Source organism: Ascidiella aspersa, chromosome 3 (genome assembly GCF_963924565.1).
Source record: "Ascidiella aspersa chromosome 3, kaAscAspe10.2, whole genome shotgun sequence".
NCBI classification, from domain to species: domain Eukaryota; kingdom Metazoa; phylum Chordata; class Ascidiacea; order Phlebobranchia; family Ascidiidae; genus Ascidiella; species Ascidiella aspersa.
The window spans coordinates 37,360,104-37,432,192 of record NC_139449.1 but is presented as its reverse complement, the minus strand read 5'-3'; the positions used below and the strand labels follow the sequence as shown (position 1 = coordinate 37,432,192).

General features: G+C 34.9%; 4 protein-coding genes, 1 long non-coding RNA gene and 1 pseudogene across 7 annotated transcripts in view; 4 read left to right on the top strand and 2 right to left on the bottom strand.

Annotated features, from left to right (window-relative positions):
- The window catches only part of LOC146162832 (aquaporin-8-like), a 6,797-nt gene extending 4,012 nt beyond the window's left edge, over positions 1-2,785 (bottom strand). Inside the window, exons 1-4 of the mRNA XM_083384417.1 lie at positions 2,502-2,785; positions 1,923-2,049; positions 1,124-1,311; positions 434-568 (exon numbers count right to left, since the gene is read on the bottom strand). Coding sequence (XP_083240543.1) covers positions 434-568; positions 1,124-1,311; positions 1,923-2,049; positions 2,502-2,710 — 659 coding nt within the window. The 5' untranslated portion in view covers positions 2,711-2,785. The remainder of the gene's footprint in view (positions 1-433; positions 569-1,123; positions 1,312-1,922; positions 2,050-2,501) is intronic.
- Positions 2,786-5,672: 2,887 nt separating this feature from the next.
- On the top strand, positions 5,673-7,526 carry LOC146162831 (uncharacterized). Its single transcript, XR_014494715.1, has 4 exons — positions 5,673-5,712; positions 5,828-5,903; positions 6,166-6,265; positions 6,901-7,526. It is a non-coding gene; the product is annotated as an uncharacterized LOC146162831 (long non-coding RNA).
- Positions 7,527-26,330: 18,804 nt separating this feature from the next.
- Positions 26,331-29,613, top strand: LOC146162830 (acylamino-acid-releasing enzyme-like). Its single transcript, XM_083384629.1, has one exon. It carries the CDS (start codon positions 26,337-26,339, stop codon positions 28,446-28,448), a length of 2,112 nt encoding a protein of 703 aa, XP_083240755.1. The 5' UTR covers positions 26,331-26,336; the 3' UTR covers positions 28,449-29,613.
- Positions 29,602-32,644, bottom strand: LOC146162829 (acylamino-acid-releasing enzyme pseudogene; annotated as a pseudogene).
- Positions 32,645-33,701: 1,057 nt separating this feature from the next.
- LOC146162828 (5'-AMP-activated protein kinase catalytic subunit alpha-2-like) lies at positions 33,702-45,952 on the top strand. Of its 3 annotated transcripts, none has more exons than XM_083383476.1 (10): positions 33,702-35,056; positions 35,699-35,881; positions 36,623-36,813; positions 37,223-37,357; positions 37,761-37,868; positions 38,710-38,854; positions 41,034-41,149; positions 41,710-41,823; positions 42,538-42,688; positions 43,986-45,952. In XM_083383476.1, the coding sequence occupies exons 1-10, from the start codon at positions 34,654-34,656 to the stop codon at positions 44,117-44,119; spliced, it is 1,680 nt and encodes a 559-aa protein (XP_083239602.1). In that variant the 5' UTR covers positions 33,702-34,653; the 3' UTR covers positions 44,120-45,952. The 3 variants fall into 3 exon arrangements, with proteins under 3 accessions (XP_083239602.1, XP_083239604.1, XP_083239603.1); XM_083383478.1 differs by having other exon boundaries at positions 43,977-45,952; XM_083383477.1 differs by lacking the exon at positions 43,986-45,952 and adding an exon at positions 43,799-43,961.
- Positions 45,953-48,195: 2,243 nt separating this feature from the next.
- Positions 48,196-69,923, top strand: LOC146162827 (uncharacterized). Its single transcript, XM_083383872.1, has 8 exons — positions 48,196-48,590; positions 49,478-49,600; positions 49,970-50,077; positions 50,955-51,153; positions 54,691-54,779; positions 58,029-58,085; positions 64,318-64,664; positions 67,007-69,923. The coding sequence occupies exons 1-8, from the start codon at positions 48,380-48,382 to the stop codon at positions 67,766-67,768; spliced, it is 1,896 nt and encodes a 631-aa protein (XP_083239998.1). The 5' UTR covers positions 48,196-48,379; the 3' UTR covers positions 67,769-69,923.
- The last annotated feature ends 2,166 nt before the right edge of the window (positions 69,924-72,089 follow it).

Below are 72,089 nucleotides of genomic sequence, written 5' to 3'. Positions count from 1 at the left end.
CCCATTTCGTCTCGCTAAACTCGCCTGCGATCTAAGTTACCCAAGTCGTCCCCCTTGCCCTGAAATCGCTCCGGCGTCCCTTGGCACCTGCTTAAAGATTAGAGGCCCAATCAATCGTTATCGCGCGGTGTTTTCGTTGCGTTGTAACGTGCTTGCGTTCCATTCTTGTTTTCTTTTTTTCCTTTGTTTATCGTGCACTGTACTAGTCGCATTCAGTGTTATTTACCCTGATGAAGACGACCTGTATAGGACGTCAAAACGTCGGAATAAAACAAAAATTACATTTTCCAGAAGAGCTCATTCCATTTATGTAATAAAACGCTAACTTTTTTGACAGGCCTTCATGTACCCCCTGAAACTAGTGTTATCGCAATTAAGCAACACCTCTTCTATAGTTCTTGGCCATTTCTTGCATGTTTTCTACTCAACCCACCTGAAGAGGGTTCCGGATATAGCTGCCCCAATGAGGGGCCCGACCCAGTAGATCCAGTAATCCTGCCACTGTCCAGATACAACTGCTGGTCCGAAGCTCAGAGTAGGGTTCATGCATCCTCCAGTGATGTTAAACCTACGGAAGCAAATATATGTTTCAGGATTTCCCTCACCTTAAAACGGCGCCATTAATTGTTAGGCTGTATTTTGTTTGCAAAAAAATAATTTCTATAATCCTGACGTAAAAACTTTGGAGCATAATGGTTGTAGGGTGTAGTAAGACATGGTAAGAATAAGAAGCATTTTAAAGTTGAAAATGAATAAACATTTATTCGAAACGTTTAAAATGAAACGTATTTCTGTATGGGCTTTCATATTCTTACAATGTCTGACGTCAAAAAATATTAATAGCAAAGTAAATCCAAATCCAATGATTATATAAATTCCTTTTGGAAAATGAACAAAATGTTGCTAAAATTTGTATGAATTCCTATAGCTTTATTGTAGGTTTTCCCTATATTTTTTCAAACTCTTTGCTTGGATGAGCTTATTAAAAGTAACTGCTCAAAATTGTCATGTTAAACACCAGATTTTGTTAAAGCAGATTATATTCAAACCAAAACATCTTGCTCATTGTATTTGTCAACTCCCTCTATGACGTAACACTGAGACAGCAAGCAGGTTAACTTACCCAGCCATGATGTCGATGAGAATAGAGAAGCCGATAGCAAAGGCTGCCAGGGGGGCACTGAGTTCCACAGCGGCCAGGAGAACCGCCAGAGTAAGAAGTGACGTCAGCATGACCTCCATGAGCACCCCCCGGCCGATTGTCACCCCCGGACCAAGGGCAAATGCCCCCGAAGCCTGGCCATTTGCAACCTGGCGTGAAAATATTGATTATGACATCATTTGTCGACCGAATTTAAACAATATACTTTGGTGAACTATACACGGCCCAAGTATGTTGGTATCCATAATCGTATAGCATTAAAGCTTCAATTACAAAAGCTGGAAAATCTACAATTCGAACAATTTTTCATAAAGCTATTTTAAACAAGTTATGCACTAAAGAAATAAAAATACTCTATTTTTTGCAAATTTCCATTTCGGTATTATATGTTCTACGGCCAGCAAACAAAAAGTGAACATTGGTTGGTTAATTTCTCCAAGGAATATGTCACGTTACCGGTGAAGTACTCGATTATCAATTATGACGTAATTTCTGACTTACTTCTAACTAAATCATTCGTGTGTGGTTTCAATGATTTAATTTTTTTTGGTCACTGCTCTCGAAAAGTATTTGTAGCTGCTAAGACTTTTTTTGTTTGGGGAGCATTACTTTTTTTTCAACCAGCATTACTTTTTAAGCGAAAAATACAGTTTGGCCGCGTGGCCCTGGATCTACCCCTGGTATAGCTACAAAAACTATAGGTATCTTTCAATGATTTTTGACATATTTAACCTAATTCGCTTTTACGCCATCTACTTACAAAAGCGAGCCCGGCTCCGGTCATGGATCCGAGCATCTGCACAAGGAAGTAGAGGATCGCCATGTACCACTTAATCCCTCCTCCGATGAAGACAGCTGTTGTGACTGAGAAGTTAACATGGGCGCCACTGGAGACAAAATGTGCAAAATTAAAGTGGAACGAGCGTAACAAATTCAAGTTCAAACACGGTTAATTATACAAAGATAACCGTAAGCAATAAATATGCTGTTGATACCAGGCTTAGTATTTACTAAAATAACTTTTCTCGACGTTTTGTGGCTAGCGGCACCCCTCAGAAATAAAAAATAGATTGCGGCACCCCTACAAGATTTTTTCGTAGGTAATCCACTAGAATTTGACATTAAACGAAACTGGAAGAACACACGTCAACTCGACACAACGTAGGAAGCTATATTTTGTAGTTATTCCACTCTAATTTTACACAAAAAGTTGTAAAAGTTAAGCAAAAACCAGATTCTTAAAGATTATCAAATACCTATTGGCACCCTTAAGGATTAGAAATGACACCCAAGAGTGCCACCCCGGTTAAGAACCACTGGGTTAAACCAACGAACAAACCTTATGTTTCCGATGGTGATGACCAGAATAAGCACAATGAAGCCATCACTTATTGCCGGTAGCAGGGGGTTAATGTACCCGCTCTCAGGGGGCAGGATACCGACTGTGTTTGCAGTCGAACAATGCCAGAAAGCGAAGGCCAGTTGACCTATGAACTCTGCGGTCAAAGGTCGCACGAAGTTCTTGAAGAGTTCCTGTCCAGAAACCATTTTGCAGATTTTTGAAAAAATTGGTTTTTTTTAAGAGGTTCAATAAATTGTTTTTTCCACAGGCCTAATTGCGTCGATTCTGTAACAAAATAACATTGGAGCATAATGGTGATTGTAGTAAGATGTAGAAAGAATATTAAAGCCCGTACAGAAGTAACATTTTGAACGTTTAGGATTCTCTTTAATCATTTTCAACATGAATAGCATTGATATCAACAAATTTTTTAAAACGTAGTTTGTAATTTCTGCAAAACATAAATTTTCTAAAAAAAATTTTTTTTTTGGTATATCATAGCTTATCTTATATGCTTTAACGTATTTTTAATTTAGTTTGTTTTGGTGAAGGGCTATGTATTTTGCCACTGGCCTAATTGTGTCAAGTCAGTAATAAAAATACAAATGCTATTAACTATAAGGATGAACGATAATATCGAATACGGGGCGATACCAGATGCCAAGTGTGTGTATCGGTACTCGACCGATAATATCGTATCGGTTCTTGTACGATAATACCGGATAGTATTATCGATACTCATCCGATACTTGGGTGATATCGGTGCCGATCCGATACCAATTAGTTAATGCATTACAGCCATGTTTTTAGATTTAACGTAGAGTTTTCAACTTAGAAGGTAAATTTCTGAGAAAAACCGTCACATGAAAAAATTAGAAAAAGTACGCTTTTTAACGCCGAAAGCAAGTTTTGGGATGGCTACTGGAAAATCATTAACATTGCGCTTGTCAAATTTATCAATTTTGCAGATATCGTATAGGATCGCTTTGTGTTTGACCAAATATCGTCTATCGGCTTTGAAATGAAATACCTCAAAACAATAACACTAAAATGAAAATATCAAGTATTAGACCGCCCTACGATTAAAACATAGGTTCTTTCAAAACGAAGTTTATAATTCTTGCAAAACTAAAATGCATTCAAAATATTGAAAAAATGATAATTAGACATCCCATATAGTTTCTATGTTTTTAAACGAATTTTTTGAAGCTTTAAGCGTATTTTTGTCGTAATTGGAAATAAAACTTATTCATTTGCCGCTTCTAACCTATCACCTGTCCAGCTTCGGCATCTGCGTCCGTTCAGATTTAATCGTTTTGCTGGAACCTGACGCTCTAGTTCCGCCAAAATTCGTAAAAAGCCCGGGGCTTTTCTAAGTCCTGCAAGTTTCCGCGAAATTATTAGTTAATTGCGCGTAAATTTGCACCAAGCCGACTGCATGTTGACGATCAGGTTTTGTGGCGGAAGGGAGTGGCCAGTAATCCAAACACTGTCTGCTAGAATCGTGCAATCTAAGCAGCAATCAGTCTTTATTCCTAAATACACCAATATCGTGGTTGAAAAAGCTCTAAACATCGTGGATCTAAAGGTTATTTTAACCAGTTTTGTGGAAAGTTGAGACGAACGTGCTAAGACACCAGCCACGTTAATCGGTTTGTGGCTACAACTTGATCGACTTAAGTCTCAGTAATAAACACATTCCATAAACAGAGCTTAATTGCAGCTCTAAAAGATTCTAGAACAGAGGTGTGCAACGAACTGCCAGAGGGCCAGAGTCACCTATATTGCACACACCAACTACACTGTCAGAACGGTGTTTAAATTTGAACACTAAAACGGTCTATACACGTTTAAAATCTAAACACTTAAACACCTAATTTAAACACCTTTGTGTTTAATTTTAGTTTTGGTGTTTAAATTATAAACACCTGAACGCTTTTATGTTAAACACCTGATATTTTGACGTGTTTAACAACAATTATTGGGTGATTTTAAGCACAATTGACGAATTTAAACATGTTTACGATTAAACACTTCATAATTTAACACGTCAATTATTAGACATGTCAATTCGATACATTCTTGTAAAGCAATAGCTCAAGTCATTTATGCTGACGTTATAAGATGTTGATTAGGGGTATTGGTATTTTAAAGCACTGAACAGTTGTTTTATGTACGATTTCAAATATTTAACTATACAAGTTTGCATGTATGATCGATTGATCGTAACAGATCACAATAAACGGAATGACTTAATTCATGGTTTCACTTAACATCTGTACGGCTTATTAGGCGTCATTTCATTTTTTAAATATAACGACAATCATGAAAATACTGGTTTGTGTTCTTGACGTGCCATTAAATCCAATATTTGATTTCATTATGTAGCTTGCGAATAACTTTGTACTACCCAAGTAAAAAGCGAAGCTGTTCGGTCTTGCGCCGCCATGACCTATTTAAATTGCGCCAGCAATAAAATACGCGTGATGAACACAATCTTTGGGAAGGACTTTTTCTAGGGCAATGCTGTATCGCTGTGAAGCTTATATATTTATCAAGTTTAAATTGTTTAACGTACGACGAATAGTAAGTATTATTTATTAAATGTTTGATTTACGATATATTTTAACTATTTATAGTAAATTTTGTTTTGTTATAAACAAGTTTTTGTCATATTGTACATTCTAAGTACATTCAATAAATCAACTCATGATTGAAATTATTTGAAATTGATTCGGTCCGATGAACATCAACAAAGCATATCCACTGGTCTGTGACTGTGACCAACGCGGGAATTCAAAATGCCGAAAAAAAGTTTGACTTTTAACCAGTACAAGTTATACATTACAGTTAAAGACGGTTTGGCGTATTTTTGGCTTTCGAGTTACTAAGATTGATGTAAAACAAATACTAATGTGTATGGTGGTGATTTATATATATATTATTTATTTTAATTTGCTTTTTCATAAATGTGTAGTGATAATGTTTTATTAGCTGTGCAAGACGCTTGAAGACGGGCAGGTCTAGAGTGTGAAATTTATGTTTAAAAAAAGTTTTCCAAGCGAAAACGAAATGTCTGAAATTGGATTATTGTTTCAGAATTGTAGGTATTTCATTCATAAATCCAAAAGCAATGAAAGTTGTAAAAGACTACTTTATAATAGTTTGGTGCCATACAAATGTAGACATGGAAAATTAAACGAAACAGGTTGGTAAGCTATTTCTTGTCTAAAGTAGCACTTTAATTATTCTGTTAACAGCCAAGTATGCTTTTATTAAATCATTATTATTAAAGGTATTTAGATTACACTGCTTTGTTTCAGGGCAATCAATGACAGCAAACCATTTGCTCTTTTCAACTTCAGAAAAACTTGGTTCACAGGAGATTAGGTTAAAAATGTAAGTAAATTTTACTTACATGTTTTACATTAATATAGTTTATTCCCATTTGGCTTTTATTTTGTTAGTAGCAGCCAGCAAATTATTTTTTTTATCTCTGTAAAATTTCTGAAGTACTTTAATATGTGTTTTAGTTTTAATTTATTTAAATCTTACATTAAAGCTTTAAATGTAAAATTTAATATGTAGTACTTTTGGTATGCTACTGACGCTTTAATAAAATGATATAGTTTACATAATTAGAGTTTTTATTTATTTGCAGGAATTTTAACTGCAGTGTAAGATGGTAAAATAAAAGTCTGTGACAAAGTTCAATTGGAAAACAACAAAAGAGTATAGATCTACTAAAATTGATACACAAGGTAAACAAACTAAAAGTTTCTTCTTCCCAAGTTCATTTATCGAACCTTAAAATTTGTGGTAAAAACATATAATTGAATAGATATTTAATTTATGTGTTGTGTTCCATAACTTGTGTATAATGTTTGGTCTGCATGTCCCAGTAATGGGCGACTTTTTTTGGTCAGATTGTTTATCACTAGTTTAAGCAATTATTTTGATAAAACATAATGGCCAATACAATATTTTGGTTCACATATTTACTTTTGATCTGAAATTATTTAATGATTTAATTGGGTTTTCATAGTAGGGTGAACCTTTTTTTTTAATTTTAGTGGGTCATGAAGATATTAATACAATAAAAATTAACTTGTTTTGTAATCATTGCGATGTCTTTAGGTTACAGTGTAACATAAATAATACATTTTCTAATGCTATGCTCAAAGAGTACATTGCCACCAAACCTAGTACATGTCATAATAATATGCTTTTGTAGTGATTGGTGACAAACTAAAACATATTTTTATGACATGACATGTAGTGGTTCTGGTGAATAACTTGAAAAATTTACTATGAGCAAAGGAATAAAGAGTTGTTCAGTGATAGTGTATAATTTAATCACTGCAGTGTAATATATTGATCTAAATTTATTTCTTAGGCAGCCATGCTCAACTCGTCTTCTAAAAAGAAAAGCTCTTCGAGGCCTTTATTGGGCAAACCTTTGGGGTGGACGGCACAGCAGCTTTTCTGCATTGGTATATTAGTGGATGGAATGGACATTACATTTGTGGAAGAACAACACTTGTTGAACGAATTGTTAAATTATATTTCATTGATATTCGAGCCTGTTAATATACACGGGATTTAAGTTATCCATCCTACTGCTCTGTGTTTTTATATGTTTTTAAACAATGTACGAAAGGCCCCACCTTAAAAATTTGCCAAACATAGCAATTATAAATATTAAAAAAAGGTTTCAAATTTGTAAAATATCTTCTTTTTCTCTGTTTTTCTTTTTATCACATACGCATTTTTGTTTGCATAAACACCTGCATTGTATTAAAAATGCGATATTTATATTATTATTCGCTTTGTTTGGAATAATAAAATTGTATACCTCATAATATATTGTGAAATTTGTTTGGAAACACTGAATACTAGCATTAAACACCTGGCAGAATAAACGGCAAAAGCCTAAACACCTGGAATTTAAACATGTTTAATTTTAAACGTGCTGACATTTCGCCCCTTTCAGGTGTTTAATTTTGGTGTTTAATCGAATGACAGTGTAGCCCATTTACCAGTGTTGTAATAACTTTTAGTCAAATACCTGGCTTATTTTCACTTAAATAACTTGATATTATTGACTTAACTTAAGTCGTTTCGGCAAAATACCCTCACTTGTGAATTTTTTTAAAAGACTTGATTTTTAACACACTGTATTGCGCTATTTCTAACTAAATCTTTAGTTTAGCATTTTTTTTTTTTGGCGTCTCATCTAACAATTGCTTACACCGCTCTTAAATTAAACTACTGCGGTCACCCTATTGTACGTCACAGCGACGTAATAAAGGATTGTCAACAAATACGTTTCTTATAAAATCTATATGGCTTGCGTGGAATGTTGTCCGCCATTCGGGTATAGAACATATTGTCAATATTGCTTATAACTGGAATAAGGAAACCTAGAGTAAAATATTCTTCGATCGATATATTGGATAAAATGTAACAAAATAATTTAATAAAAACACATATTGAGCACGGACATAGAGCAAAGCGAAATGCTAAAATTGTTCTTTATAAATGGGCGCATATTTGTCTAAATATAAATAAGGTCATCATGTGTACTACAAAAAGACAAATTGCATTGAAATATCGACAAGCTTTCGCACAACCGTGCTTCATCAGGTCAAAGCAGAAATTTTCTACGTTATGTGAAAGCTTGTCTAGAATTTAATACAATTTGTCTTTATATATAGTTCCACCTGATTAACTTGTATATAATAGTTCTGTGAACCTTTGTGGTTGTTTTTGTATCAATATAAACTATAAGCTAAAAACGTTAAATCGCTCTTAATGATAAATCTCTTAATGATTATTTTTAATGATTATTCGGTGTTTGGGTTGGAGTTGGTCGGTTAATATTAAATATATTTTCCATGGTCAATAGATGACTAAAAAATACGTAGCTGCAATAGAGCATCACGTCTTACCTTATAATACCTTGGACTCAACATTTGGTCACAGTATTTTCCCCAAAAATAAGTTAGTTTATCATTGTTTTGCTTTAAAATCGCTGTATTGTTACGTCACAAACGCCTTTTTAAATCACTTGCCATTAGCAGTAATTGTAGCACGTGTAGCGAATGTGGGAAAACCACGACGGTTGAAATAAAACAAATCACGAGTAAAATAAATGTATTTAACTACACAATTCTAACGCCTTTAAAACATAACCACCAATTACATCTGTGATGTGGCCCTCCTCAGGTGGCACGGACTAACGATAATAGCACACAAAGAATTGGTACACCTGGTTTATCTGAAAATACTTTATATGTCGGCTATGTCTGTCTTAGGGTTCCCAGTGTGTGATTAATTATACTATTTACAGGGTTAAATGACAAGGGATGTCCGATTATTAGTGTCTTATTTCAGAAACAAAATATTTTTTTGAAAAATATTTTTATACATACACCTGTTACCTAATGACGTCGTAACAAAAGTCTAATAAGCAGCCATAATGAACTTGCAACGTTCAAAGTTTTTTTTCCGGAATAATAATAAAAAAATAAAAAAAGATTTTGCTTTCATTGGAAACTCTTTAGTTGTAAATATTTTACTTTCGATAAAAGTTTAACAATTAAACAAAACTTAATTAAAAATAATTTATAATAAACTTTGTGCAACTCTACAATATCCTGCTTGTCTTTTCATATTTTCGAGGCTGAATTGCCCTCTGGGTAGCGACCCACAATGCTTTGCGTGCAACGCACTTGTACTTAATGACATCACAATGACACCGCGTCTTCGTGACTAGCCAGGTTTTGCGCCAAAATTGAGTAATAATGAAACTGGAATATGAATTTAATGGTTCAGTCGGATTTCGTTTTGAAAGTCAACATCCGGTTGGCAATGTCACTACCCTGTTGCGTCATAATGACAAACAAATTTTGCCTTTAGCCTTTGAGAATTTATTTTTTTAATATTGTTTTATTTGGTAAAAGTTAATACCAGACAAGTTTTTTTCAAATAGTTCGTGTCAACTTCATACCCCTAGAAAGGTTTGAAATCTAAAAATCGGGAATTTGTAATAAGAAACTACCAAAGACACGTTTAAAAACTAACACAAAAGGTAGCTTCTGTGCTTCATCAGCCAAGATTTAAACTCAGAAAAACTAGTTTTACTAATTTTCTAATCGTTTGAAACACATAAGGCTAAAAAAACAACACCATCATTACAATAACTTCACATGGTTTGCCGACAACGATGTTCGCAAAATAAACAACTTCTTAAAGAAAGATGCATATGTGTGTTTACAAATGCGATCTAGCGTTTCTTGAAGCTGCTTTGACCAACGATTACGGCTTACGTATAATAAGTACACCGAAAGCCATCGCAGACTCATAGGCCTACTTCTTAAAGAAATAAGATTTTAGCCAATACCCATTTGAACTATTGCAGGATAAATGCGGCAAAATAGGTAGAGCAAAACTATTTGGCTCTACTTATACGATCTTGGACATTTACTGGGTACTTTGATCTCGGGCGCAACTTGGAACAAATTGAGTTTCAAAACGTGCAAAGTAAGCCGAAAACGAGATGTTTTTTGGCACAGGCGAAAGTTTGGAAGCATGACGAGAAATTACTTTGCTTTACGTTCGATAATTGCAACTAATTTTAATTACTTTTTGCACCAAAGCCCTCTAAAGACGTTTAAAATGCCGAAAATTTTAATTTTTAAACTGCTCCTTGTAACTTTTTAAAATGGTTTTTAAATTTAAGAAAAAGGGCAAAATCAAACGACAAAAAATTCAAAAAAATAACAAAAAATTCTTCAAAACCAGTGGTTTTAAACTGTATCCTCTATTTGCTTTTCATCTAAAGAAATAAGCGCAAAATATGTAAGTCTAAACTTTTCTCAAACCATTCAAATAAATTTCAAAAAAGCTGGTGATATTTCTACCTTAAGTAACATCTAGCCTCACAAGAGGTTCGTTCACCTTAACTGTTTTGACAACACACGTAAATTATCATCGGCGCCAGTAATCAACGCAGGTCGTCAGGTCAAGCAGACATTCAAAAGTAAACAAGTCCTGGATGGGGCTGTTACGTCACAATCATACTCGTATAAAACGGAATGTTTGCTGGCAAAAGGGTTAACGAGTGCTGAAGGTTGCAGACGAATGCTGCAAAACATTCGACAAATGTGAGCGTTTTGGGTTGGTTACATTGTTTGCTGAACAAACATAATAACCGCGAGTTGAATTTTAAATAAATTCTGGTTTAAAAAAATTTATTATCTTAGATAAATAATAATAAATGACGTAGTAAGAATATCAAAGCCCATACAGAAGTAGGTGGCATTTTGAACGTTTCGAATAACTCTTTATTCATTTTTCATGGATGTTGAAAATGAATAAAGAGTTATTCGAAACGTTCAAGATGTTACCTACAACTGTAGGGGCTTTGATATTCTTACAACGTCTTACTACAACCTCCAACCATTATGCTCCAAAATAATAAATGAGATTCATAAAATTATAAAAGTTTGCAATAACGGTATGCTCCTAATGTTGCCTGAACAAAAGCAAAATGTCCTGGAGTTATATAAAAACATTTTTCAACTTCTAATGAAGAGTAGACTTAAGAATAACCTTTTGATAAATAATCTAAACAAAATTTCTAAAACTCCATATTAAAACCAACATAAAATATTATACAAGGGTTTGTTAACGCTGTTGGAAATGACTTTTGGAAAATTTTGAATGCTGTTTTGGTTAAATACTCTTTCCAGTTACAACATAGACTTATTTTATTTGTTAATTAAAACAACGTTAAACAAAATGCAACCTTTATCTGTTTTGAACCACATTGGAAAGCCATTCCAGCCAAAATAAAAATAAGTGATCTACTGTATTTACGTTTTTGTCTAATTAGACAACACTAAAACAATTCTGACTTTTCAACACATCCAACTCTTTAAGAACAGCGCGTAATTAACTTTTAATATTTTTCAAACAACTGCTTGTTTTTTGGCCGTCTTAATTTTGTTGAACATAAATGTTAACTGTTCAAAATGAATCGCTCTTACTACGAACTTCAATCTCTCGGTCTCTTTATATCACAAAATTAGAGCACACGCGTTTAAACTTGCCGTGGATTAGAAGCCTTGTTAGTCCTCGAAAAAATTCACATCGGATTTTAACAAAGAAGCAATGCGCAATTGAAACTTAACACAGTTATTGCCGCTGTTGTAATCGCGACCACCCGCTAGTTAAAATACTAAGACTTCACGCTAAATTGCTCGCTTTGTTCCAAATCAATTATTTTGTTTCTTCTCTACAGCTTTGTCGATCTAACAGCGAAAATATTCCAGCAATAAAACTCTAAATTTGCCGCAATCAAACTCAACAGAACCATTTATATTGGCAAGTTTAAAGGTGATTTAATCTGATTATAGCGCCAAGAGTAACTACACATCAGTATGACGTCATCCGGTTCGTTACGTAAAGAAAAAACAAGTTCATCTTGTTTCGGATGAAATCGAATTTATCACAAGGAGAAACACACACACTTTATAATAAACTTGTGACAAATTTTCGATGTAAGTTATTCGGGGTTGTAGTAAGATAAGAATATGTGAATATCAAATACTGAAAAAAAGAGTTTGTCGAATAAATCTTTATTCTTTTCAAGGAATTCGAAAATGTTTAAAATGCTGCTTACTTTTATATGGGTTTTGGTTATTTGAAACGACAGTGTTGCAAACAAGTCATTTTGAAATGACTTAAGTCCATGTCAAATAACTTAAGTCAAGTTATTAACTTAAGTTGTAAATTAACTTAAATCATGTCAAGTCGTTTTGCCGAAAAGTCTTAAGTCGAGTCAAGCCAATTGAAAACAGTGACTTAAGCGCACTTTTAAATGAAGTCATCGCAAAACTGGGGATCGACGATAGTTTTTTTCCTGGCTATCAGGATCGGAATAAAATAAAACTCTAGGCCACCCCTCACTACCAACGATCGCATTTCATGCAAAGCTATCTGCATTGTTTGCCGAAAATTGTTGACGTTTTTCAGCTCCAAGCTGCGTACGTGATCGTAGCGTTTAATCTGTGTGACGTCACAGTTAGCACGCCAAACGTCGCGATGCGATAAATTGTTGTCTGCTTTCTTTCGGCGTTGCAATGCAAACAGAACAACTTTAGACTAATTTTAAACTTTAAAGAATCTTGAGAAATGTTTAGGATTTTACGGATTAAAATTGATTGATAAATTTAGCTGAACCTAGATTGGGTTGTCGCAGGAAAAATATGAAAATCGACAAAAGTGAAAATAATAGTTATAATTTAATTTAAAAAACTGAAGAAAAATGATAAAGAATGTAAATAAACTTAACGGTTATTAGATGTTGAAAAAGCCACATAAAAAGTCTCACGATAGAATCGAATTATTTCTAGCAATATTTTTAGCAAATACACTATCATATATTTTGCGCGTCAAAAAAAAAATAAGATCAGCCGAAAACGCCTACCGTGTAGATACATTCGATAAAAACAAATGTTTGCCGAATATTTTTGACTCTTTCAGCTCTGAGCTGCGAACGTGATCGTAGCGTTCAACTATGTGACGTCACAATTAGCACGCCAAACTTAATTGGCAATACGATAAACGAATTGTTGTCTGCTTCCTTTCTGCGTTGCAATGCAAACAAAACAACTTTGGACTAGTTTCAAATTCAAAAAAGTCGAAATGTTTAGGATTTTACGAATATAAATTTACTCCTAAAATTCAGCTGAACCTAGATTAATTTATGTTAAAAAGCCACATATGTAGATTCACGATAAAAACGAATAATTTCTAGCAATATATTTAGTAAATACACTATCATATATTTTGCGCGTTCAAAATTCACAGCTAATATCTGCCCTTCATTGCAGAAACATATATTTTCTTTTAACTTTTTTCAAGTTTAAATTTCACTGAAACGCATATCACTTGGTAGAATAAAAATTCAGCAAAAAATGAAAAAAATAAGATCAGCCAAAAACTCCTACAGTGCAGAAAGAAAATTTATTTTTCGGACAGTAACATTTTTCAGAAGCCTTAAACTAACAATGTAACTCGCCTATAACCTTTTCCTTAAACCCAAACCCCAAGACATCGTTTACCAACGGCGGCGAAACAGTGTAATCTCTGCAAAATAGGCAAATTATTTTTTTCGCAAAAGAAATATATTCGCGAATTTACAGCCAAATGATTCGGTTTTTATTTTGTCTCACACAAAAATTGTTTTTTGTTTGATAAAAAAAAAACATTTTTACGAACCTTTAACTAACGGTCAAACAGAATTATCGTAGCTCCTAATCACAAACATAAATTCCCCTAAACCCAACAAAATGCACATACATGGTATACGCCAGGGCTGTGGAGTCGGTTAAAAACAACCCGAGTCCGACTCCGGCCAAAAAAATACACCCGAGTCCGACTCCCGAGTTTCGAGTCCAGCTCTGACTCTACAGCCTGTATTTTACCCATTTACGCAACTAAATTAAGGTGGATTTTCAGCAATCCACTCATATTGGTGTCATAATTGATCCACCCGCATTACATGGTTTAAAAATATTTCACCATTTGCTATTACACTTTTACAACTTACATTTTGCCGCCTTAACAGTTAAAAAATTTGATACTGCGCATGCGCACGTCGGACTCGGGACTCCAGTAGTTTTACGCGGTCTTACTCGAATCCCGACTCCGACTCCGGCAAAACAAACCGACTCCGTCGAGTCCCGAGCCAGACCTGGTATACGCAACGCGGCGAAACAGCGCAATCTCTGCAAATCGGTTCAATCTTTTTGTTCCAAAAAAGAAAATGATTTTTTTGCAAAAGAAAAAAATATCCGCGTATTTACAGCAAAATGGTTTCTAATTTAATTTTTTTTGTACAAATTTAGTTTTTGTTGATAAAAAAACATCTTTAGGAACGTTCTTAAAACTCAGCTCGCCTAAAACCTTTATCCAGCTAACACATCTTAAAGCACAAGTGTTGCGTAATTTATTATTGGTTTCCTTTGTATAATTTGCTTTACTTTGCGTTGTTTTGCTTCACTGCACTTAACTTTATGCCATCGGTTTCTTTCCGTTACACCTTTGCGTTTTCACTTCTAATCACTAATTGTTTTACACTTTTTGTTTTGCCCTAAAGGCCATTCCTTTGTTTGCCGTGCGAGAGTACGAGGGCAGTCTCGTTTCAGTTCGGTGTGGGGTGGTTACCTTCTTTTGGAGCAGGCGCGCTAGCCGCCTTGTCTCAAGAAAGAGCCAGCGTTGGCGTTCGCGCCACGCGGCCTTTCCATAATAAATAAGTAAATAATCAAGTTGTGTGCGTGGTCAGCGACAGGCCGCCAAACAGGAACCCTATTTTTGGCGTAACACAAGTTTCCACAACAAAGTCGAATCTCTGCAAATCTTCGAACAAATCAGCGAGTTTTCACAAAAATAAGTTTGGGTTAATAAAAAAAATCAAAAAAAATCGAGTCATTTAACTAACGCTCACTCAAACATAATTTCCCCTAAACCCAATAAAATGAAAATACATCGTATGCACAACGGCAGCGAAACAGCGCAATCCCTGCAAATCGGTGTAATCTCCAAAAAAGTAAATTATACTTGGGTACACTGTGCACGGATCTGTAATAAATATGCTGTTGCTACCAGGCATAGTACACTAAAAATAAGTTCTTCTGGTATATATTTGCTAAACCAACGTTTCAGCTAACTTTTCAGAAAGCCTTCATCAGGGAATAACACTCATGGCCAACAGGACGCAAAATAAAATGACACAAAAAAGAAAAGGAGATAAAATGCGCGAAACAACGTTCTAAAATACAAAGCGATAAGACAACGCACAACTGAGTTGTTATCTTTCAGCACCTGTCGGTACGGCGCTGGAAACAAAACGTCCGTTTACGTGTAATGTAGCTTGACAATAAATTGCAAAACCAAAAAAGGTCAAGTAGATCAACATCATCTTGATTAAGAGGTTATAAAAATTAAACAAGAATTGATGATGATAGAAGTGCGCATCGAGACATCTTAATCAAGATGATGTTGATCTACTCGACCTTATTGCCTTTGCAATGTATTATCAGGCAAATTACTTTTTGGGCCAAAAAAAAATATTTTCCCAAACCCCAACCACGTCGTAAACCACAACGGCTGCGAAACAACGCAATCTCTGCAAATCGTCGGACAAATCAGCGAGAAACCGCGAATTCGATTTGAATTTATTTGCTTCAGCGTAAAGCCGCGACCACGACCTCAGCTAAATATAGAAGCGCCAGCCTTCGCTCAGACCCGCTTGTCATTACGGAGTGACTACTGCCCTTCAATCCGTGACGCAGACCAACAAACACTTCCGAGCGCCGCTCTCTGGCGGTGACGTCACTTTACTTTTTTCGTGACGTCACGATGACGAAGCAGCGGTTTTGGCGCCCAACGTAAAGTGTTGCGCAGAAGAGTGTTTTTATTACGCAAAACAAATTAACGTTCTGCGAAAAAAAAAAAAAATGCTTAAAGTAGCTTTTTATTTTAGGCCTAATTAATATGTTTTTTGCCCTTATCTATAAAACGATCAAATTTTATCAAAATTGACTTTTAAACGTAACAATGTTGTTTCTTGTCGATTTTCTGTTGGTCTAAGCACTATGTTTTTGCTAACTTTTCGCCTCTAAATACCAGGGTGACTAACCAGACAAACTAGAGCCACATTTCTTGCTTGGTTGAAAAAACATCTTACAAATAAAATATCACCCTGTTTTTTCTTTACTTACACGCTAACAAAATTGCATATACTTTTGCATTTCTTTTACTGCAGGAATAAAAAAAATACCATCACGCTGTAAAAGTTTTTAAAATCTGTTAACTTAATTTTACAAAGAAATAAGATCAGATCAGGATTTTAAGGCGTGATCGTGTTTAATGCATATCAACAAACTTGTGTATACCATAGCGATTTTTTGTTCACACTGTAGGACTTATTAAATAAATACGATCCCGCTGTCAAATTTCTAAATATGTTGAATTGATTCTACGTAAATAAATATTGTTTTGTTGAAGGGTACATAATAAAAACGTAAAGCCATAAAACAATTTCCATTTGCAAATATACAACGGAAATGCAGCATGAATACATTAAGGGTAAGGCGGCAAAATCCTACTGTGCAAATTTTCATTCTGACTTTCTTCTCAACTAACGACCCTAGATACGCAATTGCATTTGGAAAGGTTAAACAAAATTGTCAACTTAAGTACACGGAAATTGACATGACATTGAGTCAGGAGCCGCGGTCAGGTTAACCCTGCTCTACAACTTTCTAATAAATTATTTACGACACTAAAATGCTTATATGGCCTATAGCTGTTTTCATTGAAATCTTTAAACGATTTTTTCTAATTTTTTAACAGTGTTTTCACCGTTTTTTGGTTAGGCACTTACCAGTTTATTTACCCAGGTTTACTTAACACCTTGGAGATTTTTCCCAGATTAACTTTTTTTTTTATTTTTTTTTATTTTACTTGATCAGTTATTTACTAGTCTTTTCTGTCGGTATTTTAATATTTTTGTCGTTTTTTTCACCATGTACTTTCACCAACCAGGCAATACTTTGGTTCGGGAGCGGGAACCAACAGCATTTTTTTCATCAGAGGCATTTGAGGATCGCAGTAGTCACTTCCCACCATTTTAAATTGACAGCAAAACTGCAAACTCATTGCGCACCGTGCTACGTGACAAACACCCATTGTTTTGCAACAATCTGCAAACGCAAAATGACGTGACAGAAATCTCGGCCATTAGTTTTCGGGAAATTTAAAATATTAATTACATATGACTTGGATAGATCATTCTACGTAAATATGCTAATAATTTTAATTCTAAACTGATTTCTGTTTTTAACAAAAATTGTGTTGTTCAAAGACTTTGTTTTTCGGTTTGTCAAAATGAAAAGTGTCAGTCCTGATGTGCGGAGGTCTTAGAGAAATAAAATGCCATTATTAAACTTATCACGGTAGTTCTAGTTCCTATTTCTGGTTTTCTAAAGTTAATTTTTATTTTGACCGTATTTAAAACGCTGATCTAGTGCCAGTCGTCCAATTCTGCTTACATGAGTATGCAGTTATTCACCTCGAATGATCTCAGCACATTTGCCCAAAGAGCAGACGTGAAAGGCATTGACGGACAACTTTATGTCAACCTGTGCATGACAAACAAGCCGTTAAATGTCATTCGACCTGTTGAAACCAGGACTGCGGAGTCGGTTAAAAACAACCCGAGTCCGAGTCCGAGTCCCGAGTCCGACTCCGGCCAAATGTAAGATTTTTTTGGATTTTCTGCAATCCACTCATATTGGTGTCATAATTGATCCACCCGCATTACATGGTTTAAAAATATTTCACCATTTCCTATTACACTTTTACTACATTTTGCCGCCTTAACAGTTTTAAAATTTGATACTGCGCACGCGCACGTCGGACTCGGGACTCGGGTAGTTTTACGCGGTCTTACTCGAGTTCCGAGTCCCGAGTCCGACTGCGCATCCCTGGTTGAAACTACATATACGAGGGACAACAAACGGCGCTCTTTCAGATATCAACGTAGAAAGTATGCAAAAAAACAAAACATAAAATACCGCATACCACAACGCACATTGTTTGGGTGAGGGTAGGTCAAGTGTTATTATATTTATTATTAATAATAACACTTGACCCACCCTCACCCAAACGTTAACCCAAACAATGTGTGTTGTGGTATACGGTATTTGTAAACCGTTTTTCCATTATATTTCTACGTGCATAATTAAGGAGCGCCCGACAAACTATAATTGACAAACTCAGGTCTTATTCCTGGTTGGATATAAAACTTGACTTTGTTGCGATAATGTTCAAGCTTTATGATTCAATTCTAGGTCATAATTTGCTTTTTGTTATTGATTTACCGACTATCAGGCGACAGTCTTACAACTACAAAAACAACAAACGACAAAAATGTTGAAATTTGACCAGTGTCAAATAAATTATTATCAGAAGTCTACTGAAAATTTAAAATATTGTCTCTTCGTGCTGTGAATAATCTAAATCTTTCAACTTTTTTTAACATTTTAAAATGTTTGTAAGACCGCAAAACCTTGCACAATTAAGTTGCTATATTACAGTAAACTAAGTTCGCCTCCCAACCGAACTTTCTACAAGTTCTGCGGATTCACACAACCTCGTTCACCGCGTTTAGTTTAAGGTGTTTTGCCCAGCACCGACCATGTCCATTGACTTGTATTGCTTCCTTAATTGGTAAAAAGTGATTTCTGCAGCTGCACACTAGCACAGAGATCAAAATGAGTCCGCTTTCATTTCTACAAGAAAATACAGAAAAATATTTCCAAATTGTTTCTAAGTGCTCCGAAAATCCTTTTTAAAAATGGATTTTTGTCGATTTATAGCTATTTTTTTTTGTTTTAACCTTTGAATGTGTTTTCAACAACTTTTGCGAAAATAAAGTTTACTAATTATAACATAAGAATTTTTTTAAGAATTTTTTGCTATTTCAGTTTTAGTTAACCAAGTAAGGTTTTGTCTTTGACCTTTAACAAAACCTGTAATCGTCTGTGTTTAAAAAAAATGTCCTCTTTAACCAGGTGATACTTTCTTTTTATTAAAAAAAACATTTTTAACCTGTAGTAAAAAGGATATCAACGGTATTGTGTTTATCGTTACGGATCATTAAATTTCAATGCACACCTGAACAAAGAGCTTTGTTTTTTTTTAGGAGCTTTTTTAACATATTTCGATCCCTGGAGCTAAATCAACTCCAATGGTGTTTCAGTCGAAATGCCAAACGGCGCATTAAACACTTGTTTTCGTTGCCATAAGTTCCTATAGCCTTGACCCAATTTAACTTCAAAGGTTGGAATGCTTAATGCAGGCGAAAACAAATTGATAACAAACTCGTATCACAAGAATAACATGATTTTTTTATTATTTTTATTTATTCTTTATTTTTTATTTCTATTTTCTAGAATATTAACTTAGAAATGGCATGTTAATATTAAAACAACCTTTTTTTTATTACATTTTGCACATCCTTTTTTTGTTTTCTACTGACACATAACCATTTTTTGGGGTTTTCTGTTTGTGACGTAAGACAAGTTCGTAGTGACGTCATACAGCAGCCAACTTTTTTCGCCTTATGCTTTGCGTGGCGAAGGTGACGAACAAAAAATCGCCATAAGCACAAAAATAAGTTTTTAAATGGCTTGATTTTGTGAGTATAGAATAATTGCCTTGATAATAAATTGCAAAGCCAAAAGGTCGAGTAGATCGACATCATCTTGATTAAGACGTTTCGATACGAGCTTGTATCAACTTCAGTTATGTGACTGAGAAGCAATTCAAGCATCTACATCAGGGGTCGGCAACCTTTTTCTAGTCGCGGGCCAAAACCAAACTCAGAAAGGTCTCCGCGGGCCGCACAAAATGATAACTAAGAATTGTGTTATTTTCATGTTGGAACAACTGTGAATCAGCCGGGCCTCGCGGATCGTTTTTGTCCTTAAAATGTGTTTAATTACGTTGACGGGGGCATTAAAGTGTTGGCGCAAAGCGCGAAAAAAAACGTTGGTTTGGTTTAAAATTCGAGTTCACACGTCTTCATCCGTACTACTAATAAAAGTGTAATAAAAATAATTTTAGGAAACGCGATAACATTTAAAGTTAATCTAGGTCGGTGTTTGTTAGTTTTTAAGTCAAGACCCACCTGGCAAGCGAAGCGGGTGCGATTTTTTTAGGGTATTCTGGCATTCCTTGCAAGTTTTTATTACATTGCAGTAAATAAAAAAAATGTTAAAAATATATGTCCAACATTTTTAATACGTTTTCCGTGACGCACGTAGAGAGATGGTTTTTTTGCACTAAGTAGTTAAAATAGTCAAAAAGTATGTGAAATCGACTCGTGTCTAATTTGACAAAGGGACGGCGGGCCGGATGAATTACATCGGCAGGCCGGATCCGGCACCGCGGGCCGTAGGTTGCCGACCCCTGATCTACATAATAAAAGAGAAAGTTTGTGTGTGTGTGTGTGTGTGTGTGGCAACATGTTCGCCAAGTCATTTTACAATATATTTGTGTTACATCACAATGAAAATGTTACGTCACACTCAATGCGATTTACAACATGGTACGATGTTACCAAGATTGTGTTTAAGCATGTATCCCAAGCCCCAGCGTTAGTTAATTTAATATAGGTATATTGAGAAGTTTTTGTGGACCACCGGTTGAGAACCACTGTTGTAAACTATGCTAACAAACGTGTGCAACGTTCCAAGTAAAGACTTAAGTTTAACAATGCCAAATTTTAGGAGTTCGCAAAAAATATCGCGTTTGTTGTCGCAGTAAGTAATAAAAGATAGTGCAAATTTAATTTACCTGCCGGGAAATAACAAAATAAAAATTTAGGCAGACTTCGCAAAATATCGCGTTTGTTGTCGCAGTAAGTAAAAGATAGTCCAAGTTTAATTTACCTCCCGGGAAATAAAAAAATAAAACTAAGTATACATTTCCTTCATAAAGTAAAATTTTAATGTTTCCAACTAAGACTATTATGTTTAGGAACTTATTGATGCCTGTTTACGCGTAAAATTTAGGTAGAGTTCGCAAATTTACGAAGAATTGAATTTTTATTTTTAAGCCGTTTGTTAGCGATAGCAATTGAGGCCAAGCCTAATGACTTCTTACAATGTGTTTACCAACGCAATACTTAGCAGAGTTATATTGCGTTTATTGCAGTAGTTAACAGTAAGCATTTGTTTTTTCAATGAGGATTTTTCTCACGTTTGACGCAGGTTAGCACCGGGATTACGTATTTGCTTAAACATGACGCTATCAAGCAAGTCTAAGCAATTGCTGCTGCAACCTAAAGTTTTACGTTTGGGAGTTATTCTCAATTGACAAACGTCACAGGTTTTCGTTACTTAAAAGATGTATTGCATGCTTAGCCAAGTGTCGCAATTGTTAGCAATCTGAGTTTCGAAGGTTATTGTTTTACAAGCTCGTATCGAAACGTCTTAATCAAGATGATATCGATCTACTCGACCTTTTTGGCTTTGCAATTTATTACTAAGCTGCATTAAAGATCCGTGCATAGTCTACCTAATTATAATTGCCTTGATTTGATATAACTACAGCATTACCGGAATAACGAAAACTAACCTTCCGGAACGCATAAAAATTTCCAATGATGACGTCACAAAGTTGCGTCATATTAGAAAGTAACGGGACTTCTTAAACAAGCAACCTCGCATGAAACCCGAGTTTATCTTTCGATGCACAAATATGCAACTATAGAAACCTACTTTAATACATTAAAAAAGATGGCGGTATGGCCTAGTAAAAAAACTGACATGGCTGAGAAAATACATCATTTTTACCCACAAGGCGTACTTAAAAAAGTATTTTACAAGAACGTCGTTCAGAAACAGTTTTTGCTTACTTTCATCACTGCTGTACAAATACCGGTGCGATAAACTATATTGTTATGATTAGGTCACAAATTAACTTGAAAATTTGTGGATTTTGTTTGATGTACAAATTTGGGGGTTGTCGGGTGCGCGAGGACCGAAATAGTCCCCTGTGGGTTGAAAGGGGGTCGGTGATGCTTTGTTAGGAGGATTACCTTATTTGTGTGTGGAGATGTTATGTAACGTCAAGAAATTTATATAGAAGTATAGGTATCATACTATGTTGAAAATGAATAATGAGTTATTCGAAACGTTAAAAATGCTGCCTATACTTCTGTATGGGCTTTGATATTTTTTAAGGAGATAGCTGATTGGGACATGTCTGGTAAAAAAGCATATTTTTACCGAATAGCTATTTCGGATCGTCCAGGCTCACTTTCACAACCGATTTAACATTAACTATAGGTCGAACTTCAGTTGGTCGAAAAACATTTTCAGGTGGAGGCAAATAAATATATATAATTTAACTTCACACAAGTGCGCGCAAGACACATTGAAATTCAAACGCAATTCGTTTAAGACAAAGAACAAATTAAAGCGATTGAGAAACGTTACACTAATTATAATTATTAGCCTACTAAAACTATGGTATTTTTATGTTTTATTTATCACTATTATCACACATAGAAATTGAATAATGAATAATATTTTTACCCTTTATATGTAATACATATTACACTTATAAACAATAATAATAATCGCATTTTAAAAATTACAGAGGTGGCAAGTGTCCCCCCTTGGCCCGCTACCGGGGCGCCCATGAACCCTGATAAAATTGGCAAATATACGTGCCCAACTTTGCTGTATTCGGTCAGCTTGATCCTTTTCGGTCAATCGTGAACGAAAAAGTAAAGCCAGCCAACTGCGTACGTGACTGATCGCCTTACTCCAGCAACGTGATGTCCGAAACGTGTGGAATGACTTAGCGAATTTTCTTATCGCAGCAACTAATCTGCGGTGATATTTTTTGGCAGGCCTCCGAGATATCGCCATGCCATAAATGGTGGTGAAAAAAGACTTTTCTTGGCGATTTGACAATGATTTTCATCTGGGTTTTGATTCACAGCTCCTCTAAATCCGTTTTGCTGACCTGAAGTTAAATGTCAGGTATTTAGTTTGTCACTTCTCAGTTAGATATTTTTTGCTGCTTCATTGATAAAATTCGCTCAAACGATGGTTCGATTATACTCAAGGCAACACGTAATTAGGTTTCTTACAAAATAACAACAATTATTTGTAGATAATTGTTTAGTTTGTTCAAAGCAAAGATTCTTATGGCATAATATCATTTACAATTTTAAAATGAAACTGGACTGTACAATCTATTGAAAAGCTGCTCTGGGGCCGAGGGATCTTCGTACCCCTTGATGTCAAATCTCGTACCCGAGTACCCCCGGTTGGGAACCCCTGGCCAAAAGTTAAGAAGTTAAGGACATTTTTTTGCGGTCTGCCCCTTTGCCGTAGCCGGCGCGTATAAGCGGGTGAAAGTTAAATACTGTTCTTAGCAGAACGCGTGGAAATTTACAAAGATGACGCCACAATATACGTCATAACGTGATGTACAAAACAACTGTCCTTAGAAAACCTGAGATTACCACTCGATTTAGTGCAGAATATGCAACTTACAAATATATGCAACTAAAATCTTAGTTTTAATGAACTAAAGATAATGGCGGCATAGCCTGTCGAAAAACAGATATAGCTTTGCAAAAAGTACAATTTTCCTGTTAGTCGTATCTGCAAAACTATTTTATCGGAAGGCGTTGCATTTCACTTTTAAAAGTGATGCAGTCTAATTTTTAAATAATAGCAACACACAACCGCTGTATACGCTGCGTTCATGGTTTGTTGGTTTATTTAACGCAGAAAGTTCGAAGAATGCGCGCAAACATAGATTTTGTTTGAATTGGTTCAAAAGGTTGTAATTTTAAAAATCAGTTTAAATCACGCAAACAGCGCCACAACAGGAGATAAAACAGTAAATACATCGGCCGCTAGGTAGCGATAAAACAGTAAATACATCGGCCGCTAGGTTTTCTAAAGAAGTAAACGAACTTAAGGTATAATTTTGACAACCGGTAATCGCTAATAAAAACGCAATGCAGGTTATTTTTTAGTAATTTTCCAATAGGAGTGTCCGATATCATCGAACCAGAGCAAATATGTGGCTCCTGACTGCGTGTTTCCATTAATTGTCAAAATACTGACAGCAGCGCTTTATTGTGTGGTTTCGTTTCCAGAATTTCCTGTCGCACCTTGATTCTTTTAAAGCAAATGGCAATAAAAGATTAATTTAAATTGTTTCCTGATGTGGAATGGGTAAGCACATGCATTTACGTAAAAATTAAGCAATAGTCATTCAATATGTAAGTTGCGATATTTGGGAATCCATATTGTCGAACCTTTCGTAAGTAAAGTTCAAGTACTGAATTACGTGTTTGTTTACCAAATAACTGTCTCTTATAGTGGCACGCAATGCACAGTATAAGTGGACTAAAACCTCTTGCAGAAATAGGTGCGCATCAAACTTGCTAATTGGCAAAAAAATGTTGAAGTTAAAGTTTTTTGCAACATTATGAATAAAATGGTTTGTTTAAATAAAGTCAGCTTCTGTTTCAAATCAGAAAAGTAGTCATTTATTTGCGTGTTAAAAGTTGTTTGAACTACCAAATATATTTCAACGTTAAAACTCTTCGATCTTATACAAAACGGAAAGTGCAAAAAACATTTGTGCCGTGAATACATTGCAAGTCATTGCAGTGAATTTCCGATAGCTGCAACTTTGTATTACTAGGGAAATAGCAAGCAGCATAATGAAAGAAGGAAAGTGCTTGCGGAAACCAGTGTAAAACCATGTAAGGGTTGTGGAACATGTCTGTGCAAAGTATTTCTTATGCCTATATGCTTTAATTATGCAAGTTACGCCGTTCATGTAAGACAGAGTTCTCAACCGATGGGTCGCGATCCAAATTGTGTGGCCGTTTAGTTTGGTTTGCAGGCTCAAGCAGTTCATATGTTTAGATTAATTGCGGAAAATTTTTAAAAAGTGTGGGAGAAAATACCACACTCAACATAAGGGTTTTTTAAGAGAAAACCCTTTTTTTATACGGTATGTAGAAACACATTGTAAGTCTGGTACTTATTTACTCGCCTTTTTTCTGTTCAGTTTTGCGTCGAACTACTGAATTGACGAATGTTACTTCTGTTACAACGATATAAATTTACGGATTTAAACAGGCATGCCATTCGTATTGGCAGTTTGTATAGGCCGAGTCTGTGTGTTAGAATCAACGTGTTTTTGTAATCACCTCGATTTCGTTTTCAAGCATACTAGGTTTTAAATGGTTTTAGTTGGGGAAAAAGTATTTGCGAAATGACAACTTTACTTATGCAAGCACGCAAGATATACTGATGTTTAAGTCAATAGTTTCCTAAAATAGCAATAACGTCCTTATTATAGAAGAGCGTGAAACATATTTATTTAAATATACGTAACAACAAAGGGTAATTACCCATTTTTATCTGTGAGAAAATATATACGTTGTTTGTTTTTAAACTATTTCGAACCGATAAAAAAGTTAAAACTAAGTTGGGCTGATAACTAAAAACTATTCTTTTTTGTTACTTACTAAACACCTGTTCACATTTTCTGGATTTTTTACTTTTCCATAATGAAAAAAACTAAAAATTTAATTGTTTTTTTTTTGGCAAATCAAACAAATTATTGGTAAAAACAAGCAATCCATCAATATTGAGTGGACAATAAATGCATTTGCAAAAAGCCTGATCTGTTAAAACAAACTTTTCTTTGTGGTGTATTAGTGTAACATGTAGTTCCTGTTTTTCCAAGTAGATGGCAACCTTTTGCAAATTAATCCACATGAACGCACTTAGTTATCAATGATAATGCTAAATTAATTTAAACAAAACTATTTTTTTAAGTAAAAAGCACTGTCCTGATTAGGGATGTCGGATACTTGAAATTTTATTGCAATAACTAGATATTTTTGCTTATTTCAAAAGCAAATCATCGCTGAGATTCCTATATTAATTTAATATCGGATCGACATCAATAACACCCTAGTTTTGGATGTTTCCTAATACTAACACTTGGATTAGGTATCTATAACAATCTGATATTATTGAACACACAAAGTACATATTTAGTACAATATAAAAATCTTCTATAAGTGGGTTGAATCTAAAAAAAAATCATTAGGCTAAAATGACTGGGGAACAGGAGTTTTAGGTAACTCCCAATTTCACAAGAATTTATTTCTGTATTTTTTGTTTGAAGGTGATAATTATGGCTTCGTTTCAAGAAAAAGCTGTTTCTGTTTACAAAGATGTTTCCAAAGTTCCAGCATTGACCAACCTTTTAGTGGTGAAAGATAAAACTGACACTAAACTAGTTCATTGGGAAGCAAAATGGTCTCAGCGCGATCATGACAGAAATGAAAAGATATCCTACAAATCCATCGGAATGGTAACACTCAATAAAGAAGGCCAAGGTTTTGAAGCAAAGAAATTGCCAACTTGCTTTGAAACAAAAGGTGAAAAAGCAGAGGCATTTACACCAAACAGCAAAACCAGAGCTGTGCTTCGTGAGGTGACCATCAAAGATGTGAAAAACGATTTTCTGGAATTCTGGACTAATATAACTCGTATTATCAGCATCAATTTAACAGAAAGAGATGTCCACGGTCCTGTTATTTACAACCCTTCTTTTGGTTGTTTGGAATGGTCTCACTGCAACTCAATGGTGCTGTATGTAGCTGAGAAAAAGGTGCCAAAGTCTCAGTCATTTTTTAAGAAACCAGCAGATAAAGATGACATAATTCCAGGGGATGAATACGTTCACAGTGAAGATTGGGGCGAGCAATTGGTCGGTTGTTCAAATCCTATCTTGATTAAGTACGATATTGAAAAAGATGTTGTCACTCCGATGCCCAACGTTGTCCCAGAAGGAATATCAGTTTCTGCGGCCTATTGGTTAAAAGATTACAAAAGTTTGATTATCCATGGCTGGAAAACAAAACCTTTCCGTCTAGGCTTGATTTACTGTAAAAATCGTCCCAGTGTTTTGTATCATTATCTCCTGGAAGATAAAAAAATCACAGATATGGTCGGGGAAGATGAGAACACTTGTGTTTTTTCTCCGAGGGTTGGTCCTAATGGCACAAATCTCTACTACATTGAGACGAAAATTTTCGGACCTCACTCCCAATGCGGAAAGTTAATGAAGATAGAACTGGTTAAAGGTATATTAATCAAACTGGTTGATGTTGTAAACCTACCCCAAGGTCCAGATAGTTTCCAGGGAATTTTTACGGAAGCAATTCCTCAAAAGTGCTTCCATGGCAAAAATTTGATATTTAACAGTTGGCATCGGAGCCACGGCGCAATTCTTTCTGTTGACACTGAAAACGGTGCTGTGAAGATTTTGGAGAACACTGGAAATTGGCAAGTTCAGGCGATTGAGGGTGATCTTATTTTTGCCTCTTTTTCTACACCTGTCTCTCCACCAGTTTTAAAGGTAGGCTTGTTAAAAGAAGGTTCTCCAATTAACTGGACAGTGATAGATTCCCCAGGGCAAGACATAACTGGAATCAAGTGGGAAGTAATAAAGCATGTTGCAGAGAATCCTAACAAGGATTATTCAGTTCTTGATTACGAGTCAATTTTAATTCGCCCTGATGAAGGTGAAGTCAGGGGCCTGGTCGTAAATCCCCACGGAGGCCCACACACTGTATCTTTCTGTGGCTATGATCATTTCAGCGCTGGCCTTTGTAAATTAGGTTACGCAGTTTTAAGAGTGAACTACCGAGGTTCTTTGGGATTCGGCCAGGATTCTGTCTACTCTCTTATCGGCAATATTGGAACTCAAGATGTGAAAGATGTCCAGCAAGCTGCTTGCGAAGCTGTTAAACTTTTAAACGTTCCTGCTTCCAAGGTTTTTGTACACGGTGGTTCACATGGAGGTTTTCTAACTCTACATCTCATCGGACAGTACCCTGATTTCTATGTTGCCTCGGCAGTGCGAAATCCGGTTACCAACATTGCAGGAATGGTTGGGCTCACTGATATAATCGATTGGTGTTTGTCAGAAGCAGGACAGAGCTTTGATTACGACAAACCACTAACAGATTGCGATTACAACAAATTGTGTGAAGTGTCTCCTATAAGGTATGTTTCCGAGGTTAAGTCTCCACTCCTGATGATGCTCGGTTTGGCCGATCTCCGAGTTCCACCCCAACAGGGAATCGAGTACTCCAAGCGCCTTCGGGCCAGCGGAGGGAAGGTCAGAGTTCAAAAGTACGAGAAGAATGATCACCCGATCGCAGAGGTTGCTGCTGAGGCTGATTGTTTTATGAACATGGCGATGTGGTTTTATAAACATGGTCCAACTGATAAATAGAGTCAAGCTACATTATAAAAGACATATCTAAGCCTTAACTTAAATATACATTGTTCTGTATAATTTTATAAATAACATAACTTAATCCTGGTCTTAATCAGGGATTCTGAAAACTTTTTTAACGTGGAACCCCTAAAATATCTTTGGGGTCGCCTGGACCAGGGGTTGACTTCATTAAAAGTGCACTTTAGAAACCTGCTGTTTTAGGTTCAACAAATGTAAAATTGAAATTAAGTCTAACATCTTAGGAGAAAGGCACCTGAGCGTTTTTTCTTTTTCGATTTTTAAAATTATGCACCAAGATTTCTATTTGGGTGTTATGATTTTCCATTTTGTGGTAATATCCCCAAGAGATCCCAGTTTAAGAACCCCTGGTCTAATCTAAATGAAATGTAATTCCAACACTTCAATCTTAATTTATGTAAAAAGCAAAAACGTGCCATATTTTCATATGTTAAGCTGGTGCATCATGGTTTTGATAAGCTAATTTATCATTTAACAAATCGTAAAAACACTCGTGTTGAAGTATCATTTTATAATTATTGCTTATAGTTTTGTTTCTGTAAATTACCCAGTTTATTTTGACTTTTCTGTAAGCCTTTAAGTTCAATATAACTAGTGATAAAAACGTATTTTTAAAGTATAATAAATAGAGATCGACCAATATCACTTTTTGGGACCCATACCGTATCCGATTTTTTTTCTATACCTAGGAAATGTTTCAAAACTTAAATTATTGAAAATTAAAACCAAATATCGTTTTAGTTTATATACCTGTAGGCTTTATTAATTATTTAACTATTATTTTGCAAATTAGCTTGGCGTAATCCTAAAACCCAAATTGTTTTAATCAAAAAAATTGGTAAGTTGTTTGTTGTACAGGAAAAATTATATCATATTTTAGTAAATTATCGGCCTATATTTACCGATATCTATATTCATAATTATTGGTAAAACGATATATCGGTCTGTCTCTAATAAAAAATATTATTTTATAAGCGATTGCCTTTATTCTTAAGCTTCTGTAAAATACCCAGTTTATTGTTTTTTTTAAATTGTAAAATACAGGCTTACATGTCATTTGTGCAGAAGTTTTAAATAAACCTACTGGTAATTTCTTGATATGTTTCTTGAGAAAAAAACAGTACAGAAGGATCTTTTAGTCGTATATATTTTTGATTCTTTGATTACACATCAAATGTGATAAAAAAAGTTGGTTTTGCGTTAACAGCAAGTGCTACAAAAACTACCAACAACGCACACCAGCTAAAAAAAGTAGTATAAGAAGGCACAATTTGGTTGGCAAAACATAAAAAATAACAAATGATTTGCAACATGAATGCAATGTTTGCATGACTATATAAGTGATACAAAACTTTTAAAACATAAGTTAAACTAACTCGTTTAAACCAGTGATTTTTAACCTATTTTGGATTGCCCAGCTTTAAAAAATATCCGGGCTCAACACTCAAGTAAAATAAAAAATAATTAAAAAAAAAAAAAAGTTTAAAAACACAGGTTTAGACATATATAAAAGCAATGTTTATTTACAAAATGTTTGAACGTAGGTTGCTTATAAGCAAGTGGCAATATAGATCAGTCCTCTTACATCAGGGGTTCCCAACCTGTGGTACGCGAAGGTTTTTCAGGTGGTACGCGAGTATCTTCCGTTTTTTTGACAAAACCCTAGATTCACAACTTTATATTTTGTTTATGTGGTTTTGTTTACATAAAATAATTCTTTTTTGCAAATAGCGTTGAATAATGCTAGTTGTAGGCTAAAAATATGATCAAATTAGTTGTGTTGTGCAATGCGTGGTACGCGTCGCACTACAGAACGTCCAAGTGGTACGAGATCGTAAAAAGGTTGGGAATCCCTGTCTTACATATTTAAAAAAATCCTAGCAATTAATGTAATAAAATTAAATTAAACAATAAATGTTTCAATAGAAAAGCACTAATTACAGAATTTTTTAATGGTTATAAAAAAGCATAGCAAATTTGCATAAGCAAGCAGCTATAGTTGATTAGCTCATGCATTGAACTTTTTAGGCTTTGCTAATAGGTGCTTCTCCTTTATTATGAAACCAGCGGGCCATGTTTAGAAATGCATCTGCGGCTGCATGAACTTCAGCTAGCGAGTGATTATTGTCGGGGTAAACCAGCATCTTAACAACCCCTCCCATAGCTTTCCTCAACTTGTAGAACTCGTAGGATTGAGATTGAGGGACTCTAACATCACCTGCGCTTACCACCATGAGTAAAGGTGCTTTCACAGTCGAGGCAAATTTTATCGGTGAGTTTTCAATTGCTTTTTTAAAGTCAAATTGACTTGGATCTGCCGCATAGGAGTAGGGCTGTTTTGTCTCGCAATAACTCCAATCTGTTATGTCCGAAGTACCGACCATAGAAGCAATGTTAGAGCAAGGATTAAAACTTACACCTGCTGAGTAAAATTCAGGAAATTTTCCCATAAGACTAAGTGTCATGGATCCACCGTGTGAGCTTCCATACACAAACACATGGTTGGTTTTCACCGTAATCAGGGCTACTTTTGCACTTTGCTGAATATCACTGATATCTTGGACACCAAGCTTTCCAGGAAGTGAGTTGACATTGTTTTGACCGAAACCTATCGAGCCTCTAAAGTTCACACGAAGAACAGCGAAGCCAAGTTTACACAAGGCGGCTGAATAGGGGTCGAAGCCTGCCGTGTGGGACATATGTGGCCCACTGTGTGGGTTCACAACTAAACCCTTTGCCTGTCCTTCAGGTTGCAGAAGAATAGACTCAAAATCAAGATCAGGGTACTTCTTGTTCACCAAAGTGGGCTTATGCTGTAAAATTTGCCAGGTTACATCTTGGTAGAAGGTGGCACCATCACTGTTTAACCAATGGAAGCGCAGGAATCCATTATCGTGCACCTGTGTGTACTTTATTAGCGGAGGATGGGCTGGAGCGCTGTTCGAAACAAAAACCGTTTCGTTACAAATGCTTAAGATTTGCCATTCTTCAGTTGCGATGAGGACTCTTACGACTCCTGTCTTGGTATCGACACTCAATATGCCGAGACTGCTTCGATGGAAACTACTGAACAGAATTTTATCCTTGTACCAGCAACCTCTTGACAAACTGTCAGTGTAAATACCCTGGAATCTGTTCGGCTCTTCAGGGTTGTCCACAACATCGACTAAAACTTTTGTGGACTTTGTTTCCATATCCATGACCATCATCTTTGAACATTGCTGATGCGGGCCGAAAGCTTTGTTTTCCAAATAAACCATAATGTTGCCATCAGGATGCATCCGTGGCGAATACACACACATACTTCCGTCAGTCAAAGCACAACACGACAGGCTCTCAATGTTCACATTGTACAGATTACTCAGGCGATTTTTGCAATAAACCAAGCCTAGCCTAAATGGTTTTATCTTCCAGCCGAGAACGATAAGATTTTGGTCGTTTTTGCTCCACAAAGCCTCACCTACACACATGTCATCCGGCAAGGCATCCTCCAGAGGAGTTATACCCTCAGATTCGACATCAAAGATTACAACAATTGGGGTTGCGCATCCGATCAACTGCTCCCCCCAATCTTCCTGGAAGACATAATTACCCCCCAGTTCAACATTTTGATCTGGCTTCGGATCGTAAAAGGACTGCGATTTACCTTTCTTCTTTTCAGCAACATAGAGCAATTTTTTATCATTGTTAGACCATTCCATGCAACAAAATGATGCATTGTTGTAAATCGGTCCGTGTTTCCCGGCAGCTGTTAAATTGGTGCTCGAAATCCTCCAAGAATCTCTCCAGATCTCAAGAAACTGAGTTTTCACATTTTTTACCATTATTTCGCGAACAATGGCCCTCATTTTTCCATTGTGTGACATCCGGACTAACTTTTCTCCGACAATTTCGGTAACTGATATGGAATTCTTCACTGTAAATTTTTCTGCCATAACCGTACCGGCTGTTTTGTAATTAATGACATCGTTCCGATCAAAATCTGCTTTTGCCCACGTCGCTTCCCAATTGATTACCTTTGGGTCATTTTCATCTTTCACCGCCAGAAAGTTAGCAACAGAATAGGCACCAGCTACATCGTTGTACATGTATTTTGCGCGATCGTTAAACTCTGATATTTTAGTGTCGCTGCTATCCATGCTCACAACCAGCTTAAAATTAACCTACTTGAACAAAATTCTAAACATACAAAAAGGTCAAATTTATAGTTTTTGCTAAGTTGATAGGACATGTAAAAAGTTTAAATTAACCAAAGTTGATTACTGTTGTTCCAATATAAAACTGATTTTCGAAAAATCAGGACTTTAAATGGTTGCACAAATACAAATATTTTACTAGTACAAACAAACAAACATCAATTAACTTGTATTTAAAAATTTCAACTTGACTAGACAGCCAAACAATTGTAAAAATCCACTTAAAAAATTTTTTGCATGCTGCAATAAATTCAGACGTTATGCACGGTAAACGCAGTATATGTAAAAAAAATATTACATATAAAACTATCTTCTTTTAGCATTTTACACACAGCATTATTTGGACGTACCGATGTGCTTTGTTTACACAGCAAAGCCTCGATAGACGAATTTCTTCTGTACTTTTGTGGAAAACGACGTAATATTAAACCAATGATACTATAATGCCAATAAATTTTTCACAGATATTTGTCAGACATGAGAAATCAAGATACTAAATTTCCCCTTACCGTAAAGTCTTACAACATATTTTTATCTGCTTTACCTAAAATTAGGTTTAAAATCTGCAAATATGCTGTTGTTTGTGTTAAATTCTGTTGAAAGTAAAATATCGGACAACCTATTCTTGTAACAAAAACGGAGTTTAAGTTCAATATAAAAGAAGGAAGCAGATATATTACACGAAATTCACAACCATTTAATGACATTTCCTTTTCAAAAACTTCAAGTCGTATTTTGTAGTAAACGGCGAGTAAATATTTCAAATCGCACTTATAGAATAAATGAAAAAGAGAAAATTTACCTTATATTGGCTTGAGTGGGACCTAATTTTTGGCCCAAAAAGGGGCTTTAGATATTTGAATAACGAGCAGTTATATAAAATAACGTCTTAAAAAATGCAGGAATTTTTTATGGTTTTTAGCAAACGTGACTTCTATTTACTTTTCGCTTGACTGAACACGAGCGATATTGATCAGGTGACCAGGGTTTTGCAGAAGTTGTCTTTTCAGCAACTTGTTGTTCAACATTTCTCTTTAATAAGCTGCTTTTTAAAAAATGTACAGTGCCCTTTGTGCCAAAATTGTACAATAACACTTTGGCTAAGATATTATAGGGCGCTGGTCTAGAATACTTCCACAACGCACATTATTTGGGTTAGGGTGCGGGTTAGCGTTTGGGTAAGGGTGGGTCAATCAAGTAATATTACGTTTATTATTAATAATAACTTGACCCACCCTAACCCAAACAATATGTGTTGTGGTATGCGGCGTTTGAAGAAAATTTTTTTTTTATTAATTTTTACATACAATAGTGAAAGAGCGCCAAGTATTATTATTCAATAATTAATATAATATTACTTGACCCACCCAAACACTAATCCGCACCCTAACCCAAATATTGTGCGTTGATTTAATAATTGTGGTAGGATTCTCGACCAGCGCCTGTTATAGTATTGAAAGCCAACCTTTTAACTAATTTAACTTTATTTTTAAGCACCATTTCTTCGTGTTTCATTGTATTGTGGATTTATTGTTGAATCGCATTAAAAAACGTGTTTAAATTTAGTACAAATATTAAAACAAGTGTTCTATTTAATTTAAAAGTGTATATTTAACCTCGGTAATAAGGAAATGCAATAATAGAACTATTTTTTCAATAATAAACTATTTATCTACAATTTTAAGTCATTTGTATTGAAAACTTAGCGACTATCTAGAATCCTACCACAACACTCAATATTTGGCTTGATGGTGGATTAGGCAACTAATTTGGGTATATTTATTATCCCATATTATTTCTCCTGTGCAATTTCAAATTTGAACTTCTGGTAAAAAAGTTTTTTGATTCTTTTTCTTGAGAGAGATATTACCGTGAACTTCTCCGCTGCATAATTTCCTTTGGTTAAAAACTTCCAAAAACCAAATGTTTTTATTATTATTGTTTGCCTAAAAACGTTAATAAAATTGAATGTTGTTTGTTTAGATATGGCATCTTCATACCAGTCGAACGAAAGTAGGTACAGTAGCGTGCAAACCGGTGCAATAAAAATCGGCCATTACCTCTTGGGCGAAACCCTTGGAGTCGGTACATTTGGAAAAGTGAAAATCGCAACACACCAAATCACCGGGTACAGAGTCGCTGTAAAAGTCCTAAATCGACAGAAACTAAAAACCCTTGATGTTGTCAGCAAATTAAAGCGAGAGATTCAGAACCTTAAGTTGTTCCGACATCCGCATATTATCAAGCTGTACCAAGTAATATGCACACCCACGGATATCTTCATGGTTATGGAATATGTGCCCGGAGGCGAATTATTTGATTACATCGTCAAACACGGAAAACTGAGAGAGAGTGAAGCACGCAAGTTTTTCCAGCAGATTATGTCAGGTAAACAATTTAGGAGAGTTGATATTTTGCAAAAGCCAATATTATTACACATTTAATAATCTAGCAAACCTTTGTTGTAAAAACAAATTGTAGTATATTTAATCTTGGCAAGCTTTCACTATTTTACATGAGCCATCTACTTTTGTAAAAGTCTATTTTGACCCGTCCATGTTCATGTTGTTAGCATGTAAATGTATTTTTTGACACTCATTTGAGTGGACTTCAGCAATAAGACCTAAATGACCAGAAAAAGGTCTAAACACCATCTTACCTTACCCCAAACCCACCCCTGACTTCATCACTACTTCCCCTAATAATTTTAATCCTAACCCAAATTCCAACCCCGCCCGTAACCCCGTGGCAAAACAGCGCTGCCCAAATGGCCCAAACATTGACACCAAAATGGCCGATGCCAGACAGGTGACCCCCAATCGTCTCACATGCTTCCTCCCCCAACAGTTTTTGACATTATTTTGTCCATCTATGTGTTTTTTGATGAATTTGGGACTTCTGCCAGTTTTAGATGTTATGCAAACATATTTAGATCTTATTCCATTGTATATATTAGTAGACCTTAGTATTAGGAATTCTCATCTGGATTTGTTGCAGAACCACCCTTATGATTTCATTTTCATATTTAAGGTGTTGATTATTGTCACCGACACAAAGTGGTTCATCGTGACTTGAAACCGGAAAACTTGCTGCTTGACGCAAGAAACAATGTAAGAATTGCAGACTTCGGACTTTCGAACATGATGTCCGACGGAGAGTTCCTTAAAACAAGCTGCGGTTCACCAAACTACGCCGCCCCTGAGGTCGTTTCAGGTAAAAAATTCGTCAGTAAATGTTAACTGTTTGCCTCTTCACCTTAGAAAGGCTTACCGGAATCAGTCAGACAGATTATCTGGATTATCATTGGCTTGTACAAATCCAGAAGGGCTGGATAACAGAATACACATTGTGTGTATGTTTGTATTCAACTGTTTTTTGTCATTGTAATATTCTTTTTAGCCACGTTTGTTTATTTAATTTACTTTTTGAGAACTAGATTGACGTTTATGGCAAGTATTGCTCGATTTTTCTTTTAAATAAATACAGATAACTTTTTTTGCTGGAAGGTTGAGTTGGACGTAGAATAAATCTCAAAGCTCACATAAAAGTAGGTGGCATTTTGTGAACGTTTCGATTAGTCTTTATTCATTTTTGACATCAATATAATTGAAACAATCTCAAAAAGTTGTAGTCTACTTTTGAATGAGATTTGATATTCATTCTGCAACAGTTAGAATGCCTGTTTTTTCTAAACAGTCTAAATATCAAGTGATTCATAAGCAAGAAAATTTATTTTGCATTTTGTTGTCTGCAGAGAATATAAGTGTTTAGCTACAACAGATAGACTTGTTTAAATTCCATGTTTTTGGAAATGTGTTTTAAGCAAATGTTTAAGTTTGTTTTATTAATATAAAATAGACTAATATATTTTATTATTTATTTGAAAGGACATAAAAGTATTTTAACGCAACCTTTAATGTTAAAATAAAAAATTATCACTGTTTATTATGTCAGGCAAATTGTACGCTGGGCCAGAGGTTGACGTTTGGAGCTGTGGCGTGATCTTGTACGCCTTGTTGTGTGGAACGCTGCCGTTTGACGACGAGCACATTCCAACATTGTTCAGGAAGATTAGCAGTGGAGTGTTCGAGATCCCTCAGTACTTGGACGGCAATGCTGCCAGGCTTATACAACACATGCTTAAGGTGGGGATTGCTAAGTGGCTGAGGGTGATATCAGGCAAAGCTTTGATCATATCTGGCACTTCTGTGAATGTTAATGTGGGGTCAAAGGCTGAGGTGAAAACTGCTTGCTATTTAAACTGTGTCTGATAAAGTTAACAAGTTAACCCTAATTAATTTATGGTTTAAACTGTGTATTATTTTTTATAACCTATATCTTACTTTTAAGCGATTATGAAAAAAAATTGAAATATTTTAAACTTTAAAATGCTTGCTTTAGATTGTTGTAATAGTGATTTTCAATCTTATATGGTTTCTTATACTATATTAATTGATATGTTATACTGTATTCATGCCTGTTGTTTTATTTTTAATAATAGGCTTTAAAATTTCAGCTAAAAAAATTGTTTTTTTCATTTGTATTTGCACCCAGGTGAACCCGATCAAACGTGCGACAATCAACGAGGTTCGTCAGTACGATTGGTTTAAGGTTGATTTGGCAAGCTACCTTTTCCCAGAAGATTCGGACCTTGATAGCAACAATGTTAATGAGGAAGCTCTGCAAGAGGTGAAACGCAATAAGATGTACATGGGTAGACAGATAAATATCATAATGTGGGACATTTGTAATCACTGACCGGTTTGTTTTCCTTTTTTGTAGCCCCTTACAAGGTCCTAATAAAATGCATGAAAATAAAAACAAAATGAATACAAATTTATCATTTTTTCAACTTCAGTGATCAGAAACGTTTAATTACCTGCTATACAATAAATCCTCCATCAATATTAAAACATATACAAACAATTAGGAGTAAAAGTAATGAGGTTTGATTTTGCAAAATTGAAGCAGTTTGATTACCCACAACTATTTTCTTTGGTGTTTTGCTTTTCATTGTGCTACTCGCAATCTCGAGTTTTTTTGTTTTTTTTATGTTGGTACTAAATTTTTATGCTTGAATTTCTATTTTCAGGTTTGCCGAAAGTTTAATGTGAAAGAAGAGGAGGTGACAAATGCCTTGCAGAACAATCCGGCTCACGACCCACTCAATGTGGCTTACCATCTCATCATTGATAACAAGGTGAGTGTGTAATATATTTTGATGGTAATCGGTTTTGTGTAAGGAGGAGGTTATTTACATGTACACCAAAGTAGTTTAAATCAACATCAATCACCAAGTGCAAGCGCAAAACAGATATCTTAGCAAATAGTATATAGGCACCTCCTGAGGCCATTTACACAGCAAGTAATTTCAATCGATTTCGGAAATTAATTGGAATAAAAGACTGCGAATGCAAAACTTTGCAAAATTTAATACTACCACCACACAAATGATAACCCAAACCCTTAACCTTACTCAATACATAGTCACATATGGGTGCGAGTGTAAAAGAGTGATCCAAGCAAATTGCCACTTCCTTTGTTTAATGCTTTTTGATGTGCAATCAACAAACAGTCCGTTAAAGTTACAAATAATTGACAAATACATATTTACAGTCAATCAACTATGTATTTCCTAAACAGGAATTACCACTTTAATGAGTTGAATACTTTGGCTATAGGATCTCAAAGTAAAAAACTTAAAAAAGTTATGAACAAATAGTAAAAACAGAATTAAATATTATATTTTAAGTTGAGCTGCACTAACCAGATTAAAATTGCCACCTTTGTCTGTATAGTATAATTATAGTTCTTACCATTTAAGTGCCGTACTCCTGAAAATAACTAAACTGATTTATATAGCACTTTCAAAATTGTATAAAGTTATGACCTCTAACCAATTAGCAAATAGAAAAATAAAAAAAATACTTACACATTTTCATTCAGTGTTTAAAGATATCTAACCCTACAAATTTGCCAAATATCTGCTTTAAGTGTGATTGCCAACCACTGAATAGTTCCTGATAACTCTATTTTCGCAGATAATCTACAACCAAGCGCAAGACTTCTTCCTTGCTTCAAGTCCACCAGCATCTGGGATGACCGGGTTCTACTTTGCACAACTTGCAAGTCGACCTCACCCAGAAAGAATTGCGCCCATGCTGGACTCTGCGCACGACCATAAGGGTAAGAGCAAAATATTTCAAATGTAAAACCCCTCCTCAATCCTTTTTGGCAACCTTTGTTGTCAAATGTACTGACGTTTCAATAAATTATACAGGAAATTTTCATGAGGGCAATTAACTTGCAACTGGGCGAAAAGAATATATAGCAGCATGAATTACAATTTTTTTTATCCAATAATGCATTGAGTGGATATATATATATTTTGCGCCCAGTTGCAATCTCATTGCCTATAAAGATTGCCGTGTATAGCTGCAGTATATTCAGGAAATATTTCTTCCAAGTGACTAAAACACTTATTAATAAGTAGGGATGCATTCGATAGTATCAGATTAAATCGATATCCAATGCCAAATTGTTGTGTCTGTACTCGCTGAGAACGAATTGAAATAAAAGTTCCAGGCATTATTCGTTATCAAATAGACAGATTCTTCCTTGAAAGGTAAATTTACCAAAAAATAGTCGGTTAAAGTTAGACTGCACTTCGCAACCTTGGAGGCCACTTTTTTAATTTTAGGTACTTTTTTTTCAGCTGGCTGTATTAATGCTCTCCAGTCTCCATAGGTTTGCAGTGTTGCATTAAATTTATTGTGATATTACTTTAAAATTGCACTATTGCAGTAAACTGTTCTTGTCAATACAAATTAATTACTTCATTATAAGTTTAAATAATTTGCCAAAAAATCTAGTAAAAGCAGACAGAGTTACTGTAAATAAGCAAGGCAGAAGCCACTCTTAACTCGGAACTGGTTTCTTCTGTTGCTTGTATTGTAAAGCTTGTTTTTGTTGTTCCAGGCCTGTTATGTTTTTAACAATGGGACAATGAGCAGCCACTATTGTCCCTATTAGTTGCGATGTGTGGTGTAGACATACATGTCTGGTCATTTTTTTCTTGTTAAACTTTGTTGTTGTTTGTGTCAAAATTGTATATTTACTGTACATTCTTATCTTGTATAAATTTAATTTTTTGCACAGATGTATAAATGTAAATGGATGTGTATGATGATGAAAATTTCTAACTATAGCCTATGTTGTCTCTGCCTATATATCCATATATGATTGTTAAAACAAATGATCTGGCAACACGGTCACATATTATGAAAGCCAAGCAGTGCGACACATCATTATATGTATGTGTACACCAACATATTACTCCTTTGTTATGCTTTCTGCCAGTGCTTTTTCAACCATGTAAAAAAGGTTTGCCATTCCGAAAAAGGTTGACAAGCACCGCTTTATGCTGTCTATTTCTCCATAGTAAAAAGTTTAATGAACGGATAAATTAAATCAATTTTTTTATATAGCTTTTAAAATAATTGCAACTCTATAGCATTGTTAATGTCACTTAGTCTGTTTCTTCAAATGCACAACTGTCTAAACCAAGCTTGCCTTATTATCAAAATCAAACTGTGTACTGTTCATATTTTAATATCTTAAGTCATTTGGTAATGTGTTGCTGGCATACTATTTATTAATAAAATAAAATCACAAAAATTAAATAAAATTAAAAAAAAAACTTGTAACATGTTACTTTCATTTGGGCTAGGATTCACATGTGAGAAAATTACTGTTTAGCCTAGAGTTATACCTCAAACTTTAGATATTATTTTCTCAATTTAAACTTACTTTTTCAATCAATGCATTGACAGATTATATTGGTATTTTTTTTATAAGTTGCTTTGCTGTTTTTAGTTTTCACGAAAAACTAACAAGTATTTAATATTTTTTTGTTCACTTTCTTTCAGGTCGTAAATTTTTATACTTAATTGTCTTTAGTGTAAAAAATCCAGTTTGAAACGCACACTGTATGTTTCAAACAAAAGTTCTTAACTAAATTTGCAGTTTGGACTTTTAAAATCTTATTCTCCAGAGGTCACTTTCTGCACTCTTAAGTTTTAAGGTCGAATATTGTCGATAATTTAATAATATTTTTTTCATTAATTTTGGCTTGCTCGCTAAGTCAATGCATTGTTCTACATGGGCACAGTTTGAACTTATATGGCATTTTTGGTTTTTAATTCCTTACTGTATTTTTTTTTAGTTTTTCAATTTTTTCCTTTTTGCATCATAAAGTTTAACACAATTAATTTTAACGAACAACTAATTTAAACTCTCAACGAACAACTAATTTGAAATGAAAGCGCTAAACTCAAATTTTAAAACTCTAAATTTATATTTCCAGAATCTCCGGCCCCTGCTCCAGGCAGCCTCAAGGGAAAAAGGGTAGTTCCCCTAAAGCGAGCCAAGTGGCATCTTGGAATTCGCTCGCAAAGCCGTCCGAGAGATATTATGTTTGAGGTTGGTGCTAAATTAATAATGTTGCACAACTATTCCAAGTCTAAGGTTTTACAGTACATTCGTATTTAAAAATATTAGGTAAAACTCTGCCGATATACAGATTTTAAATCAGGAATTTTATGTGCGAGGTTTGGTTATGGCTATTCTGACTCACTTATTCCAAGTTTAACGGTTAAATATGTTAAGGTAATAACAAGAGCTATTAAAGTAAGGGAAGATAGTTTTAATTCCCCAACCAGATATAAGTTTAGATGCACTAGGCAGTTTAATTGTGTTTTTAAACAGTTTTTATTTATTTCATGAAGCACTTATAATGTAAATACATCCAGTCCAATAATAAAATCTACCAAGCTACAAAATACTTTATTCCTAGAATTTACTTATCCTAAAATAAAAGCCAAAAAGCTTATAAATTGACATCATCCTAATTAAGACTTTCGATTCAAACTTGTATCATCATCTGTTAAAAAAACAAAAAAAAACAGGCGAAAAATATATCTAATCATATTTCTTAACTAGGTCTTCAAATTAAAACAGCAACCTAATGAAATTTTTTTTAGGTCTTCAAAGCTATGAAGCGACTCAACTACGAATGGAAGGCGGTTTCACCGTTCCATGTTCGAGTGCGAAGAGTCAACTCCGTCACCAAGCACATCAACAAAATGAGTCTGCAGGTGGAAAACATACTTTTTTACATGAGCTACGTTTTCTTGTTGACCTTCTAGACCAGGGTTGGGCAAACTACGACCCACGGCCAGATGCAGTTTGCAAGTGTAAATCATTCCAGCTGCCACCTTTTTAAACCGGGCATGAGGCCATTTCCTTACATTGTATATCTTGGCTATTACTTTTTTACAATCTAAAAAGCATAGGCTATGCTAAAACATATAAAAATTAGCACACCAAAATTTACCATTCACATTCTTATAAAAAGAAATTGCAATTTAAATTAAATTGAAAGTAAATAAATTGACTTAGTACAAATATGGTGTTCAGTCATCTAATGTGTTTGCGTTTTAAAGAAGTCTTTTCAACTAAAACACTACACATTTTAGCAACATGATTGTCAATTAAACTTAAACGACCAGCGGAGACCTTTCTTCACTTGGTTTTGGCCTACTTCTGTATGGGCTTGATATTCATTCTACGTCTAACTACAACCTCCAACCATTATCTTAAGATTTATTCAAACGTTTACAAAATGACACCTACTTCTGTATGGGCTTGATATTCATTCTACGTCTAACTACAACCTCCAGCCATTATCTTATGATTTAATTGAAACGTTAAAAATGCTACTTACTTCTGGGCTTTAATATATGGGCTTTAATATTTTAACCTCCAGCCATTATGCTGCAATGTTTATTACCCCATGTCTGTTACTTCAGTTGTACCAGGTCGACTACCGCAGCTATTTGCTCGACTTCAGCAGTTTATCGGAAGAAGTGCAAGCAGATGCTTTGGAAGGAAGTGGCGAAAAAACCCTGAGCAGATCGAGCCAGGAATCGTGGGACCCAACCCTGGGAATGCCCATGGATGGTAAAATAAATAGTTGGAAAATGCTTGCATTAATATAATTGTTGCATTAAATTCTGCTCTTCATATAATTTTTATGCTATTGCTAATAATATAATTATTCTGCTATATATAATGGATGACAAGTGAAATTTTTGAAATAAAAACATCTACATTAACAGCATGGACGGTGAGTAAAACAGAGAGGACTAAAAATATTTGCATTAATATAAGTGTTGCCTTAAATTGTTCTAATTAATATCATTTGATGGCGAATGAATTTTGTAAAACAAAACCTTTGCATGAACAACATAAAATGTTTAATGGTGAAAATAACGGCCCAAATAGACATAAAAAGCGACATGCTTTATTGTTCAAACGTTTCGGCAAATGCTCATGCCATCATCAGTGATATGAAGGCCACATCAGTTACACCCGTTTATACACTTTAGTCGCTTCTGCGCACCTTTTTATCTATCGGTTTTATGCGACGCTTGTTTCGCACATTTTTATCATTCCTTTGTGCGACTAAAGTGTATAAACGGGTGTAACTGATGTGGCATTTATATCACTGATGATGGCATGAGCATTTGCCGAAACGTTTGAACAATAAAGCATGTCGCTTTTTATGTCTATTTGGGCCGTTATTTTCAACATTAAACTTATGAACAGATCCGTACATAGTGTTCCAACTTAAAATGTGTTTTGCAGAACTATCAGATAAAATATACTTCTATATTCACTACCCTAAACTTATTTTTCACATTGCAGAAACTTGGTCGAATGTACTTATTTGTTCTCACCAGCCTGTTTTTTTTTACTTTGCCGCAATTGTCAGATAAAACATACTGCAATACTTCCACCCTACTTAAAAGCTATTTACGTTTTGCATAATTATCAGATCAAACATACTTATATCTTCGCCCTATACAAAAACTTATTTTGTCACTTTGCAGAGCTGGCATATCAAAATTACTTAACTCCACCCTACTCTAAAACTTATTTTTCGATTTACAGAACTATCAGATCAATATTCTTATATCTCCACCACACCCTGCTTACTATTTTTGCAGAGCTTTCAGGCAAAATGCTCTGAAATATCTCCACCAACCCTAAACCCCTTTCACTTTACAGAGCTTTCAGGCCAGATGTACTCGGAGCATTCCTATTTTTTTCACTTTGCAGAACTGCCAGATTAAATTTATTTGATAAATCCCTTCCTATATTAATCTTTTTTTACACTTTGCATAACTATCAGATCAAGTATACTTAAACGTCTTCGCCAACCGTAAACTTATTTTCCACGTTGCAGAGCTTTCAGGCCAGATGTACTCTAAGAGCGTCCCTCTCGGCCAACAGATGCGAAACCTCAGCATGGAGTCAACCGGGGATGTTCACCACACAATGGAGTTCTTCGAGATGTGCTCAAGCCTCATAACTGCCCTCGCAAGATAAATACGTCATCGGGATATGACGTCAATACTGAGTTGATGGCGTCACTGTTGAGTATTTGGCGTCAATATTGGATTTTGACGCTTATTTTTGGTTTTTGACGTTACTTTTACGTTATGGACGTAACTTTTACGGATTTGACGTCACTTTTTGTCTTTTGACCTTACTCTTGGGGCTATGACGTCATCATTTAAGCTTGTACGTCACTTGTTGGTTTCGTGTACGCTTTCTGACTTCAATTTTTGCAATGTAAATGCCTACGTGTGTTTTATTTCGTAGTTCAAAAGACATCTGACCCAACAATGTTTTTATGTAGGTGCTTGATATTTACCTAAAGGTATAACTTTCTTTACATAACTTGGAAAATCATTTAGAAATTATGGTTTTAAGTCATTTATTAGGTGGGAACTTAAAAAAACACGATTTGAATATTGATTTGAAAGTAAGGGGTGTTTCACATTCTAACATGGCTAGTTGTCTATTTTAAACAAGTAAGTGTCTTGGCTGTGCATATCCCTGCTTTTAAATGCGGCTTCGTTTATAACCTGCGCGTGTTTTCGCTACGTTTTATAGTTTCAGGACTTGACACTGAACTATTTTCTGCCCTACTCAGTTCTTCATCTTTTCAATTGAAATTACGTCAAAACTCCAAATTTTTTTTACATTTGTTATAAACTCTTAAGGGTTAAACACTAGCGAAATATCTGTAAAAAATATGACTGCCGTGTTAATCTATAATACTATTTTTTATGTAATCCAAGAATACCTTCTTTAAAGAGCCATTCAGTTTGACCTAATTAGTTTTTTTTCTCATATACAAAATACATTTTTCAAGAAACCTGATTTTTTTAATGCTTTTTACTTTTTTCACTGTGTAAATATGGCGTGGTCCTCCCTGATAATGCTAGCCTTATAAAAAATGACCCTTATTAGTCGCTTTTATCTAAAATGGCATTCTTTGCGAAAATCGGGTGTTCAGGTGGTGTCCGATAACTTTGTATCGGGGGATACCAGTTAGAAATATCGGTCAATAACGAATAACAGAATATTTTCGACTTTAGTAAACTACATTTATAGAAATGCGATTTAACATTTAGTTGGCATGTTTAAAATGCGGCTTAATCGTGGTATTCAAATTAGAAGACGATTTCAATATAAATGTCTTCATTTTGACTGTTTTATCTTTTTTACGTCGTCTTTAATATTAATGTCGGCTTCGTGTTAAGCAACGAATTGGATGCCAATAGTTTGGCAAATCATTTCATACGTATTCAAATATTGGATAAAGACAAAAATTGATTTGTTGTTAACTTCGTATTGTTACACTTTTACCAAGATGATTTTTTTACTGTTTAAAATTTTGACTTTAGCGTAAATACCTTAAATATATCGTTTTTCTGCGACATAAAATTTTGCTTGTTTTGAATAATTTTCCTTAGGATAATCCAAGTTATCGACATTTGAATGACGTATTGTTTGACGTTACTGCGATTTATTAAATTACAATTGTCTCTTTATCGGTCCAATCTATATAAAGGTGTAATAATTGGTCAATCATTTTTTGCTGTGAACAAAATATATCCTAATTTTTCACTTTCGTTTTTCATAAGACTTATCTATTGCATCTTAACCAGTTATCTTTGCTCATCTGTAAAATAATTAAAATTGTTGCAGCACAACTGCAGAATTACGCCAAGTTTGACGATGTTTAATGACTTTCACCTTTCTGTATTCTGGAAAAACTTTAATTTTCTTTAAATATTTTACGCTTCCGACAAAAATTGGTGCGGCAATAATTTTCGTACAATATCACACCTATTAAAAGTTCCACGTGGATTTTAGCTTGCTTTTTTTCGCAGACCTAGCAATGGTACCAATACTATGGAATAACAAACAGGGCAGGTTGATGTATGATGTATAATTTGCGAACGACTAAACTATTCACAATTTTAAAGGTCAGAGACCACATTCATCGCTAATTTAAGGACAAATCTAATGGTTTAAAATCAGGGCTGCGGGATCGGTAAACAACCCGAAACTCCGGCCATAAAATAACTTGACTCCGACTCTACAGCCTGTATTTTACCCATTAACGTAACGAGAAAATATTCCACCTTTACAATATACATTATTTTGCCTCCTCATTGTTGAAATTTGGAACAGCGCATGCGCACGTCGGACTTAGGACTCTATTAGTCCCGAGTCCGGACCGGACTCTACAGCCTGTATTTCACCAATTTACGTAACTAAAATAACGTGGATATTCAGCAATCCACTTGTCGTATAATTCATTCACTCACAATATATGGTTGGAAAATATTTCACCATATAATATTCCACTTTTACAATTTCTAGTTGGCGGCCATATCAGTTTTAAAATTCGGTACTGCGCATGTAGGACTCGGGACTCGGGTATTTTTACAAGGTATTACTCGAGTCCCGAGTTCTGCTCCGACTCCGCAGCCCTGGTTAAAAATAAGAAAGCATACGAAATTCCTAAAAATAGTTTTCCAGCATATATCTTCGAATGGCTTATTTTAGTTATTTTAAATATCGTTTTAAGGGCTCAAAGTACTTTGCAGTAAATGTACGCAAATGAATTCATTATCATAAATTTATTGAATAATTACGTGCGTTTGTAAAAAAACGGGATTCAGGATTCCTAAGCGTTAATTGGAATCGCACTGCGAAAGACGTAGATGTAAATTGCTGGCTGCGTTTGTCTGATTTCTATTTTGCTCAGATTGCAAGTTTGTACAGAAAACAACAAAAAAGTTTGGAGATGCCGGGCGTCGATCCCGGTACCTCTCACATGCTAAGCGAGCGCTCTACCATTTGAGCTACATCCCCGACGGGCGACAAGCAACGATATGTTTGTGCTATACGACCACGAAGTCATTAAAACGAACAAGGTTGTTTGCTCCAGCTTGGCTTAATTTTTTACTAAGCAACGGGGAATAAAATGTCCCTGAGATGATTTTAAACCGCCATTTTACTATTTCGGAATATGAAAAAATGCTGACAGAAGTGTTTGTTTGGTATAAATGCATGGTGCTAAAATGTGTTACAAATTGTTTTACTTGCATAAACAGGCAAAATATGCAGGTGATAATGTGAACTTTGGAATGTCTCGTGTTATCCGATGAAACACCTAATACGGATCAATTTCCGCTAAAGATAATGCAACGATTCAAAGTATATTCTTTTCCATAATTGTAAATAGTTTTAAATTTCCTCAACCCAAAATTTTGCATGTTTTGCTGCAAAATTAAGACACAACATGGCGTCGACTCGCTTAGTAACGGCTGCCAACGCGTTACACCGTTAACGTTGTTGCGGTAAAGCTTTTTTTCTTTCTAGTTATTTTTTAACTTTCTCTGTCTGGAAATTTGAATCGGCTTCAGACAAGAAAAGCGACGGTAGCGGGATTTTATAAAAGCAACAGATTAAATTCGTAAGAAGCGATTGTTTAGTTAATGACAAATATATTATTACTGTTCTAGAAGTTGTTTAAAGCTCTTTTTTTTATATATTTTTACTGCCTATAGTTTTTGTTAGATATTATAAGTTAATGTTTGGTAAATGTAGGTCAATTGGCGCTACCTTTTAAGCTATCAGGTTACATTCATTTGTTAGATAGTTTTTTACACTCGAAATGTGACATTTCTTGTTAAGCAGAATAAGTTTTTTTCTTGGTTAGATTGTTCTTGTTTTTTTTTCTTAATTTCTTGTTGAGCAGAATGAGCTTTATGTTCCAGAATAACGAGTTAAATCCATTATTTTATTGGCTAATGTCAATTTGTTGACTAAAAATGGTGTTTTTACATAAACGAGTGATACTCTTTTTATTAGTCAGAGAAATATAAAATTTAATTGCTATTTGTCTACTATTTGATAGTTGTTTAATTGTAACTTAACCTAAGAATGTTGGACTTCATTAGCCTCTTGTTTAAAACTAAAAGTTTTGATTTTACATGTTTAACTTTAATACATTTAAAGCTATCAATTCCTGCTAACAATTTAAATTCATTATTTTCAAAAAATGAACCTATTTAGGTTGTAGAAGAAATTTAATTACCAGAGGAGCTGTTTTTGTTTATAACATGCAATGGTAGCAACAGTTTATATATTGAACCTATCTAGGTATTGAAATATTATTCAAAAAACAGCTCCTCTGGAAATTGTTATTATAAACTAACTTTTCGGCAACCTATTCAAGTCGCTTTCTTCGGGGTAAATGACACAAAACTTTATTTTATAATTATGTCTGGTATGAACAGTTTATATCTAATTAATATCTTTACTGAAACTTGTTGGTTGTTTATTTGTAAGCAGGTGTGCACAATGAGTAGTGAATTCGGAGGTGGTAATGTTACTGCCGTTGTGTGCGACGAAATATCAACAGAATATGACGGAGTTCTGGCCGGATTATGCGCAACACTCTGTGTCTTTGGACTCGTATATGTTTTTTTCGGTAAGAAATGCCATGCAATAAAATCGCTTAATCATGCTGCTTGGATGAAATTATAAGAAATATAATTTGAAATTTATTTAAACATGTTTGGTCCTTTACATTTTTTGTTACATTGTTTATTCAACTGTTGCCTCAATTTTTTTAGAGTTGTTTGTTTCAACTATCCAAACAAATTTTAAATATTAGACATAATTTGTAAGAGTGCAATAAATTAAGGGATACATTTTTGAATACAAAAACTCAAATTTATTTGACTTTTTTGTGTTTAATCATGTTTTAACAGTAATAAATCAGCGCCTTGTAATACCACAGCATAAAAATCAAACTGGGATAATTTGAGTCATTACAGCTGGTTAGTATTCATTGCCCAAAATCAAAATGGCAACAAAGGATTTGATGATCCTTGTTAGGCATTCTGGCAATCTAATTACACGCCTTGGGATTTTAATACCTGCCTCTAGGGACCAGATCTTGGCAGTGAAATTCTATTGATTTTATCTCAGCTTTCAGGTGATTGAAATGCAATCTGAAAGCCATTGCTTTTCCCGGACCCAATCCTAGGCTTTTCATATTTTTATAAACAATAAGGGTTTGTTTGCTTGATTGAAGCTCACATTAATGTTTAACATATTTGAGGATTAAGTTAATTGTTTGGTTGTTTGATACAGAATTGCAAAGAACTCTATTTTATAACTGTTTTGTGAGATAGTTCAGAGAAACACTTTTTACAAAGAATGGCCCAATGAATCACTATGAAAACATTACACAATGCCAATATAAAAATTAATAATTTGAATGTACTGTTTGCTATTGAAGGACAAGTTTTTCTTTAATAAACTTTCAGGTTTTCTTGCAAGATAACCTATTTGACCACTTTTTTTTTTAAGGTTACCGCTGCTTTAGTGCAGTGATGTTTTTAAGTGGACTTATTTTTGGCGGAACAACCGTGTTTTTGATGTGCCGCGAAGAAAGAATATTCCAACAGCAGTTCTCAATGGAAATAGCAGCAGGTATGTCTTTAGAGTTGTTGCTTTTTATAGCTTTTCAATATAATTTATCTATTCTGTGTTAAATTGATATTAATTAACAGACTTAAAGCCTTTTCTGCATATTTTTTCATGTTGTATTTTAATTTACATTGCTGTTTTTAAGATATTTATATCGGCTACAGGTATATTTATTAAACTTGTAGGGCAGCATTATGGGTATATAAAATAATTTTCGAAATAATTAATGTTGCTAACGAAAGATAAAATTTACATTCTTGAACATAATATTCCTCAAAAGCTTGCCACTAATGCAATGCAAGTGTCAACATGCCAGAAATCAAGTTTGCCAAAAACACCAAAAGTGTATGAATTATTAATGTTTTGTTGTAGGCATTGCAGCTGGCATTGGTGTGTTATGCGGCTTTATCACGATGCTTGTCAGATATGTGGGCCTCTTTCTCCAGGGCTTTTTTCTTGGATTACTGATAGCTGTGGCGGGTAAGATGCAGGATTAAATCTGCCATATGTTGTGCAATTTCTAACTGGCACCATGCTGTGACGCAATATTGAATATTTTCATAAAAGATTTATGTCAGCTAAAATACACCAAAGTGGCTAATTTTCTCTTTGTAAATTACTGTATCATTTTCAAATGTTTAAACATGCTGTAAATTGTAAAACAAGTCCCTGTAACTATTTTCTACAAATGCTGAATGTTAAAAAACTACACTCTTGTTTGTATGGGTTTATTAGAGTCTTATGGTGTAAAAGTGCAGTAATTGAAACATATAAGTGGTTTTTTAACACCTAAGTCCATAAACTGACATAACTAACTGTCAATAATTGTAAATTATTTATTAGCCAACATTTGACTTATTGACCTTGGAAAAAAAAACTAGTTTGAGGTTTAAACTGGTATTATTTATAGGTTATTATTTAGAAAAAAATAACAATAAGCTAATTAATTTTGGAGCATAATGATTGGAGGTTGTAGTAAGACGTAATAAGAATATCAAAGCCCATACAGAAGTAGGTATCATTTTGGACGTTTTCGATAACTCTTTATTCATTTTCAACATCATAATAAAAAATTAATAAAGAGTTATTCAAAACGTTCAAAATGATACCTACTTCTGTATGGGCTTTAATATTTTTATTACATAATATATATTAATCTTTTATAATTTTATATTAACCATCTTTCCTTATAAGATACCTAAAAACTTTCAGATTATATTTGTTGTTTGAAACATGGTCTAAATCCAAATAACAAAAACTCTTTTATATTATTTTCACAGTTTGATTTTTAAAATTTTCTGTTTGCAATTGAGCTGTTTTATGTTATATATTTTCTGTATTATTGATTATTTTTCAGGCATTTTAGCGCTGCAAGCATTCTACAGTCCCTCCACTGCGTGGATCCCAGTCGGAATTTTATTCGGCGTCGGAATTCTCTTTTCACTGCTTACCCTGAAATTCCAGCGAGTGTGCATTATAATAAGCACAGCAGTGCTGGGGAGTGCTCTTATCGCCGTGTGCATCGACTATTTTCTGGAGCAGTTCTTACTTTTAAAGTGAGTCATAGTTGTTTTTTCGAACATTTTAACAATCGCTAATTTTACGAGCTTGTGTTTCCTGCAAAGGCCTGTTAACATGAGATTTATGGTTTATTGTTTGCCCATCAAATTTCTGTCACTTTGTGTGTGTAAGGTTCAATGGTATAACATGTTGTTTTTTTATAAATGTTGGTTTTTAGTATAGGTTAAATGAGTATTCAAGGCAGATTTTCACGATGAGTTTTAATGTAAAATTAGAAACAAGTCCTTTATGAAATTGGCTTAACTTAAGAGTTTAATTTATGGTTACTATGCTTGCACATTGTAGCATGATCAGTTAAACATAGGAAGAAATCAAAGCCCATGTAGAAATACGTATCATTTTGAACGACTTGAATCTCTTTTCAATAAAATATTACCTGTATTGCTGCATTGGCTTTAATATTTTTACTATATATCTATAATATATGCATACTTTTTGGAAACCATTTGGTAGTTTAAATTAATATTTTAAAAATAGTATTCATCTGCCCTTCTTTTTTAGCTAAAAACCCAATCTTGGTTGCCCTAGTGGCTTAAACATAATCCAGCAACTTACACTGGTAACTTATCTCCAATTCAAAACTTCAATTTAACTGGCAGGATTAAAACCCAGGCCAGACATATTGTTACAGACTAGCCAGTAATTGTAATGCAATGGTAATCCTGAATTCAAATGAGTCATAAGAAAAGTAGCAATTAGTAAACCACCATGGAATCAATTTCTTTCTTAAGAAATCAGTAATCTATAGCTTTAGGCCTACAATTCAATTGGTTCTAGTTGGAGCTTTAATTATTTTTATAAAATAAAGTATAAAAAAATTGAAAACAAAAAAATCCTAAATTTTCTTTTTTATACACCAAAGTCTATTGCTAATATTTTTTGCAAGCCTTGCTTTTTGATGAATAAGAAAGGAATGCCCACCAATCATTTATTTAAATAAACTGGAAATAGACTGCTGATTTAGCAAGAAGGAATATGGAGCATTTTAGAAGGAAGTTGAAACCACTTCCCTGTGGTTTAGTTGTGATTGATCAACCAGATAAAAAACAGTACACTAAAAAAATGTGGTCACTGATATATAGTCAACAACGCAATAAATCCCTTAGTCTTATGAAATCGACACTATGTTTTCAACCGCTTTAAAAACACTTTTTTACTGTGTACAAAGAACAAAAAAATTAAATACAAACAGGCATGAAAATATAATGCAATATTTGTTTTAAACTAAGAAATTTACACACAATTAAATTTACCAAAATAGTTTGCAATAAACTGTTAAATTGACATTCTGGCCTATTAAAAGCAACCCAAGTGAATTGTGGTGCATTAGGAAGTAAGGCATGTGATTGTATTGGCCAATCAATTGACCTGTGCACGTGTTTCCTATCCATGTTGCTACTTTACAAGCAATATTGTTGACACAGTGGCTCAATAACACAACCTGCGACCCAATTCACTTCTACCAAGTACTACTAAAAAATGTTTTTTAGAAAGTACAAGGGGAGCCTTAAGTATACCTTCAATCTATTGTAGGCTCTCCTGATGTACTAATGATAAGTGAGCTGTTATTATCGGACAAAAAACAACTTTGAAAGGGCCAGATCACAGTTATTAAACACTAATGTAAATGTTAACTTTTTAAAATTATTCACAATTTTGCAGTTTATTCAATATATTCCACAGTTCTTAAATCAAAATCATAAAATGTTGTTATGCTTACGAGTTTTAGTTCAAGTCAATTTTTGTGGGTTAGAATTTTTTAACGTTTTTTTTTTAAATTACAAAGGAAGCCTTAAATGGACCTTTAATATATCATAGTATACCTTCTGCTACTTTCCGGAATACTATGATAAGTAAACTGTTGAACAAATAACATTCCCAATCACAGTTGGTAAACAACATGGTGCATGTATAATTAAATTTAAAAAAAAAAAGAGTTTATATTGTTGAATCTCTCGTTCTGCAGTTTATTCAATATATTCCACAGTTTTTAATTCAATATCATAAAATGTTGGTATGCTTACAAGTTTTCATTCAAAGTCAATTTTTGTGGGTATTTTGAAGTCAAACAACAAGGCAATTAGAAGCCTGATTGTTTATGTTTTAAGTAGAGCCACTTGTAAGAGTATTGCTTTGTTTTTCAAGTGGAAACTAGTTTGTGATGATGCATCAAAATTAGGTTTATGTGCTTAAACCATTTAAAAACCCTACATAATAATTAGAAAATCCATTATTTTTTAGTCTTCATTCTAAAAAAAAGTTTTGTGAAAACAATACAAGCTTAAATCAAATTTACAATTTTTTAAAATCACTGGCTTTAAATATTTGTATTTTCATTTAAACTTGCCAAGTAACTTAACCAATGCATTTTAACCCGTATTAAAGTCATAAACAATAATTGCCTTCCCTTCGAAATAAACTGCAGTTCACAAACTTCTACCTGATAGTAATGTAACCCACAGTATCTTGATTCGATTTGACATCAGTTTTATTTATTTTTCCTCGCATGACAAGATTAGCCATCAGTGTTCCAACTCTTGGTGAATAAGTGTGGTGTTTACCCATTGACGTGTGTCCTTGTATGGGATTAGGGAGAAAATCTCTTTTCTATTTGAATCACTCGATTGCTTAGTCTGAATATGAGTTGTATAACTTGTATTCAAAGTCAAGGTTTTAAGGCCATGTTGGTTATAGCTACTGATAATATTCAAATAACATATATTTCGAAATTATATGCCTGAACATACATTACTTAATTGTTTAAGGCTTAATGGACATGTAGAACATTACTCCATTTATTTGCTGATTTATTTTGTGTATTGTGTTTGAATGCCATCAAAAATAGTGAAATTTTTGTCAAAAATAGTGAATTTTCTTATTCTACAAATTAGTAATAAAGTGCAGAAAAACGATTAGATTTAGTGTTTATAAGTATTTTGACGATAGTTTTAACAGAATACAACATAATTGTTATTCCATTCAATGAAAACACATGTTGTTGTTAGTGTGTTGGTAAATCCTGGTAAGCTGTTTAACTCTCAGTTGATGGTGCTTAGCTCAGTATTTCCTGGCATGGCTCTGTTACGCATGGCTGACATGATTCTGCACAAACTGACGCAAAAAATAATGAACATTAAACATTAATATTTCTCTTGGTTGGCAACAATCTCATTCAACAGTGAAAAATGGTATTTTGCTTGAGCTAAAGCTAGATTATACTGACACGACAAAAACATTGTACATTCTAAATAATATAAATCCTGTTTAACTGTAAAAATGTTTTGTTGTTTTATTGTTTTTATAGATTTATTAATACTGATAAACATATTGAACCACTTTATTATTCATCCACTTGCTAAGCAAAAAAAAAACTGTCAAAATTGTGAACAAAAACCTTTTTTGCTATAAACCAGAACAAAGGTGCGATTATAAACACATCTTGTCTGTTTTTAGTACTATGTTTAATATTATAATTTTTTATGTATCTTAATTAATTGTTATACATTTTTCAGGTACATCTGGGAAGCATTGATGGCAGCTGATAATATGAAAGTATGCTGGTATACCTGGGTTATTCTGGGTGTGTGGCCCATTCTAGCATGTAAGTACAAATATACGCTAAATTTATATGAATCTTGTTGTAGTCTACAATAAGAATGTAAATCGGTTTGTAAGTTTCAGTCATTCTTGATTTATTTTTATTGTGAAATTTACGACAAAAAGTGTATTTTCATGCTTTATTTATATTCAAACTGATTTTACAGAAGTGTTATTGACGGAATTGACAACATTAAACTTTCAATAACTAGTTTAAGTGTCAATTTCATTATGTAAACACTTAAAAACGTTAATTTAAAAACATGCTGAAGTTAAACAATAATTTCATTGTATAACTATAGCATATTGCAGTTAGGCTCTTTGTAGTTGAGACCTTTCAAATCGAAAACCAAATAAACCCAGTTTCCAGTATTTTGCAAGCAAGGTGAAAAAAAAGCGCTTCAAACAAACTTTAATTTCCATCACATTCTTGCTTTCCTTTCGCCTTTCCTCAGCATAGCTGTTCTGGCCCACTCAACATTCGATTAATTTCGATTGATTGCATTTCTCCATTACTTCCCGCTGAGCGCAAAAGCAATCGAGATGTCAATCAAAAAAACGCGGCTCAACGTCGTTTCAATAAACTTACACTGCGTTTATTGATTAAGCAAGTGGCGATATTTTAAGGCATATGAAACGATTAACATGTGTGATGGGCGCCTGTCAACAGCACTTACCTGGGCTTAATCTGATGGTTGAACAGTCATTTGAGTAGGTTTAGGGTAAAAACACACAACACTTCGCTGTATTACCTCGCACTTTGAGTACACAGTATCGACTTCATTTCAAATTTATAGGTTTTTTAATGGCAAATTGGTAGAAATTTAAAATGCAAAAATGGTTAGAAGTTTGATTAAGGTGTAAACAAACAAAAAAAGTTTGTTAGTTTTTCTGGTTATAACGCTTTATGGAACTAACTCATTTACGAAATATCACCAACATACATTGGTGTTTAAAAATAATTAAAAGTTTCCGTAACGCTTCTAACTTATGTGATAGTTATGCTTGTCATAGCCAACTAAATATTTGCTATTAATCCAAAGATTTTAATAGAAAACATCAAAAAATAGTGTTTTCATCCAAAAAATGCCTTTGACCCTGTGGACTTTTGTTACACAGCCCAGAAATTAGAAATCTCCACAAAGTAATTATCCCGGAAAGAGAAGTAATTTGTCACCTTTGTTTGACATTTCACTTCTGGCAAAATCCCGCGTTGCCGACTCGCCAGACGCATGATTGTTACGTCACAATTTCCCACTCGTTAGCCGGAATAATTGTTGTGACGTAATAGTTTAGGTTTAGGGTTAGAACGAAGGGTGTGGCATTACGGCTTAAAGCGTCAGAATTATAAATGTGTTAAATCTAGTGATTACATTTTAAAACAAAACTTATTTTGTAAAAAATGTTCAAGCTGCATGGAGTAAAAAAATTGCAAATCACGTGTTTAAAAGTATGAGATTATATCATTAGGTCACAATATTTCAAAGCAATTTGGCCAATTTATTTAGTATTCGGTTAATTTGATAAATCTTGGTTAAACTTTAGAACAAATTTTTTTCTGTGAAAAAATACCCATGTCCTATAACTATATGTAGATTTAAAAAACGCAGATACTGTCTAAAAGTAATGAGATTATCATCACGTCACAATAATGGTCATTCTTAATCGATTTGTGACAATTTTCAATTATACCTTGGTTAACATAACATACAATTTCGTTGAACTATTTTCTGCTCGAACGATATGTTTCTATGAACCTAGAGCTGTAGCTGTAAGTGTTTGTTAGAGTTAGCATTACCATGACTTACTGCATTCGATAAGTGTCCAAGAATTGATTTACAAGAGACTTATTTAAATCAAATCCTTTTATAATCGCCCCCAAGACCTCATTCGTCGAAATGCGGCGATAAAAGTTACGGCTTTATTGCCTGTAGTTCACTTTATTACGAACTGTGCCGCTAGACCTTGTGATGCCTCTTTACTTATCCTTATCAGTTGAAAAGCAACCTATTGGCTGTTGTTTACACCCCACAACTATTTGTACCTGCTCGATTCTCAGCAGGGGTTCTTAAATGGGGTCAGTAGACCCCTTGAGGGTACGTGGACTTGTTATTGGGGTTCATGAAGTACTAATCGAAATCTTAATCTTTAATTCGAAAAATAGAATGATTTTTCAGAAAATGAAAATTGATTAATTGAAAAACGCTTTGGTGCCTGTTTTAATGTATTTAGACTTAATCAGTTTCACATAAAAATGAGTTCGACCCAAAACAGCAGGTTTATCAAATCTATTTGTTCTATGGCGTCAAAATATGACGTCATCTCTGAAATATATCCGGGTATATTTTTTTCGCTTTATTACAGGTTTAGTCGGCATTGCGACATGATCTAACTCACTCGTGCATAACACTCGTGATTTTGAAACCCCTTATTTTGTAACGACTTGGATTTATTCTGGCGAACGAAACGTGCATTGATGCTGCGAAACTACAAATCAACAGCTGTTCTGTACGCTAGTTTAAACTAGAAAACTAAGAAACTAATATATGGACCTGGTTAAATAAAACATTCTAATGACTAGATGGCTGGTACACACACGTGTGTATGCATGTTTTAGTTAACCCGAGTTCTTAAATGGCAAATTTGTCTGGAATTTTTGACATGGTTTGCTCAAACCAGCACGAAATAAATTTCTGAAAGTAAGAAAAGGTTATGAAAACATACCTTCCGTTGTGTTATTCGAAATACTTCGTTACCATTGCCATCTGTGACTTCAAAAAGACACGTTCATAGTAAACGTCAAACGTGTAGTAGAATTCAGTTACAAGCCCTGACTGCGATTCATGTTTACTCACGTATAAGTTCTTGTAAGTACAAGAGGAAATTTCCCAACCCTTAGCAATGTTTTGATAAACTGACTGTTTCAAAATCATTATTCTGAGTAAACTATAAAGATATTTACCGTTGGCCAGCACAACTCCTGAAGGTGTACCGTTTATCTAGATACTATTACTAACATTTTGTTCCTTGCTCAAAAACTGCCGAGACAAACGTTCGTAAAGTGTCGTTTAATCTAAAAGACCATTTCCACACCTCAACTGTATGACATGACCTTACCTGGAAATGTTAAATTCGTACTCTTAACAACTTTTTATCGTAATGAACTACACTTTTGAGTTCGCAATTTTAATATTTTTATTTAGAATTAAATGTGGTCATTTGCAAATATCAACTTATTGTTTTGTTTATGTAGTTGCTGGAGCACTTCTTCAATGGAAAGTTACATCGAAGGGATTTGATCACACAGACGGTAAGTTGAAAGATTTACAAATTCATAAGATGGCCCCTGGTCGTCCCTATAAATTTTTCATTTTATTAATTTTAACACTATTATTATTTATTTGTTATTAACATGAGTTCTTACGTTGTTACCTTTTTCCTATAGTATTAGATAATATTTAGGTTATTTAGTTCTTATTCATTCGAATTAAGACACTAACGATGACAGTAGCCATAATATTATATTCCTTTAAAAAATGTCTGATTGTCGGGTTTTTAAACTTTGAGTTTTGTTGTTTATTCTAAATGGGTTAGTACCACATGTTTGGGTGTTATTGAGTGCAAATATTCCTGCGAATTCGATTTTTAGGTCGTTGGTCATATTACTATGTTATTATAGATAATTTCGTTTAAGATTATGATGCTTTATAAGTCTTACTGTGTTTCCATTTCACAATTTCTTTATTTTCCATTTTCGTTATATTATTTATGAATGAGTAAAAATGAAAGTGGTGTTATTTCAGTTTGATACTATAAGCAACAGACCTAAAACCCTTTTACATGGTATGAAAAATGAGCCAAAAAAGTTAAGTAAATCGACATCATCTTGATTAGATCTTTCGATATAAACTTGTTTCATCAGTTAATGTGAAACATCTTCATTAAGTTGATGTAAATTTCCTAGACCTTTTTGTTTTGACATTCATTATCAAGCTATCTAGGGATGCTCAAAGTAGAATATCGAATCCTTGGATTCGAATCCAGATGGGATTCGAATCCAATTCTGCCGTTTATTTCGGGTAATTGGAACCGATATAATTTAATGTTTTACCGCCGATTGTTGCGCCTAATTTGTACAAACGTGTGCGGTAAGTTGGCCTGTCGCCGCGGCGACCAATTTATAGTGCTTGCTTTAAATGTAACCTCGTAGTGCAGTGTCACCGTTTTTTCGGGCGACCAATTACCGCGTCTCGCGATAACGTTCGTCCAATAATTAAGTGTCAATCAAGCGTTATTGGGCGAGCGGCTAACGTGTAATGTCTGGTGTGGAGTTCGCAATTTCCCTAAATGCGTTAAGTTGCAAAAGTAACATAGCGTTGCAAAATGTGCTGGCCGTCCACAAAATGCGCTATGGGGTTACTTAAGGTCAACTTTAGGCCAATATTCAGTGAAGTTATGCAGTTATGCACAACGTAATTGTCAAGAATTCGTATCTTCTGTGTGCAGTGTTTCATTTTCTCACTATTGGCAAAAATATAAGTTTTGGACACAACCTGGACAGTTGACATATTACAGTTTACAGAACGGCATCAGATTACAGTTGTTAAGAATGCTAAACATATGGGAGATTTTTTTATAATGTACATGTGTTAGCAAATTGTTTGGGCGATTTATTGCTGTGATTGTGGGCCCTGTAGGGTAGATTAAGATTAATCCCTTCCCCAAACAAAATCGAGGATAAATAATTTAATAAAAATATACTAGGATTCGCTATTCTGGATTCGTTATTCTAGATTCGAAACCTATTATTCTAGAATACCTTGGGATTCTACTTTGAACATCCCTAAGCTATACTAATATGAAGTTTTTGATATTTTTTTAGTCTATTCAAAAGTCTAAAAGCGGACATTTTTAGTTCAGCCTCAGCCTTAAAACTCCACCTTTCCAAATTCCCCGAACTTATAATCCTCTCTTTACTTCGATCTAATCATGAACGCTTAGGCCTGGCTTTTCCCGCCCACAGCGCCGATACGTGACCTTGAGAGCTATTTTTATGACCTTGACAGCTATTTTAGCGACTGGCTTACTCAAGCAAGTGAGTGTCGACAAGCTAAACCACGTTGCTCTACCGGTTTAACATTGACTAGGCAGTTAAGGCAGTGGTTATTGAACCGTATATCTTATTCAAGTGTGAAACTTCATTTTTAAATTTAATCGAATGGCAGCCTCTATTTACCCGCTACTAAAAACAATGTGAGTTAAAATATCTATGAAAATCAACCTTTTTGGTGAAAATGTTCGTTTTAAAGTAGTGGGCATTAGTTCTGTTGATTACTAAACTGAATAAGTTTTTCAAGCTTACTTCAAAAGTTACAACAGATTATAAATGGGCTTCTTGATTAAAATGCTTTTTGTGTCAAATGAATACGACCCAAACCCCAAAAACTAAAATTAAAATAAATTAAAAGTGAAATTGAAAAGTAAAACAAATTTATTTATCTTTTGTTTGTGCAAAATGGCAACAACCATAAGGTTTAGATGTTTTGAAAGAAAATCCGTTTGCAAAAAGATGTTTAAAAAGTCCATCGTTATTGAAGCTAGGTTGCCCCCAAAAATAGCTTTCCATATCATTTAAACACATCTAGACATTTTCGGAAATGCGAAATACGCCGGAACTTAAATTGACCAACTTAAAATCACGCTTGATGTTTTTGTTAATTAGCTGCCACGAGTTTTCTACGAAGTTAGACTTTTCGTATTAAAAATTTATTTATTTTTGACTGGTACTTAAGTTTAACGTGACTAGAGTGTAACGGCCACACCCTGAATACTTGTATTTCTATGCGTGAATCACACATATTACGATTTATTAGTTGAGCTTATTAGGCAAGCGACGACGGTAAAAAATATACTTAAATGAAATAAGCTATTGCTGCCAGGCATAATGTATAACCGAGTGTTGCTCATCCAGCAGTTTTATATAATCAATCGACGTTTCGACGTCCTGTACAATGATGTACTTTAATGTTTAACACGAAAAAATAGTTGAACCCCATGTGCTCAAATAACCTCATGGTTTGCAATATTGAACTAATATTTGGGGATTCCGCCTAAAAACTGACACGAAATTGTGACAGTTTCAACGCACAGCGATTTATGTATCGTGGCGAAATGACGCTTCACACATGTTTTAATGTTTGTGACCTCAACATTCTTGCAAGTTTTAAGTATTTAAACAACAAAGTTGCAAATTAGCAAAATCTAGTCCATTGCGTTGCATTGAAATGCTGATGTAGTGATGTCAGTCCAATACTTGAATATCTTAACTTTTGCAAATATTGCTGAAACCAGAGGTTCTCAAACTGTGTTGAGCGACACCTTGGTGCGTCGGTTTAAGTTTCCAAGGACGTCGCCAAATGATTTCGTTTTGTATCTAAGCACAGTTGCGATAATAAAATGGTCACAGGTATATTAATATTATCCCTTTGAAATATTCTAAATCAGTGTTACATAGAAACAACAGGGATTATTTTAATTTTATGTTACTACAAAATAGATAAATAAAAATCAATGTAATGCCACTCGGTGCGTCGCAAACTGAAAAAAAGGCGTCGCAAGAAAAAAAATTGAAAAAAAAATGACTAAAACATTGTGTTCAGTAGAATGAAAACACTATATTTATTTCACAAAACCGACACGCTCAATCTCGTCTGTTTAAAAATTGTCGTTGTGTGGCGTGCCACTATATAGGAATAACATTCAGTTAAGAAAATGGTCTTTAATCTAAGCTGACCACATAATTAGTGTTTTCTTGACAAAACTATCGCATTCGAAAAAAACATGTGGTCAGCCGATAATTTAAATACGTCATAGCTAAAGCGTGGTAAAATATGTGGTCACGATTTGAAAAGCTGCACGTGTCTTCGCATGCTTGTCAAATTTCAACAGATTTACGACAGACAAACATGCCAATCATACGTACATATTTACATTGCTATAACGAGCAAATGATATATTGATTGGTACCTTAAGTATAGAAAGTAACAAAGCCAGCCTACTTCAGAGTAGGTCGCATTGTTTCAACATTCTAATAAAAACAATATGCATTATTGATGTAATAATGGTTAAAGGTAGTAGTTGGACGTGTAATAAAATCAAAGTCTACACAAAGTAGGCTGTGTGAACGCTGACAATAAATTATTTACATTTTTGCAATGTTGTTAGAAGCACGAAACTTTTATGTGCTTTCCAGTAGTAGTAGATATCTACTCAGCGTAAATGACCTTATAAAATGACCCTTAAATTGTGAAGATTTGTTTAAAACGTTCATAAAAATGTTACCTACTAATGACTAATCAATGGCTTTGACATATAGTGTAAGTCTTACTTCAATCTCCGACCATTATAGCATTAATAATTTATAGGATTTTATTTTTCTGAAATCGTACACTTTACGCTGACGGTAAAGTACAACCTCCAACCATTATTACGTCAATAATGCAAATTGTTTTATTGGAACGTTCACACAATGCATACTTTTGTTTGGGTTTTAATATTTATTATACGTTCAATAATACAACTGCCAGGCTTTTATAATACAAAATGCAATACCAAAGCCAGACTTGTATTGAACGCTTCACCAAATCGCCATTCAACTTGAAACAAGATCGACTCTGTAATTGGCTTGTCGCGGTTTAATGTTCCTCCCATCAAACATAATAACTCGTCCAAGAGACACCACTGAGGTTTGGCGTTGATTCCAGCTACTTGTAAGTGTGTAAGGCGATATGCTTGTATGTGCTAGTATATGGAGAAGATACTTGCGGCTAAAGGAAGCCTTTTAGGGTATTGCTTATTGGAACTTTTCTATTGAAAATTTGTCTGTTATAATAATACTCGCAATGGTAAAAGGGTAATTTAAAATCACTTAAAGCTCTAAAGTGGATGGTCCCGAATACAAAATGTATTCTTTGTTTAGATTTATTTCAAGTTACATATAAATTGGTTTTAAGAATATGAAAGCCCATACAGAAGTAGGTAGCATTTTGAACGTTGCTGAAAAGAGATATTTAAAATGTTCAAAATGCTATTTACTTTATGTGATTTGATATTCTCTTTACGTCGAACTACAACCTCCAGCCATTATTTTCCAAAAATTGTTTTCTTATCGGATTGTACATTGGCAAGCAAAACTGCGATGCGAGCTTTGTAAATTTGTAATTCTGATAATAAAAAGAAACTGCATAGTCTTAAAACAGATTTACGCAGTAAATTTATTCCATTTTGTCTTTAAAAACTCGCATTTGCCAGGTATGACCAGTATAGGCGTGCATGTTCAGTCAATGGAAATACAATGTAACTGTAAGAGCCCACACGCTATGTCGGTCGTGTTATGGGAAACTGTCTGGTCGTATTTAGGTCAGCTGAAACATTTATCCCCATGTGTATTGGTGTCCTGACCCTTGTAAAGTTACTGAGAACGCCAAACACTGATGTACAACCCTATAGCACTGGGAAGGCTACACTTAAATGTATCCGTCTATCCACATGTGTATAACTGTGATTTGGTTCTTCTGAAGTTCCACTGGCCAACGATAACGGCACGTTTTAGTAGCACACAAGTTGCCTAATCTCTTCAAACGTATCATTTAGGTCGTCTCTAAACATTTGTGAGTGTACACTAGAAAGACTATGTTGTTTAAATTAGTTGACCAACGTATAGTATGTACAACTTTTGGCCAAATTCGTTCAATTAGCGTTATATGTAGATCATAGGTAAGAATGGTATCATTACGAATTTATCTAGTTTTCAAAGCATATGCATATTGAAACCATACTAGCATTAAACCTTATAATAAGCGGTTTATGTCGTCCGCTTAACGTGACTTTAATTATACAGTTAGTGAGATTTACGCTAACCATAGCCAAGATGTGATATTCTCACTAATAGCGATTCGTTGTGCTCACGTGCCTATGGATCACAGGGTTGTGGGTTCGACTCCTTGCGTCGGTGGGGATGACCCGCTCCCTCTGAACCTGTGTAGCTCAGAGGCTAGTTGCTTTTCTGACCTGGCGTTGTTCGCACAAAACCCTTACTTGATCAACTGACTTCCGTTCCCCCTTTGAAGCCTCCCAGTATAATATGATATGTGTGCCGATTAACGATTGATCAAGTACGACTTTTGAAGGCTAGATTACACTTGTCGCACTTGTGTTTGAATGTTTCAGTGCCTTTTAAGATTACAACCAACCATTCTGTAGTAGCACTGGCCAACTGCAACAGTTCCGTACTGAATCATGTCCCCAGCCTTAAATATTACACTAAAAACTTTTAGTGCCCTAATAGTTTAAATTTTGGACAGAAATTGCTTAATAGTTTATCGTTTTTATGTTACATCAGGTATTTGACTTGGAGATGACTTGCTCTAAGACTGACTTGACTTGAATTTTTTTCCTTTGATAACTTGGCTTTTCTTGAACTCTTACTTTAAAACTGAAGGCTTTTTTAATATTCCACTAAACGTTCCACCTACTTTCCACAGTTATCATCACAAGAGGGCGTCACAAGCAAGTCCGAACCCACTTGGTGCGAGAACGACGTCATCGATCCACGTCACGAACCACCGCACAAGCCAATCAGGGCCGGTCGTCTTCACGCACCACCGCACAAGCCAACCAGGGCCGATCTGAGGCGCCACGCTCCAGTGCACAAGCCAATCGGAGCCGATCTTCTTCCAGAGGACGGAGAGGTGCTCACTCGGAGGAGAGAAGAAGAGTGAGAGAAGTTGCTCCTACTAATGCTCCTCCTCCAACTAATGTTGCTCCTTCTGCTCCGAGCGGAGGAGCCAATAGCAACCCTGCTGCTGTTGCCAATGACGACGATTTGCCGGTAAGTTATGTTTCCATTAAGGATGTTTGATAATAATATAGGATTTCGATACCCGAAGTGGTAGTACCAGTTATCGTCCGATACTGCGATGGTATCGCTGCCGTCCGCACCAAGCTGATAAAGACATCCCATTCATAGTTTGCGATTAAATGCATCGCCTTTCACATTAAAAGCTAAATTTCTAGCAAATAGCTTAGACTCCTTAACGCTAACTCGAATGTATCGGTCTGCCAACTGGAAAACGTTCTATTGAAAAAATACTTTTCAACATAAAAACAATATGTCTTACGTCTGCAAAAAACGTTTAATTTGGTGTATGTAAAGTTAAGTTCATGTGTATTACCAAAATGTTAGGTCAAAAGTTGCAATCTAGTAATGGAGTAGGTATAAAGTTGCTTTGTTTAACTTTGAGACTCTGATAATAATTATATTTATATATAATTTGCCTAACCCAGCTTTGTATATAAAAAGTTAGGGCTGAAAATTTTCGAAAATCGATTGGTTCAGTGTTTCGTAGTTGAACGTGCAACAGTATATCAAATGTAACAAAGGAAAACACCATAAGTTGTCCAACAGGTTTTGTTGGAGACAACGCGATATTCAAACCACAAACAATGTTTGTCTCTAGTTTCAACAAAAGCCACCTTTCCTAGAAGGTCGCAATCTTAACTCTAGTGTTTACACACCAAACCCCGGCCAGACAGCATTTGGTATATTCTGCTAGGGCTATTGCAAACTGTTAAACCAGTTTTTTAACTACGTTTTTTGGTTTTAAACCGTTTTTTTTTTCAAAGTCGCATTTGCTTAAACAGCAAAAGTTTAAAAAATTCGGCACAATAATATTGTTTATTTATGAGTAAACTAACACCAAATAAACCTTAAAATTGAAATTAATTTTTGAAGCATAATGGTTGGAGGTTGTAGTAAGACGTGGTAAGAATATCAAAGCCTATACAGAAGTAGGTATTATCTTAAACGTTTCCATATTCCTTCTCAAAATAGTCTTTATTCATTTTCAACATTTGAATTATTATTATCTGTGAATTTACACTAAGTAAAAATCGTCGTCTATAGCTAATCAAATGTTAAAACCAACACTATTGTGCCAAGTTTGAGAATTAGTGGGCTGCCTTTACAGAGGTTTTATAATATTTTAGCTTGCCATCTCTTATTTTATAGGTTTATATTCAGTCAGTTTGTGTCATATTGACAGATCGTTCCAAAAATCACTTACGCCGCTTTTACTCAGTTGAGGAGTGGCCTGGTCACAAATCCACCGACCAACAACTTAATCCTCTTGTAATATGCGGTTTATGTCGTCCGCTTAACGTTACCTTAATTGTAGGGCGTCTTGACATTTACGCTAACCATAGCCAAGATGTGACATTCTCACTAATAGCGATTACTCGTGCTCACGTGGGTTTGAATGTTGGCGTCGGTTTGTGAAAGAAAGCTTATCTTTGGGGTTTTGACAACTAACTAAATCCCCTTTTCAACATTTTTATTGCTAATTGAGACACACATTTATGAATCGATTTTTGAGTGGCTATTTATAACGTTTAACCAGTGAAGTGGCGAAAGTCATTGATTGTTGCAATCACGTAAGTTTTTTTGTCACCTAATAAATTAAAATTTTCAAAAATAATTTGCCTATGTATGAATTGAAACAAACCTTACGTTTTACTGTTTTTTTATTTAAAAAAATATTTTTTGCTGGCCATTATATGGCTACATCCTACATTAGTAAACTTTTAAGTAACGACGTCTAGAATTTGCAAAGCGTGAATCGCAAACGTCACAAACGTTTTTACAATCACAATGACGTCACCATTGGTGTGAAGTGAACACGAAGTGAAAACATGTTAAAGTTGGTTTGTAAAACGTTTTAAAATCTATGTAACTTCCGACTAAATAACCTATCGAGCAACAAACAACAATTCAACATGTCAGTTCGCGAGGTTTAGCATTATTCAAATCGTTTTAAGTTAGCATTATTCAAATCGTTTTAAATATTATGACGTCAACAGTGCCCTTTATTTGGCCATAGATGCTTCGAATGCGTTTCGCTTACCGGCAAAGCTTACGAACCATCAAATGTTTAAATTTAAACAAAATGTCCAGTATTTAAATCTACTTTTCGCATTTTTTAAAACTGTCAACCTCTGTGACGTCAACAGTGTCTATTGTTTTGTCAGACCAACTTGGAATCAAGTAACTGCTCAAGTTAAACTAATATTTCAATGTTTTTGTTTACAAAAATCAGCCAGTATTTAATTTAAAACGCCAGGCATTTTTCAAACTGCCAAGCCTTGTGACGTCAACAGTATCCATTGTTTTGTCAGACTTACTTCGAATGCGTTGAACTCGGGGTCGGCGAACCGGTGCAAGAGCAGCACCAAGTGGTGAGAACGGATAAGGGAGCGTTTGTGGCCAACCTCGGCGCCGCGGAGCCCAGTGGAACCATCCAGGACCAGATCCTGAGGGGCCTCGACACCGGCCACGGCTACGACCCCGCCCCGGCGCCGGGAAATCCCCCTGCGGCCAGCGGTTACCTTGGAAACGCGGAGACGCGAAGGAGTCAGCGTCAGACTGGCGCAAGTAATCCGGATCGCGAGGATATCGCCAACTTCGCACCCCAGCGACCCGGACAAAAGGCCAAGGTCAGACCGAAGAGCGGTCAACCTTCAACTACAACCCAAAGCAACAACAGTGAAGCGGTCAGTCGGTCCGCCAGCGCCAGGGGCCAGGGACAATCGGCCAGCAGTGGCCAGGGTTCCACCAGCGCCCAACCGGCCCGCGGCGCAAGTGGAACCAGACCGCCCCCCGGACCCACCGCCGGCAGCGGCGCTAGAGGACAGCCTAAAAGCAGCTCAAAGCGCTTTAAGCGTTCGACGCGTGGCAACCAGTCTGCGCGTCGCCCAGGGCAACCGGTCGAGGGCGACACCCAGCGGCTGTTGTCCAAGCAACGGAGTTCCCATGGTGACGCAGTTGCTGCGCATGCGCGTCGCTTAATGGCGGCGCAGAACCGAAGACAGTCACTCCCCACTACAACTAGTCAGTCGCCGATGCGCGTGGCGCCATCTGCCGACGCGAATATAGTGTAAGATTTCTATTTTCGTTGTTTAGGGTTTTCTGAGTTGCAAGTCGCTGTAGCGAGTTGGGGTTGCGTGGTAACCGAGGCGGATGTTTTGAGCGCATTTGGAAAGCCTTTTTTAGGTTTTTGTTTGGTTTAAAATTTTTAAGTTTCTTAGCTTTGGTAAAAAAGGTAACTTTTATAACCTGCAATAATTTAAATTTAATGACAATACAAGAAAACCACAATTTGCATTAAAATTTCCCGAAGTGTATGTTGTCGTTTATATCCATTCAAACTAAAATTTCCTACTACTAGCCCGTTCTTTATACTACTTAATAATACATTTTATGTAAAATACTTAGATAAAGCCATTACAGTTTGTTAAACATACGTACGAAACAAAATCTTCCTAAAAACAACAAACCAGCATCTACAAACACAGTATTTACGTTGTACTTGCGTTTATTTCATATTGACACGTTTTTTATGGTGACTTTCACGTCAGACAACATATTCGTGCACAAGTGACCTCGTATTGTGACGTAATAGTTGCCTATTGTTTTGGTACAATGTGATGTGTTTGTCACGAAACGAACTCAATCGAATCGTTTGTTGACGTAACAATGGTCACTGCAATGTTTGTTTTGTTGGTTATTTCGTGTGTGTTTATAGATATTAGTCGAAATGCTTTTAAATAGTTGCCATATTAGTTGAATTACAATATTTATCGCCTTATTTGTCGCTCATAAATTCGAATCAATCCGTTTCGCAGAAAAGTCCCTAAATCTTCAAACTTTTATCGATGTTTTACGAATTTCTGCAAATCTTTTTCGGAAACGTACTTAAAGACCTGAAACTATTTTACAAAGTTTTAAAATTTATATTGCCGATACCAAATCTTCCGTTATTTCAGTTTAGACCCCTAACGTTTAACAGTGCCACCAGGTAATTTTGCCAATAAGTTATATTTTGTCCACTTTTTTGCAATTATAGACTTCCTTGTAGTTTTGAATTTCGCACATGTTTCTCTTTAAACTGCCAATTTATTTTTCAGCAGTGATATAAGTTATATTTTGTTTAATTTTCTGCAATTTTATAATTTGGGCTTTTATCACGAAGATACTAAATGTTTGACAAGTAATCACACCACGATCTGCCAATGATACCTTTTTTATTCTTTGTCAAAGAAAGATTCTTTTAGTGATGGCTGACACTTTTGGCATACTTGTAAACTGTCTATTCATCACCTTACTAAATAGTCATACCTTGTGCAACAAAGATATAAAATCACTTTCTCAGCAGGTCTAACTCTTTTTTACACATATAAACAATATTGGAGTTATAAGGGAAGGCGGCGATTCGTATTTTGGACCAAAGATACAAACCTAGCCCACTATTTCTTCTACTTACTAAACTTAATGCCAAGACCACTGGTTGTCAACTTTACATACGACCGCATTAAACTTCTGTGATAACACTTTTATTTTTTCCTGACTTTTATTCCTGATTTCAGTGTTACATTAAACGTACTTAATTATACGCCATTTAACAGAACTGTTTTTTCTGGGGTTCGTTTTGTTTGTAAATAAACATATTTTTTTAAACAGTGGATTTGCCAAAAAAACAAATGTTATCATTTCTTTGTGTGACATTTTTTGTTTTATGAAAAACTGTGCAAATCGGTCAAATTTAGGAAAAATACTTTCGTTACTTTTGTTCATAATTATTCCACCTAATTTGTTTAAATTCCTTGTACATTCAAATCTTTCATGTCCTGGATAGCTGTTCCAATATTGTCAATGTGATGCAAAAAACATATTTTTTGGGCCTGCAGATTTGTTGAAAGCATTTGACCAACGTTTTGTCATTGAGGAACTGTTTTAAATTAATACATGTTTAGAAATTCTTCCAATTATCAGAGAATAATATTGTACTTTGTATTCCTTTTTCCGCAATTTCTTATTCGGGAAAAATTATTTTATTTTTTCTTAAACACATTTTAAACAACCCGTTAGGTGGGGGTAAAGGGCTTCGGTGGGACACTTCCAGTTTTATATTTGGTTTGTTGCAATTTTATATTTTCGAACCGATCTGTATGTTGCAGTACTTTACCTGGCTGCCTATTGTTATATTGATTTGCTATAATCCACTTGTTTATGTTTTTTGCTACGCTTTTTTTGTGAACCTTTGTACGCTTTTGTTGAATAAAACGCAATCTATCGAAGAAATCAAGCACGATGTTTTTTGAGATGTTTAGTTCGGTGAATTTAAAACTGTGCGCCACGGATTGAGAACTGTGCCGCGAGCTTTTTGTATTTTTGGAAAATATTATTTGTATTATTAACAGACATGTATAGACAGGTAGGCGGGACGTGAATGCACATTGTCAATTCTACCAGTTATCTTTGGAGATTTTCTTGCTTCGGATGGCCCTAAAAAAATACCGACAAAACAAAATTGCCTCCACTGCAATATAACGTTATAGTATTAGAAGTAATTGTTCATAGAATCGAATGAACTTTCTATGAAGATACACCCTATTATTGAAACACTTGGAATAGAATCACCATGAACGACAGCAGCAAACAAAATGAATACATTCAGAGCATCTCCACAGGACTCAAAATCGCATTTCTACGCAAATCTGTAAAAATGCAAGTTCTACTGCCATCCAACCATAAAAAGGGTATGGACTTTGATCTACACGTCAGCGCAGAAGTAATTGTTAGTTGTCGTGATTGCCGCGATTGTTTTATATTGTGAATAAACAATGGCAATTTACTGTTCCCAGAACTCACCAATGTTAAAAATGCCATGCTGGAGTATCGCAAATTTTCTCACAGCAAAATTATCACTAAAACCCAGTAATGCGTTTGTGACATCATTAATAGTGACGCAACCGTGTGTTTAATGCTAAACCAGTTTTAAGGTTTTTACGCTTTGGCACAAGTGTGTCAAAAAAATAATGTGCCGCTTAACGTTTATAAACAGTGATGCAATTTGTTTTTAGTTTGTTTTAGTGTTCTTTTAAGATCCTTTGCTTAGTGACTTTCACCTTTCTATTTAGTTGAATTGCACCAAGTATGAATTGAGTCAGAATAAAAGTAGAACAGCTTGAGGCAATGCATTCTTAAACTTGTGAACCACACTCCTGATTTATATCACAGGCAGATCACTGATAGGTGAAGCACATTTGGTAATTCGTCACGTAGTTTAAGGCGGTAATGAAGGTAAACCGGAACGGCGTTCCGCTAAACCAATTATATTCGGTTCGTCTTCTATCTATACCACACTATGCGCATTTTTCACAAAATATGTGTTTGCTTATTTAAATCACTGAAATGCTAAAAAGTTCAACCATTATACTGAGCAATATGCGAATCGTTTGGGTCCAATGCGTAATTTTGGACCCGATTTAAAGCAAACAAACAAATCTTTTCGTCGCGTAAGCGTCTTGTTGCCACCATTTTAAATATATTTAGATTCGTTTTTAGCTGCATATTTGAACAAGACATTAAACGATTACCTAAGGTTTTCTAAACTTACTTGTTTTGTAACGTTGCGTTATAACGTAATTTGGTGACGTCATCTCCAAAAAGTTCATGCTAATTGACTTACTGTGGGAAGGTTTAATAAAAGGAAAAATAAAAACAGGTATATTTCTTTGATAAAAATAACACGTACTGAATTCGCTGGATCCTAATTCTTCAAACTCGGTGTTTATCTGCTGCAAACGTTTCAATACGCGGAAAGACAGTAGCACCTACCATATGCAAGGAAATGATGCCTGCGGTATACAGGGGAAAAGGTTCCTTTGTGGTAAACATTCGGAGAACCACTATGACGTCACACGGCGTTTTGATGAACAAGAACACAGGTATTGTAAGATAGGTTGTGATCAGCTACAAAAGGCATGCAATAGCTACAGGAATCGAAATGATTGAAATTTACTGTCGTAGCCGGTTTGATTTGTTCTTCAGCCTTGTTTTAAAGTTTACTAGGGAATAATGTCTGAATATTCGGTAACAATGCGGCATTCTTCCTGAAAACAAAGTTGATTTTAAACATTAGGATTGTCACATTATTTAAGTGTGGGGCTAACTTCTGTGGAATATGCATTATACCTAGGTACAGTCTTGTACTGAACGTGTGATACTTGAAATCAACTTGATCCATGCAAAACAAATAACTGGATACAGCGCCCCATTTCGCTGCGGGGTTCGGTGGATCAAGTCACAAGAACACACCTTTAAATTAGTGACGCGGATATAACTTAATACAATGTTTCTCAACATTTTTCGCCGAGATCCAAATACGAAGCGTGAGTATAATGGAAAAGCTTTGACCCA

Excerpts from the sequence above, each read along its gene's own strand:
- LOC146162830 (XM_083384629.1), top strand. The coding sequence starts at position 26,337 with ATGGCTTCGTTTCAAGAAAAAGCTGTTTCTGTTTACAAAGATGTTTCC.
- LOC146162828 (XM_083383478.1), top strand. The coding sequence starts at position 34,654 with ATGGCATCTTCATACCAGTCGAACGAAAGTAGGTACAGTAGCGTGCAA. Across the intron at positions 35,057-35,698 it reads TTTCCAGCAGATTATGTCAG|GTGTTGATTATTGTCACCGA; the intron begins GTAAACAATTTA and ends TTCATATTTAAG. Across the intron at positions 35,882-36,622 it reads CGCCCCTGAGGTCGTTTCAG|GCAAATTGTACGCTGGGCCA; the intron begins GTAAAAAATTCG and ends TTATTATGTCAG.
- LOC146162827 (XM_083383872.1), top strand. The coding sequence starts at position 48,380 with ATGTCTGGTATGAACAGTTTATATCTAATTAATATCTTTACTGAAACT. Across the intron at positions 48,591-49,477 it reads ACTCGTATATGTTTTTTTCG|GTTACCGCTGCTTTAGTGCA; the intron begins GTAAGAAATGCC and ends TTTTTTTTTAAG. Across the intron at positions 58,086-64,317 it reads GGGATTTGATCACACAGACG|TTATCATCACAAGAGGGCGT; the intron begins GTAAGTTGAAAG and ends TACTTTCCACAG.